The following is a 72,089-nucleotide window of genomic DNA, read 5'->3' on the forward strand; positions in this document are numbered from 1 at the left end:
CCATGAAATGCAGCTGACTTACTGGAGATTGTTTAAATGCTAACAATCATTAATGCCTGTTAAATAATAGGGCATACACGAATAATACACTTTTTTCTATACATGAAGACACTTGGGCTAATGTGTACTCTGAGGCTTTCATCACCCTAATTAATCTTCTCTTGATCCCTGTCCTTCTGCTTAAAACATCTCAGGCACATTCCACCTAAAGCTCTTCTAATAGAAAACATCACATTATGGTAATGAATGAAAGACAGTGCTTCATTGACCCTGGCAGAGTTATTTTACTTCCATTTACTTTCAACAAACACTTGATTTCCATATATATATTTTTTTGTATATATATCTTAGGCTCTGAGCTGTGCTGTTACCTCTTCATGAAACATTTTCAAAAGACTTTTGTTACCTTTGCATTATGGAAATAAACCACCCACAGAATTAACAGAGAATGTAATCCTGGCCACAGAAGCCTTTAGGAGGCTTCAAAAAACACAAGCAGGACCTCACAGTCTCCAGTGAATGCTTCAGTTTATATTTCATTTTCATGTAGCAGTGCATTGCTACTGTATTTACTACATTTTCCAAATGCTTTTTAAAACATTAGAGAGTCATCATTTTATAAGTAATTTAAATCTATTTCATGCACTCTTCTCACATTCAGAAACACAAGCTTCCTTGTTCAATTTTTGGTGAAGAATTATTTTGTCACAGTACAGTCCACCCAGAATAAAAGGTAATGGCTCACTCGGCTGTCCAGGAGCTGGGCAAACTTACACAGTTCAAATTCTTGTTTATCTTTGCCTTCCTTGGAGAATAAATCAGCATCCAGCTTTTTGGAGAGTGACTGGCAGTCCTCTCAGCCTTAGCCCTAGATGATGGACCTCCACTCTGTCCACGTCTGTGCTCACCTGCAGATTTCCACCCATCACTCTGCCTGGGAGCAGCAGGTTGGAAGCAGCTAATTTTACAGCCTCAGGTCCTTTCTGTCCTTTGTGCATGCCCAGGATGGCTTTTAAGCTGAGTTCTAAAAAGCCAAATTGCCAGCCTGTGGCCAGCCTGTCCTCTTGATAAGTAAAGGATCAGGGGTTCCATGGCACCTGCTGCCAAATGCAGCCTCTCTGCCACTGGGGCTTGTGACTGTGTTAAAGCACCATCAGACACAGCCAGCTCTGGGGCCACCAAGCAGCAGAGACTGGCCACTGGGGTCCTGGGACTTCTGGAGTCATCAGCACTTCTATCTCTGACTTCAACACTGTCAGGATTTCAACCACCAGTCAAATTAGACAAGGAATTTACTTGTCTGGAGTTTGTTTGAAAGCACCTCCTATACTTGTAACTTTTAATTTTACCATCATCTTCTGACATACACTGTCTTGATGTAGAGCAAAGCATTGCCCTGGCAGCCAGCTCTGGGGTGTGCTGGGATGCTCACCTGTGCTGCAGCCCAGCCCCACTTTGCTGCCTGGTACTTGCAGCAGGAGGTGATGGGTTGGCACTCTCATTCCAGCGCAGCATCCTCACATCAGCTTGCCCTGACTTTCAAAAAACTTTCTCACAGGGTTAATTTTTATTGGAGCGGGACTGAGAGAAAGGATGAGAAATTTATCTTTTTTTTGTTGATCTCCACCAAAATTAACGCTCCTATGCTTCACCCAGTCCTTCTTAGCAGCCAATTAATGCCTGAAATATGAAAGCTTGACTTCATGCCCTGCCTTAATCTCTCTGACTCACTCATCCCCAAACCAGCCCATGTACCTATGCTTTGAGCTTTTCTTTTTTAAGCTTCATTATGTAAAGTATCTTCTACAGAAAATTAAATGGTTCTGGGCAGAAAGTTAACTGCAGAGTACAGCTAAGATGTAGTTTATTAACAGCTTTCTATGTTTAATTCCACATTGCTATTCATCTCTCTTGTGTGCCTCACTGATAAAAACATTATCTTAATAGACATATGGTGGTAAAATGTGGATAAGGTATGATAAAAATATAAACATTAGAGGAAAAAGAAGTACAAGAAAATCAGGTACTGAGAATAGACACATATTCATGCCTTAGAAATGTAAGAAAACAAGATGAGAGGAACAGTTGTATTTAATGAGTTTATATATATATTGGTTATTAAAATTCTTACATGAAAATTTGACTAGGAAAACAATTAGAAATCACTGTAATAATGTATAAAATAGTGTTTTATTGTACCAGCAAAAGCTAGAAATGAAGAGTGAAGTATATCTAAACTGCTACCAATATATTATTAGTCTGCTTACAAATTTAACAATTTAATTGCACAGTCCTGTATCAGCTTGTCTCTTTTAAAAATAATGACTTTGAAGGTGAGAATGATACAAATAATCTCATGTTGCTAAATGACTCAACCATGGCAAAACTCTACGGTCTCCTGAATGCAACAGAAACACAGAGAAATTTCAGAAAGACTAACAAAGAAATCCATCTTCTTAACCATGTCACATTTCGTGGCCCTCCTGCGTGGGTACCAGTGTGTTAGGTAAATCCTTCAGGTCTTCTAGGCCAGAGGAGTTCTGCAATATTGATGTCTGGTGCTTACATCAGCTTTCTGTCCCTTCTCCTGTCAAATTCAGGATTCTATTAAGCAGTCAAATCTGCCACTCACTGAAGGCTTTCTTCTTGTGAGAAGAACCAGATCACAATTTTGTGATGTGGAAAGCAACTACCTTGTCTGGAAACATTGTCCTTTCCATGGAGAAAAACCCATCAAGCTCAGAAGGGCCAGCAGATGATACCCTTTATTTCCCTCTGCACCCAAGTGCTGCAAACACACGGCAACTGCCTCAGTGCACAGCTCAAAAATGCTTTACAGTCTGCAGTTGTGAGGGGAGGACTTTTTTCTTCCATGGTAAGTGATTGATCTCAGCATAATGTGATATTGCAGCATTCTTTATGCAATATGAGCTTTTCCTCCTTCTACTCCTTCAGCCAAATTCTTAGAAAGAGTCAGTGGAAGACACCTGCAGAAAATTAGACATCTTCTTCCCCCTACCCTTTCCCCAGTTTTAGAAGAAACATACAGCAGGGCTGGATGAAACTCAGCTTGTGTGGGTAGAGAGGGGTGAGATTTACAGCCACCTTCCTTCAACACATATCTGCCAGTAGCTGGGGCTACAGGAGTATTTTATCACCTGATGTTCACAACTGCCCTGGGTTCATTTTCAAGGTGAGTCAGGGGGAGAGAGCATCCAAGATCATCCAGCTGGAAATACAAACTGGAGTCATCACCAGCAGGATCTGGCTTCTGTATTTCATCCAAAACTGGACCAGGACTGTACTTCTATGTGCAGCATCACTGCCTGGCCCCCTTCTGCAGACCCAAGGGAAATTGTACCCCCTGTCCTGCTACCTTGGTCCTACCCTACACCCACATCCCTACCTTCTCCCTCCCAATGCCCTGAAGCTAATGCAGGGAGACTATCAACTCCATGCCCTGTTTTATCTGCTTAAAAACTTGTAATAGGTATGTAAACAAATTATTAATGTGGCCAGAATACATAGGAAAGACAAACTGACAAATTTGAAGCAAATGCAGAAGACTGTTTCCCAGCTCCTGGTTTCAAGGTGTTAAGATGAGCACCCAGGCTACTCCTCCACCAGAACTACCAGGAGTGAATCAAAACTCACCCCCTTCTCTCTCTCTCTTCCTCTTTTTACCTTGTCACATTCAAATTTCAGTCACAATCTGGATTTCTGGTTTTGACCTCTCTCATGGTAGCGAGATTTGAGAATTTTTTAGGAAATTTCTGCTGCATTTTGCATCAGTTAACCATCAAGGAGACAACCAGCTCTATGGTTAAGGCAGGGTAGCAGCAGTCTGGGGAGCTGGCAGGTCAGCAGGTCCCTGCCTTTGCCAAAGGAGGGCAATAAATACAGCTCATTACATCTGTTATCACACTGATTGCCTGAGATCTCCACAGCTTTCTTGCTACAGTGGATTATCTAAAAATTAACTTCATGCTGATCCACAGCACAGATATTTTTGAAAATTATCACTGAAAGGCATTGCAGGTAGTCACAGATCAACCCAGGGCTGCTGCCTAGAGGCACAGAAAAATACAGCAGGAGGGTCTCAAGGAGAGTCCCTGGTCCATGCCTCTGCTTGAAGTGGGATCATTTGTTTCTTGCTTAACATTTGTCCAGCCTGTTCTGAAGACTATCTCATGGTTTCCCAAGGTAATCTGTTTCAAGGCTTTATTAGCTTTAACACTGAAAAGCTGTTTCTAATATTTATTTTTATCTTTCCTGATAAAGTTTGAGCACAATGTTTCTTTTCTGAGCCTTCATGACCGCAGAGAAATAAAAATCCCTTCCTCTCTACAGTATTCTTCTAGAAATTAGAGGACTTTCACCATAAATTGACATGGTTTTTAGGCAGACAGTTCAACATTTACCATTTCTTTTAAGGATATATGTTTTTAGATAGCTAATAATTATTGCTCTCTTCTCAGTATCTTCCTGGAAGTGTGATGCCTAAAACTGAATATTATGTCCTTGCTGAGGCTGTACCAGTCCACTGTTGACTAGATCTGAGGGATGACTCAGCCTGTGGTACAAGCCATTTTCCCACTCATATATTCCAGGCTGACTATGTACTTTTTGTCTCTGATAAATCATTGTTCAGCAATAATTGAGACCCCTTTTTGAAAGGCTGTTACATAAGGCACCTTCAATCTATGACTGTGATAATTGGCAAGGTCTTGGTAGCAGGGGGGCACAGGGGTGGCTTCTGTGAGAAGCTGCCAGAAGCTTCCCTACATCCCACAGAACCAATGCCAGCTGGCTCCAAGAGGAACACACCACTGCCCAAGTCTGAGACCACCAGTGATAGTGGCAGATATCTGGGATAAGATATTTAAGAAGAGGAAAAACAATGGTGGAGAGAGGAGTGAGAATATGTGAGAGCAAGAGCTCTGCAGACACCAAGGTGAGTGCAGGAGGGGCAGGAGGTGATGCAGGAGCCAGTGGAGAGATTCCCCTGCCCTGTGGTGAGACCGTGGTGAGGCAGCCATGCCCTGCAGCCCCTGGAGGGCCACGGGGGAGCAGAGATCCCCCACAGCCTCTGGAGGACCCCACCCTGGAGCAGGTGGAGGCACCTGAAGAGGCTGTGACCCTGTGGAAAGCCAGTGGTGGCTCAGGCTCCTGCCAGAACCTGTTGACTTGTGGAGGGGAGCCCACAATGGAGCAGGTTTGCTGGCAGGATTTATGACTCACCCTGGAGCAGCCTGTTCCTGAAGGACTGTGCCCCATGGTAGGGACCCACACTGGAGCACCTCATGAGGAACTGGAGTGTGTGGGAAGGACTCAAATTGGAGAAAGTGATGGAGGACTGTGTCCTGTGGGTGCAAGCCCACAGTGGAGCAGGGGAAGAGTGTGAGGAATTCTCCCCTGAGGAGGAAGGAATGGCAGAAACAACATGATAAACTGGCCAAAGTTCCCCACCCACCTGTGCTGCTGTGGGGAGGAGGTAGAGCAAATCTGAAGTGAAGTTAAGCACAGGAAGAAGGGAGGGAGGAGGGAAAGGTGTTTAAGATTTAGTTTTTATTTTCTCATTATCTTATTCTGATTTGATTGGTAATAATTAAGGTAATTTTTCCAAGGTGTGTCTGTTTTGCTGGTGATGATAACAGGTGAGTGATCTCTCCCCATCCTTATCTCAACCCATAAACCTTTTGTTAAATTTTCTCTCCCTTGCCCAGCTGAGGAAGGGACTGCTAGAGTGGCTTTGGTGTCCAGTGTCCAGCTAGGGTCAACTCACCACAGTCCTGCTTGAAGTGACACCATTCACTTCCATTTACTGAAACTCAACCAATTTTTTCATCCTATTTATCCAGGCTGTCAAGGATGGCTTGAATTCAGCTGTTTCCTTTCCTCTGTTCTTCCCAGACTTCTGCCCCTCTTTGCACTACACCATCAAGTCACTTGACAGACAGTCTGTATTTCACAGTCTGAGTCATTAGTGAGGAGCTGGACAAAATCAGGTCTGGGACAGACTTATACAGAGCTGTTCTCTGTGTCACCTACAGAAAACTCTCTGGGTACATATATTAATCAGTTTTGTGCCAGCCCCACCACAGATTCACTCAGATTACATGTCCACTGAAGGGATTAAGAACATTTCATACCCCTATATGCAACCATGAGCACTTTATTGGAGTGCTGGTGTGGGTTCAGATCTCATTTGACAAAATTAGGTTTGGACCTGAGACCTCATATTTGAAAGTCCCAACCACCAAAACACTGAACGAGAGAGGAGACCTCTGTGAGCCTTTCTGGATCTTCAGACTATTTTTTCTGCTTCTCCTCTTCTAGTAGCAGTCCTTCATGAGCATCAACTTTAAGTTAGTTCATGTTCAGTGACTATGTAGTAATACAGCAGAGGATAATGGACATCCCAGTCCACTGTCTTGGGGTCATGATTTAATGGTGGACTTGGAAGTGTTGGGTTAATGGCTGGAATAAATGATCTTAGAAGTCTTTTCCAATCAAACTGATTCTATGAGTACCAAGAAGCCTGTTACAGCCTGCAGAATGACATCTTTGTGCATGACACCAGGGTATTTTTTGTGTACCTGAGAGAGAACAGGAGTATTTTTTTTAATTGCAACATCCTCTGTAATGCAGAAATCAAACTTGGTGCAGCATTGGAGCTGTCTGGTTGCATTAGACCCTGAGGTGACCTCTCCTGCCAAATGTGTCCAGTTTTCCATAGAAGTGGTTTAGTTGGCTCATTCTAAAAACAAGCCTGGGAGCAAGTGAGGCTGCCTACAATGTAAGCAAAGAGGAGGCTTTCTGTGCAGGAAATATGAAGGCTAGTGATCAATAGCTGCAATTTATTTAAGAGTTACTGCCATTAAATTGCTTTCAAGCACCGTAATACATCAGTAATTTCAGCTGTGTTACAACTGAGGCATCTATAATCAGCTCCAATCACTGGAAGGCTTTTTGAGTTTGATTATTTTTATCCATTCCTTCATAATGACTATAGCTAAACTAGCAGAAGAAAAGAAAGTGATTGCAAATTGTCATCTGTAGAAGACAAAGTCTGTCACAGTGGCAAAAAAAGGCAGGCTGTTTCAGAACCGATGGCAAAGTGGTGAAATGATCCGTGCATTCCTCTTGGGTGTCAGTGTCATGTCAACAATACATGATTTCCTTGTAGATTTTTCTGAGACACCAGCTCATAAAAACATGAAATAAGAGAAATGGCAAAGGCAGAAATGAACCAACACAAACTGAACCATGATACCCACAAACAAGGTCCTAAATGTGTGCCTGAACTGACGATTTTGACCACTACCAAAAATTGCATGTATTTTGTATATCACTTCAATATGATTACTTCTCTCAACTACTGACGTGTATGGAAATTTTAGCAAATGTGAGATGTAATCTTTTTGGTTAAGCAAGGGAAACGCTTCTGTAGTAGTCAGTATTGCAACTCAATTGTATTAAAGGTGAAAGGACAGAGTGAGATATAGGCACTTGCACTATAACATTGCCATTTGTCATTTGCTGTTGGATATGAACTCCTGAGGCAGCTTATTGGGTCTATACTCTTAAAAGAGGAAACAATTTTTTTTTTTTATCCAAAGTTATTACAGAAAGTAACACAATGATAAGCTTCTAGTCTAAAAGCTTCTAGTCTAAAAATTTATTTTAAGGCATCTATTCAGAGTTGCCATGAATCTCACTGAGTAGTAGGATCTTACTTACGGCACTCTGCATTTTATTAATTCCCTGCTCATTAGCATCACTATTAATACAGTTTAATTCTCAATCTCCCAAATTTAATATAGATAGACTTATCTGGAGTAGCAGCCCAAACTGTTGGTGCAAGAGCCAATAACCATAGGATAAAGGATGTGGATTGATAACTCATTTCTATGTGTTCTGGTCCCAGAAGGGACATAGGTGCTGGCTGCAGGAGGAAGGTGCACAGTCCTACCTGCCCCAGGAATCCTCTCTGCAGAGCTGTTGTCCTTCTGTCTCTGAGCTTTCTGCAGCCAGGAGGGTTTATCATGCTGGTGAAATATGCTGGTGGAAGTCATGCATCTGGGAACTGGTGAAAAGAAACTACTTCTCAAAGTCAACTTCATTGAAAGAGGAATCCAGACAGAGAATTGCCTAAAAGCTTCATAAAAGCTTCATGTTTTATTTCCAGCATCTCTCTTGGTCAGAAGAAGATACTGGTGAAAGAGAAAAAATCATCATATGAGACGAAGTCCTGAGAAAATTCTGTGCCCAAGTCATTTCCATGCTTCTATTTTCAGTGCAGTACAAACAGCAGTGGCTCATCTGAATGGGGAAATTAGCTGGAGCTGTTTGGCAGGGACTGCTGTGGAGTCACTTTCCATGGTGGGCATTGTCTCCCAGCAAAGGAGCACCTGGGGAGCTTTGCTGGGCAGTCCTGGTGTGTGCAGTCCCCAACCATCCCCCTTTACAGACTGCCTTTAAAGAGCTGTGGGCTGCAGCTAACTCTTTTAACACAAACCATTTCCTTTTGGCTTCTCAGAGCAACAAAAACATGTTTACATCAAATCCCGAACATCTCTTTTTCCAGGACCACTTTCATTACAGGCAGAGGAGGATGGGTAGGAAAATAGAAGTCCATCATGCAGGGAGTGTGTAAGTGGGAGAAAATGGAAATTTACCAATAAGGATTATATAAAATAACATTTTCCAGGGTAATGGGACAAATTAAGTACATCTACTCTTGTACTCCCTCACTTGTTAGCTTAAAGTTTGTACCTTTCTGTTGCTATATAATTAAAATCTGATGTGGTTTTAATGTCCAGTGTAGGTCAGGTGTCAGTAACACACTAGATCCTGTTACTTGTAATGCAGAATCTAGCGTTTCAGAAGCAATTCCTTTCTATGGAAGGTGTGGACTTCTTTAGAAATTCACATTCTGCAGAGCAGTGCATTGAACTTGCCCTTTCTGATCGTTGGTCACAGACCTATGGAAAATTATTCCCAGGGATTACAGGTCACAGGTTAAGAGTGAGTACTCTAGAGGACTGGGATTAAGCAATCTGGGTTAACATCATGGAAGTTAGATATTTGAATGCTTTTGGAATTCTCAGCATCAGGCATCAGCTGGAGTGAGAATGTGCACAGGAAGTGCTGTAGTAGAGTAGTGGGAGAATGGGAGGTTTCCATCTTTGCTTGACGTGTGACTTTTCTGGAGAAAACAGACTTTGTTCTCTTCATGAAATGGGAATTTATGGAACAGGATTTTATTCAACTTCATTTGCAATGCAAGAATTTCAGCAGCAAGGCTTTTATTCTATTACAAAAAGAGGTAGATATTCCTTTTCTTCTAATCAGAAACAATTTCTTGCTCCAAAGTACAGTGTAAAATTTATACCCCTGCATCCTACAGTGCAGTAATGAACAGTGCCATGACCTGTAGGAGCTCTGTCTTTTCACTGAAGAGCAAAATCAGGTCTGTAATTCCTCCAGCTGCAGCACTTGGCTTTCCCTTGATGGCTGAATTAGTCCCAGTAGTTAGGTTGGTCAAGTAGAAACATGATGGTTCAGTGTAGGACTCAGACATTAGCACATTACAGAGTTTTGTGGCTTTGTATGTGGGTTGCTCTCTATCTAGAATTTCTTCTTGGCAATTAGCTTGGCTAAGTCAGATAAAAGATACACATTTTCTTGAGCTCTGTCTTGCTTTGTTCATTCCTTAGCCATGCTGACACATTAAACCTGCCTTCCTTGGAGATGTAGGCTGTTGGGTAGGCGAGGGGTTCTCTCTGGGTCCTGCCTGGGGACCATTTGCAGAATGAGCAGCTTCCACAAAGAGCCAAAGTCATCAAGAGCTAATGACCGTATCAGGCACGTCCTTTGGTGTTCCACCTTGTGTTACCAGACTAAAAAATCAGCTGGGCTGACAACTTCTTCAGCCTCTCCTCTGCCCCTCAGCCACTGTCATATATACAGCACCTGAGCCAAGGATATGCAGAAGCTGCACAAGAGCCCACCTACACTGTTTATTTCTGCATTAATACCCTGGAAACCATTAACTACTGGGTACTGAGGCAAGTCAGTCACTTCTACAAGCCCAAGCTTCATCCACTCCTGTGAGGGGAGTGCTCAAAAAGGCTAAACCAGTGCTCCCCTTCCCAATGCCAAATAGAGAGCTTCATTGGGATAAGGACGGTAATTTATCCCCACAAGTTCTCCCTCTATCTCCTTAGAGATCTCCTAGCTGGGTTCTGTGCAGGTATTCAGCACAGGTGTTAATCTTAAATTCTGCTAGAGACTTAGAGAAATGATAGAAAAAAATCCTATTTCAGGCATGAACTCTCAGACTGCTGTGGCTATAATGGTGCTTTATTTCTCTGCTGGTATTGCACTGGGCAGCACTGCAGAGGGTGGAAGAGAAACAGAGCAGATTGGTGGCAGATTTTGAAGGGTGGTGGCCTTGGGCCAGGAGAGATGTAAAGATTAAAATTGTAAGTTTTTGTATTGGCTGTTTTGTCTTTTTCACTTCACAGCCATTTTAAATTGTTGCTGTTGTATAGTCTGTGCTGTCCTGGCAAGTGCCCTGACTGCTTTCACAGCTGTCCTAACACTGATTTGGATCTATGGTTAATTCGGGGATAAGTACATGTGAAATAAAAAGACAAAAGAGAGCATAAAAAAATTGAGGCTGTCTGAGGAGAAAAAACAACTAAATCTGACTTGTAAAGGTAGGGTACAGGAATACCAGATGGCAGATTTACCCTTGTATGCTGCATATTGCCTCCAAGAAAGGTCTGGGAGTACTGTTGCCAAAAAGGCTTGGTGGTGGAGTTGGTATTTTTATGATACAGTAGTGAATGGAAAGAATCTTGTAATGAAAAAATCCAGCAGGAGACATAAAATGTTCCAATTAAACATACTCTTTATTGGGGCCTTGCTCCAAAATGGCACAAGTGATAAACACTTAGAATGCTCATCAGTGCTGCTAATGAAAAGACCCAGAGTCACGTGTTACACTTTTATTTGGATTTAGATCAACACCACAGATAAGATACTTTGGTCAAACACAAGAACAGATTGCTATGCCGCTCCTTCCTGGCTGCAATAAGTACAGTAATGTTTAAAAAAAAAATGCTGGTTCTCCTGGAACACCAAATGTGAATCTTGGATTGGCACATACATCTAATAAATATGCTGTTTGCACTTAGCACTTTAAAACGTAATTGCACATGCAAGATGTAACCAGGCTACTGATCACCTTCATCATTGTCCCTGTCCTATTTTTGCTTTTTAAGTTCTTTGCTTGCCTTTTTCCCAGCAAGAAAAAAGAATACAATTTGCTGTTCTACTCAGTATTTCAGTGATTAATCTGCTGATTTTGACACGTTTAGCAGAGGTCACATTGAGACCTTCCTGATAGAACTGGTATCTCCTCTACAGCTTGGCTTGAAACACTAGCAGGTAGCAATGGAAATCCACTGAAGTGAGGTGTGGGGCGCGCCCAGAAGCTGACGAGGAGAGGTTAACACCAAGCAAAGATACAGTAGAGGGACAGGCGTGAATGCAGTTCTTACAATATCGAGTCAATACTACTACCACACAAATAATGACATCTCAATAATATATTGTACAAGCTTATACAGCAACACATGTTGATTTGCAACATTGTACAGTTTAAATCTAAAGTGCACAGCCTCAATCTGAGGTGACAAAACAGTACTATCAATATAATAAAGGCAACACAATTACAGACACTATTTATTTCCTTACTTCATGTCCTCGTATTACATTGAATCAATACTCCATTAATCTATTTTAGATGAAATTAAACCCACATTGCACTTCATTTTTTGTCTTCAAGTATTTTAGAGACAGCAAAACCATATTGCTTTACAAACACAAGTTGGCCATTTAGGCAAAGTTAAAACCAAAACTTTAGTAGGGTTATAAGTAGACAGGTCTAAGCTGCAGAACTCTTACCAACACTTCCAGATGTTGGGGGGAGAAAGGATAAATTTAAGTTTCCATGCCAGAGACACCTCTAAAGCTAAGGAATGATGCAGCAAATAATTTCTGCAAGAGCTGTGCCTATGGTTTCTAAAAAGGTTGTGAGGCTCTATAGGGGTTGTTCTTTGGCAGATGTAGCTATATCTTGACTTCACTGTAGACAAGGATGGAGTCCAGCACTGTGAAAATCCTTTTCAAAGAGTTTGTACTTCGACTCCATTCCTGTCACTTGGATTAGTAGTCACATTTAATTTAGGCCTTGTCTTGCAGACCTGTACATCTGTAAGAAGTCTTCACCTTCCTAATGGAGCTGTGAGGTTTTCAATGTAGTTTGTGACTGCTGAGAGCAGAAATAGTTAGAAGTAAGAAATTATTAATTGATATTACTCAGACATGACCTTTCCTTTTTTAAAATAGGCTTTTAAAACACAGAACACAGAAACCATCCAAACACAGCCTTATTTCAGTCTTGGTTAGCACTGTATATTGATTGTGCGTCTGCTCAGGCCACATGGGAAACATAATTAGGAAAAATAGCATCTTATTGTTGTACTGTAATTGATCTTATTAAGTGATTGTAAGAGCTGCAGTCCTCTTGAGGTCTTTCAGTAACCAAACATGGAGATGTACAATCCATATGACATAGAGAAAAAAATGTATTAAGTGGGCTTATCTTTTAAAATAATCAATAATAATTATTTGAGGCACCTCCATCAAAAGAAAAGGAATCCCAGTTGATTTTCAGCTTCTGTCCTTGCAGTTTTATAACCCATATAAAATAAAAATATATAGTTTACAAAATAGGATTTTTTATATATATATATATATATTTCCTTTTGTAAAACTATACTTATTTAAATACATTTGAAATGCTGCTATAGGTAAATTAGAAATTCTGTTCTAATACTACGAAAAAGGCAAAATCCTTTCACTTTTAAACATACAGCATGTATATTCTGCATCTCACCACCCCTTCCCACTTCCCCCAATCTGATTTTGTCCTAATTTTGGGCAACTTTGGCATCATTCAGTCTGATTGCTTTCAATTTAAAGTAATTACAGAGTTAAAATTTGGGGTAAAATTTTAAGTATCTTCTGGTCTTCCTTATTTGTTTTAATAAAGCTTTTTTGTGCAGCTAATTATTAAGGAGGCATTCTAAAACTCAGGAAAGGACTTTAAAGGAGCCATGTTTCTTGATTTTAAACTGTACTCTATTCCAACGCCACAATATAGAAATAGATTTACTTTGGAACAAACTACAAATACATTCGCACAGTTTGTGACAACTTAATTGTCTACTTAGAGGTCCAGGAACAGACTTTCACACCCAGTTATTATAAATCTTGTCCCAGGCGCTCTATTTCATCAATCAGGAAATCAATGTCTTGGTGAGTGGCTGCAGGGTTGGAGATGACCATCCGGAAGAAGTTCACTTTGTCTCCCAGGGGCTGATAGCTCACCATGGTTGTGCCATACTCCATCATCCTGGCTTTTATCACTGGTGCCACCTGCAGAGCAACAAAAAGTAGGGGATGCTGATAATGAATATTATTATTATTATTGTCATTATTATCATTATTTTCATTATTATCATCACCCTCATTATTATTAAAACAGAGTATACTTCCTTTTTTTGTAGTGGATGGAGAGCTACAAGCAGCTGAAATGAAATTACGTCCAATATTAGTAAAAACATTAACCTCCAGTAAGGAATAAATGTCACATTGAAAAGGCATTCAATTTATCCCCTTTCTCTGTCCTGCTCTTTAAATGACTGTGGAAATTTCCCTCTGCTAGTTCCTCAATATTGCTGACAGGGACACAGTAGCTGTGCTGTAGTCTTGTTGAGCTTTTGCTGCCGTTGCTGGGTTTAGTGACTGTGGTCCACAGTGGCTTCAGTACACAAACACAGAGCAAATACGTGCTCTGGAGATCAGGCAAAGCCAGGGAATACCACACCTGGCGACCAGAGCAAGGTGGTGCCAACACTGACCTGCAGTAAAATGACCATGGTCCTTTGCCAGAACCTCACCCTGCCCTGTGCCCTGGGAGATCATTCTGGGAATTGCCTTCCTGCAAAGGTTTCAGTGCTCACCTTCATCAGGCGGCTCGTTCTCTCTTCGCTGTCCTCCATTCCACGCAAGCTGGGAGGTATGTACCAGAAGCAGACATTTGTGTGCTGAGGCTAAGCACAGAATAATAATAGTTTATGTTGTAAGAAATGCTCATAATATCTCAATTGCAATTAAGTTCATGCCTTCCCTCCCTCTCATACATCATCTTGTGACAGCAGTCAATGGTTTTCATTATTGTGGTCCACTGAGAGTCATCATCATTATTAATGCAGAAAAGATAATTTTAAGCAATTTATTCCCAGGGTGTCAGATGCAGAAACACATCATCCAGCTGGGCAAATGTATTTATGCCTTTCTGAAAGGCATCTGGATTTTGCAGCTCCTGTCCCCTCCAGGGGCTTGAAGGGATCGTGTGGCTAAGGCAAGAGTCTATTACAGATAATTTAGAGGTAAGGACTGTGTCATTTACTTTTATTACATGACAGAATAATACAAAATCTGATTCTGTAAACAGGAGCCACAGGTGGTGCATAAGACAGTAAAAGATTTTCTTATATTTAATGAAATTTACTACTTCTCAGTTTGATTCTGCTAGCTGCTATATTAATATGCATGCACCACAGCATCTTAGCTCATTTAACATCTATGGGAGCACTAAGCAGAAAGGCATAAAGTAAGACCTAGTGGACACGTTTTGCATTTTTCCAATCTCCCAACAGCTGCCTGCCTTGCTGTGTTCTTTGCTGGATGCTAAATGTGAGTTACAGCAACTCCTCCTGCTGCCAGTTCCTTCACTCATCATCAGACCCAGTGGACCAAGTTCAGTGATGACGTGTGAGGTGGGGGAAATAAATTCCATAGTGGTATGTGGATATGAGCCTGTAATCTCTGAAGAAACATAGTGATGTTCATCCTTGTTCTCTTTTACAGACAGAACACCAGATAACTTTGTAACAGAGGTTTCTACCAGGCCTGTCCCCAGCCCTCACAGCTGGAGAGGCTGCCCACACAGCAATGGCCGAGCACAGCAGAGGTACAGCCACCCAACCCAGGCTGCACTGCCTTGCCCTGGGCACTGTGCTCCTGCCAAGCTCCTGGTATCCAGGAATCCCATCTCAGCTGGAGTCTCTCCACATAACCTGCCTGGCGATATCTGCATGCCAGGTGATATCTGGTGATACTGCACCCAAGCAACACCAGCCCCTGCCCTGCTGGCTGCACCCCATCACAGCAGGGACCTCAGTGTAGATGGTCCCTCCAGGTCACCCCAGCTCCCCTGTGACTGCCACCTAAGAATGCTGATAAAACAGCTCTGTACAACCGTCCTTTCAGTGTCTGGGGTACCGTACCCCCCCTCCTAACGGACCCTGCTATTTGGAAACTGCAACTTGTTTTTATAAATAAGAGCCTGGTTTTCATTGTGCCTCGGTGTGTTGTGTTAGGCTGAGATCCGGGTGTTTTGTTTCAGCAGGGTTAAACTGAGCAAACTGAACACTTATGCACAGCTGCCTCACCTCCATTGTTCCTGCATTCCATGAGGTAGAGAGGAACTGGCACAACAAGAGGTTTTGTTACAAGGGTCCCTGCTTTCTGTCTCATGCTGTTTGATTTGACCTGTTGGTAGCATCCCAATAGGTAATGAACCAGACAGTGTTGACCAACTGAGAAAAATATGTAGCACTACATACCTTTCCATCAAATACCATTTCATACCCTTCTCTGTTCTTTATTTTATTGTATAGGTATTCAGCAAGTTCCAAGCACTTATCAATTTGTGCTTCAAATCCTGTGGTTCCCTTTACAGAGAGATGAAGAAAAGCAGTTACGTAAATACCTGCTCTGTGAATTAAAAGGGAAAAAGGACCATGCAATACTTGCCAATACATTAGCACAAGTCACCTCTCAAAAGTCTCAGTGAGATCAGTTAAGGATCTGATTCTATGTGTTGAAGGGCACTTTGATAAGCAGAGCTCATTTGTCTCTAGCTCTTGCCACTGACATCCCTATAGCCAACTCTGCAAAATAAGCATCAGGTACTTGCTTGGTTCTCAGGAATATTTTGCTGAGAACATGAAAAGCATCTCAAAGGGTGCCTTTGGTAGATTTTGCAGAGAGGCTGAGGACGGTTTTGGATAGCTTGGACTGGCACAGTGTGGGGTCTTCAGGAGGTGTTGAGTTCCAGACATGGGGAGTCTCCCACTATTTTCAGGATAGGGGATTTTAATCTTCCAGGAATGATATACTGGGGAATTTCCAAGAATAATTTTTTCTTTTTTAGTTAAGCACAGAACGGGTAGACACACTTTTAGAGCCCAGTCTTATGCATGTGAAAATGCACACTTTGTTCAGATACTACCCTGCCTCTGTAGTATTCTCGTTTCTAACAGATACCATACAAACGCAGAAGTTGTGTTTTTAAGGGCTGCAGAAAAGCCCACTTTTTCATCTCTGGCAGAAGTCATAATCCTCTCTGTGACATCATAATTTTTTCTGCAATCACCAACTGTGATGCCTCAAACAAAGGATGCAGCTTCAAGAGGGAGAAAAGGGGATAAACAGCTGGAATAAAATCCTTAAGAAACACACATTCTATTTTGTAATGTTAATATTACAAGCAGAGTGTGAGAAGAGAAAAAGCAGTACAAGGCATATTGAAAAAATGGGCTTTAGCAGAAATGTCTCTGAGTAATGGATGCATGTCCCTGCTAAATCTGTTCTGGCAGTGCAGAACTGACTTAAAAGCCCATGTCATTATCCTTCTGTGTAGAGATTTCAAAACAGAGTAGAGGTAGCCCTGGGAGAAAGGCTTGGAGTAAAAGAGACATGTGGCTAAAATTGCCTGCTGCTCTGCAGACCCCAGTTAGCACAACAGCTATTGCATCCTCCTTTACAGACTCCCACACCTCCTCCGAGGCTTAATAAAGCACATAAGAATCTTTAAGGCTTTCTGGAAATGAAAACAGTGATGTCATCTCCTGTGAACCAACCTTAGGCAACCTGACATAATAGATTAAATAAATACATGCAAGAACTTATTTAGCAATATAGATAAAGTTATCATTAGAGCTGGTGTTTACAGATTTCCCAGTGAAGAGTTTTTGATGAGTTTTCCTCTACTCCTTCTAAAGATTACTTCATATCTACTGCATGCAATGAAACTAGGTATTCATCTTGATTTGCCACGTATAATTTCTGAATATAATTAAAACATCTGTTTATTTCCAGAAATCTTTGTAACAACATTCCTAGGTATATGATTTATGCTGTTAGACTCCTACAGTTACACAAGGCAAATGCTATGCAAAGCCATACAGTTCAAGTTTCAAAATCATGTGTGCTGCTTTGAAGCTCTGTCGTTAAAAGTATAAAACCCCCAGAAAATAATAATGTTCTTTCTTTCATGTTATATATATGAAATTCAGGTCAGGTATTTTCTAAAATTGTGATTACAGAAAAAAATCCAAACTCTCAAGTGTATCTGGTGTGCATTATTTTAATACAAACAAATGTGTAGCAGGCAGTCCTACCTTTGCCCTCCACATCAGCCATAGCTTGAAGACATCAACATGCCGTCCACACTGCAAAGCCTTGTCTCCCGTGTCGTAAGACAGGTCGTAGTGCTTGTCTTGTTGAAAGAGGTAGGAAGCATGCATTTGATTGCAACTCTGCATCAATCCCTTATGGACACAAAGACACAAGCACAGGGATGTTGGCACAGATTTGACTACTACTTTGAGGGTTGCTTTGGGTGAAAAATTCCAAACACCCAAAATCAGTCAAATATATGTCTAAGTGCAAAAGGAAGATCAAAAGCACAAAACTAGACTTATAAGGTTGCTCAATGGACTAATCCCTATCGGTGCCCAAGATGCCTCGGTACCTGATCCAGCAATGTATAATCCACTCCCACATCCAAATAATTTTTAAAAAAAGATGTGCATTGTGCTTCCTAGCATTCTTAAGCTTAATTTCATTTCTGGATCTTGCCTTTTATTTTTTGTTCTCGTTCCTTTTCCTCCTTTCCTCTGAAGGCTTCTTTTCTGAGTCACACCAAGACAACTAGTGACTAATCCAAAGAGTATCACAGCACTTTTCAATTGCTTTGGTCTCTAAAATTCTTATTTTTATTGTTTTCTTTCTTTGTAGGAACAGTTCTTTTCTTCAAAGCCCTCAGCCGTAGATTGGATGCTTAAGTTGTACAGAAAGCTTTGAACAGGCAGAAGAGCATATGGCCTTTAAAAACCCAGCTAGAGCTATTTCTGGGCTGCAACATACCATTCTAAGAGGTAACTTTGTGGGAGGAACAGAAGCCAACAAGGTGACGAAACCTGGCCTTGTGAAAGCATGAGGTTTCCTTTTTAGCTTTTTAAGTAAAATGCAGAGAGACACATTCTGGCTCTAGTTAAGATCTCAACCAAGTTTATGGTATACCTTAGGGCTGTTGCCTAAAATGGCAATTTCCAGTCCAAGAAGAATCATAACATGGCTGTTTATCATCAAATCTAATCTTCATGTGTAACTCAAAACTGAGATAGCAAAATGAAAGGGGGGAAAAAGAATTGACTTTCTCCTAATCTGAACCATCTGTTCTCCCTAGAAGTCAAGGATGGTACTGACTTCAGCCAGGCAGGCTTTGTCTTGGGGAACTGACCCAGAGGGCAAATAAAAGCCAGTTTCTCTCTTCCTAAATGCAATCACTCTGTATACAATCTGTTGTACAGCTGTTAGCAAAACAGCAACCAGCTTTTTGATAGCTGGTCTATTAAGTGGTGGCTGTACGGCAGCTGTCCCAGTAAGTGATGGTTATGTGAAAATTACAGGCTTGAAGGGTAATTCAAATTCTAGCACTAAATGAAATGTCTACTTTTTATTCCAAGAGCATTTACTGTTCCATTTTTACTTCCATGTGCCCCCAAGTGGATATATAGATCAAAGCTGGGTAGGAATATCATGAAAGTCTAGAAAATGTAATGATGCCTTGATTCTGGACCAAATGTTGTGTTGCATGTAAACCATGACTTTCACCCCAGGAGGACCAGAATTTGCCTGCAGTTACATCTTATGTTACACAGTTATGCAGCCACAACTTAACCACGGACACTTAGAATGGAAAGTCACAAAACTCTGTATAGGTATTGCCATTGATTGCCTCATTTTTGCTAGACATCTGCTTTAATTCCTTTTGCAGTCATGACTGAAGCACAAAAATAGAGGTCTTTTCTCAGTTCCTGTTATAATCCTCATCACCTTAGCAAGTATCACCTACAACACAGTTATGAATATCCAGGATTTTCAGAAGTGCCAGAAAGAAGCAGAGAAGCACGTATATTGTGTATATATTGACATACCTCTTCCCTTACTAGCAGGGCTGAACACTGCAGTGGGACGCCCATCATCTTGTGAGGGTTCCAGGTTACTGAGTTAGCTCTGGAACAGAAAACCACATGAAACTCAGACATTGTACTGTGTGATGAAACCCCAGAGGCATTTAGAAATTAGAATTATATTTAATATTAGAATAATATTAAACATGAAGCAATACTCACTTTTTTCTTCTTCTGAGCAAGCAAAGCTGAAAATTATCATGGCTGATATTAGGAAAGCAATGCCTTCACAGGGGACCTAATCTACTCCAGTTGGCTTTTGGATGACAATCCTGGCAATTTACCACAGGATAATTGCTCCATCCACTAAATTTAATCAGTATTAAACTTTCTGGGGAGTCATCTATACTTACATAGGGCAAACTTCCTAAAAGCACAAACTTGACTGATGAACTTTCTAAAACTGCACAGTCAATTAAAGATGCAGATAGGAAGCTGGCAACCTAGCAGATCTCCCTCCCTCTGATTCCAGTTTCAGCAAGATTTTAATAATTAGCTCACACAGGCATTTAAAATAGTTCCTTGAAATACTTCTGGGTATCACTAAGTCTCTGAGTAACCTGGAAAACATAGCCCAAACTAATGTTTCTTGTTGCTCTGATGATAGCAAATTTTCATAGCTCCCTAATTTTTGCTTGGTTACAGCAATTCACACAACTACAGTAATAAGAGTGGAAATGACCCATCTTGCCAGAAAAGAGTCTGATCATGCCTCCCTCCAGGACACATGTGCTGGAAAAATTGCTGTCAACCTAGGTTTTGGGAACAAACAGAGAGCTGACACAACAAGATCTAGAGAAGAGGCATTTGGGACTGCAGTAAGGGCTGAATGGAAGATTGTCCAGTTGTTTATTATTTTCATTTTGTGTTATATTTGACTGGCTATTTTATAATTACTATTGTTACATATGATGACTTAGCTATAAATGTATATATTTGCATCCTATCTGGCTAGCTGTCAAGGACACATCGTGCACATGATTTCATCTAGTGCAGTGATTTGTACTTTGATGGTATAGTCAGTCAGCTGAGGCATGTGAAAACTTAAAGGACCCAGGACACACTTGCAGGTAACACTAATATCATCAGAGGTGAGCATGTTAGAATCTAGCAGTATTTTCCTTTGTGGGACTTGGAGACAATGCTACAGGTTTATGCACCTACACCCAAATGGCTTCCACTCTTTCAAAGCAAGCAACTTAAAAATTCACATGGACATCAGGCAGTACTTCTGTGCTTTCTTCTTTGCTATTTAAATGGTACTGTGCAAGTGCCTGATGCAAAATCTGTAGGGAACAGGCAACATCTGGCCACTTGGCTTGGCTTTTTGAGTATCTGGCAGCTTTTAATCAGCTCAGTCAGTCATCTGATTACAACACCAAAGCTAATGGTTCTGAACATCCACTCAGGTCTATGAACTTCCCTTGATATGATACTTTTTAATTTTTTTTGTGCCTATGTAAAATTAGACAAAAATTCTTTAAGAGACCACTAAAAAACAATAGTAGTATGCATTTTCTCAAGCAAAAAGGTTACTTATTGATGTGAATTATCTGTCTGAAACATTTAATTTATCCTACGGTCACCTTTTTACCTAATTAGATACCAATTTCACACAGAAAAATAATGAATTATGTAAAATAAAAATCCATAATTTTTCAATTGTTATCAGTTATTTTGGGCTTCTGTCATTAGTATATGTTTGAAGAAATTGCTGACCAAGACAAACTGAGGTAAAAAAATCTGTAAGAATCCACAGATGTTTTCTAAAAGCATCTCATGTTTGCCCAAATAACTGAGCACCAAGGACCTATATGATTTTTTGGCTATGGGTCAAAGATAGAAAAAAAAGAAATGTTTTTCCTTTACAGATTTCAAATGGATGACAGGAAAGATTCATGAGTGGCAGAATTTGGTCCTAAGCCAGCATTAAATACAGACTCATGCAATCACTGACCAGCCACAGCCCCTGGAAGGATGCCCAGAGCCTCTAAGGAGCACTCACTCACTGCACACATGCTTTTCTCATGCAGCTGTCACTCCCTGCCTGAGCTCTGGACGGGGACACCAGGCTGGAACTCCTGATGTTGGCCAGACCTATCTGCTCCACACACTGGGGCTTGTGTTTCCTTCAGGGTGCCTTCCAGCACCTTGGAATCTGCCATGGGGATACTGGAGGGCATGGTAAGGACAGTCCTGCAACTCGTCCTCCTGTGACAGGAATATTTCTGCTGGACTGACTGTTACCAGAAGGATGTGAGTACTCAGAACACAGTGTGCTGCAGTAAACGTTCCCTCTCCTATCAAACATGAGTAACAGCTTCAGTTCGCTTCTACCCAGACCTGTGATGACTCCGTTATCTACCATGAAACAGAAAGGTCCATGAAAGGTCTGCTCTAAAAGTTCCAGCACTTGAGATCTGGACAAACTGAAACAAGCCACTGTGTCCAGAAAGCAGGAATAGCACTCAAAGTAACAGATTTCCTTAATTCACTTCCTAACATACTGAGATGGTGCTTATCATAACACTTAATAAAACCCAGTGGAGTTCTGGATCTAAAGCATGTTATGCAGAAAATGCTCCAAAGCAAATTTAACCTGAACTTCTCATTCCAGCACAATTTGGACAGTAATATGGGAGGCAAATCCTTTGTTTCACACTCTGCCCTCACAAGCAACAATGTACATTTTTACTTGGTGGATATTTGGATATATATCCTTTTAATGCATGATATGTAAGTCTGGAGTGCTGTAGGCAGTCTTAAATGAAATTCATAGAATCACTGGCTGCTTTCCAAATTTTGCATGAGAGATGTATGAGAAAAGAACTGAATCATCAAGGTATCCTCCTAATCTCCAGGATCAGGATGAGGAAGTTTGTAATTTTAATTGGCAAGAAACAGCAACTTGATTTAGTGATAAAGAAGGAGGAAGGGAGTAATGATTTACTCTCAAACATCATGAGCTTTAGTAAGTACAGAAATGCAAGTGACTCCATCTATCCCAGCATACTGCCTCTGGAAAGGGGACTAAATAGGTGACTGGGAAGAATACAAAATAGGGCAAGCACCCATGAACTTTACCTAAATACCCTCTAAGCTTCCACTCCTTTGTGGCTCACAGAAATCCTGAATGTTTTTTGTCTTCCCTTGAATGTAGTTAAACCTCAACATCCTATAGAAAGGATTTCCAGGGCTTAACTAAAACTTACTTTCTGAGTAAGCAGCTATTTTTAAGTTTAAGATCAGTCCTTCCAACCTGGACTAGCATCACTTATGTTCACCTCCATTATCTGCAAAGTTTATGAGCTCATGACTACAACTGTGTATATATCCAGGCACAGACTTACTGAAGACATCAATAACGCAGTCTGGAGAGGGTTAGTCTCTCCAGCAGAGACAGAGCAGGACATCTGTCCTAACTGCAGGTGCACCCATGTTTTATACTTAAAGTTTCATGCTTCAAGTGTACAAGACCTACAAGATTCACTTCCTAGAGAAATTAAATTGCTAATTCATGTTGGATGCTGAATTAGAGGATGCTGCAGAAACTGCTCTGGACCTGTATATGTAGGCAGTGAGAACAGAGAAACAAGCATGGAATATCTGCTGTTAGTACTTCAAAACAAATTGCCACACTACTGTAACACAAAGGGTTAGCAATGCTGCTTCAACCAGAAGGGCAGTTTATATGATTTCTCCCAGCTGTATCTCAGAGATAATATTGATCCTTAATTTTTAAGGCATTGCTGTAGTAATCACTCGTGTTAAAATGCATTTAATAAATGTCTTTTATTGATACTAATAAATCATACCTTTCGATGCCATTTAACTTCCATTTGTGTTTCCTCGACATCAGGAGCCCACCACCCCATGCTCCCTGGAAGGCAAGACACATTATCTTAATGAGAGCTCTGCTTTCCTCTGTGATGACATCTGTGCGTTCCCATCAGTTTGGGACACTTTTTATCCTGCTGATGTGACACATTCCAAAATGACCAGGCAGATGGGGCCTGAGGCATGAGCTGTGCTAACAATTTTCTTCCAGTAGTTTGGAAGCAGTGGTTAATAGCCCCTAATCCAGGCACTCACCCTTATTGTCTGCAAACCTTTCACTTGTCCCTCTGACACCGGCACAGCGAACATTGGGCTGCCCCCACCGCTGTAATTAACAACTTGCAGATCTGCTCCCGGGTCAGCTGCCTTTTCTCTTGGAGTCACTACCTTATAATAACAAACCAGACTGGGATCTCAGCTGCTTTGGGGGATTTCAATCATATTTTGGACCTACTACTGCTTGTCCTCTACTCATTTGCCTTCCTCTCAGAGATCTGGGACAAGCAGGCATTTCATGCAACTGAGAAGTATTTAAGGTAAATACAAATTCTTCCTTTGAATGGACTGATTTTGGCTGACACAGTAATACTAAATCAAGAATCCCAAACCTATGGGAAGTCAATTACCAAGCCTTTTTGGAGAAAGGATTTGCAAAAATGACACAGAAGATATTCTAGGGCTGAGAGATGATCCTTCAGAAAGATTTCTTGGCAAGAGCCTGGATAAAGCTAAGTAGCCAATCTGATAAATTTCCCTAGCACTTGCATTAACCTGATCAACAATTTGCAGTACTTTATTCCAGAAAATGTATCCTTTTCCTTATGTATTTATTTTGCAGCTGCTGCTGAAGCTGAGCCAGTGCTCAATACACTTCTTATGTGTTTCTTTATTAATGACATTTAAAGATAAAGCTGAAAGCCAAAAGCCCTCAAACTAGGTCATCTTAAGTGTCCCAGTTGCTACAAGTACAACTACAGTCACGGTTCCTAAAATATCACCCTGACCTGAGCCTCTCAGAGTGGGAAGTCAGTGCTTGGAAGCTAGACTTAATTACAGCAACTAAATACAATGGGTTTGTACAAGATGACACTTTCCAAAATGAATAAATTAATGTTAATACACCTTGTAATCCAGCCCTCCACGTATGATGTTACTTACATCCACATGCATCCAGATTTTGTACTTCTTGCAGATGTCTGCAATAGCTATGAGAGGATCAAACGCCCCATACACTGTTGTCCCAGCTGTGGCACTCACCAGAAAAGGAACAAATCCCTGCAAGAAAGCAGAGAGATGTTATGCATGCTCAGAGTGCTGCAGCCCCCTCATCCCACGGCAGCCCCAGCTCCCCTTGTGCTGCCCCCACAGTGACCCCACAAGTGTTTCCCAGAGGACATCCTTGCTATCTTACGCTGGTTTTCTCCACGTTTAGATGCCAGCGATATTATAGTTTCTACCTTAAGGTGGCAGCAAACTTCCAAACCAGTATCCTCCATTTATTAGGGTGCATGAGACAGGTAAGGGTTCAACAGAACAATTCTGCTTCACACCACCTGCCTGAAACAAAAACCGTCTGCACTGCAGGATGTCATATAAACAAACCTGAACCAGGCACCACGGTGAGACAAGCATTTCTGGTAGACTGTGCCCTGGGCTACATTGCAATTATCCCAGTGAGTGTCTGGTAACGTGGTGCCCCAGTTTTGTCAGTGGGAACATCGTGTCTGAGGGCGTCTCCTGGGGCAGTGTGGGGCTCACCACCAGCCCCATCCCTCACGCAGAGCAGGGAGACAGCCCTTCAAAGGTAGAAGCAGCAGCCTCCACAGAGCCTAGGGACTTTTTCTTGGATTCCCTCTGTTAAATGCCGTGCCTCACAACAGAGCACTCGGCAGCCATCACTTCTGCACTATGAGATCTGGGGTCTGCTAGAATTTATACCAGTATTTAATTTTAATTTCATTTTTATGAAATTTTTAAAATTAAATTACTCAATGTAATTTCAAATTACATTGAGTTCATAAGGAGTACTTAGAGGTCAAGTGTGGCTACTTTTTTTTTTTTTTTTTTCCAGAACTGGGGCTCAAACCATCAAGAAAGTCCAAACTTTCTTCTGCAAGAGTCAGTAGTTTTGTGTGGCACTCTACTGTCATTTTGCCTTATTTTTTATCTACTGTATTGCTTTTCTTGGAAAAAATATGCTTTCAATGAAGATTTGTGTTATTAATCAGGTTTTGTTGCAGTGTGTCTAGTAAACATAAATGCTGAAAGCACAGGGCTGTGCTCATTGCTTACTTTAATCTGATGTTTTAATTCTAGCATCTCTTAGTGAACAAATACAATAGCGTGTGCACTTTTAGAGATATGTGGATTTTAGTTTACCTTCCATTGATTTGGTGAGTCTATGAAAAGTATTTTCAATGCATTAGAATAAAACAAATTCTCCAAAATTATTACTCTGGTTTTGACAATATTTAGCTGAGAAGCTGCATCATACATAGCCTGATAATATAAAAGAGGATGTTATGCAAAACATCATATAAAAAGAAAGCCAAATAACTCATGGATTATAAAGTAGCTCTAAACGTATTTTTCTCAGCAATTCTTGCCTCATTAATTGGCAGGCTACATTTATAAGAAATAAATCAAAACTTAATGGGCAAGCCTGTGTTGTTTAACCAAGGAAAACAAACAACCGGCTTTACCATTCTTTGGGTTTCTGTCTTCTTTGGAAGCAAGAAAGCTGGTAAACTTACTTTCTGTTTGGCTTCAACAATTCTTCTTTCAAGGTCTGATGGGATCATTTTCCCTCTGGAGCAAGAGAGTTATATCAGTCATTTGATCTTGAAATTAACTTTTGCTGTTACTTCTTCACTTAATAGGATACCCAAAGAAGAAGCAAAATGACTTTTTTGCCCAAGAGTTATGCTGCACTGACGGGCATGGAAAGACTCTGTCCATTAGTCTGAGTTGTCAATATATTTGCATCAACATGGTGATGGTAACTGAAGAAGTATGTTGTGGTCACCCCATTAAAGACTGATGCTGCTCCTTGGAGCATCTTGGTCCTGTCTGAAGTTAGAGTCCTGGGAATAAGCTTCAGTCTCCCAGGGAGAGGCTCAGCCCAGCATCCCAAGAAATTCACTAGGTTCCAGATCCCATGGTTATCTCTCAGCAGGCACAGAAAATGTCAGCTGAGCTGCATGGCCTTGAGTGGTGCAACTCAGCTGTGCTGTCAGCAGCTGTCTCTGTGTGCCCTTCCCAGGGATGAACTCATTTCAGGGTGACTTTTCCACAGTTTAGCGAATTACACATTTGCATTTGCTGGAAGCAGGGTGTGAGAAGCTGCCTGTCTAAACTCACTAAATGCACTGTCAGGCTCTTTGCATTGACTGTACTTGCAACACCTCCACTATGAACCATCTACTTCAGGCTCAGATTCAGTTGTGTATGGCCTGAATGCTAATTTAGGAAATCCTATAAAGTAACTAGGTGCAAGATAAAACAGAGCTGATACTGAATATTAAGGCTATAGTTTTCTTTGCTTTAGATACCATCAAGTCTATAAAAGAAGAGGCAATATGAATACCAGCACTACAAACATGCTAGATTCCCATGTTACAGAAATAAAGTCTTCACTGGCTTTGAATATTGGACATTAACATTGATATAAATTTCTAAAGACTTTTTCAGATGTTTTTTCCACTAGGCCCTCATTTCCCACTGTTATAAAAAAAACAACTTTAATTAAAACTCAAAATGATGTTACATGGAAACTAATAAACCCACTAGTTTTAGTTTCATTTTGCATAAAAACACTTGAACTGTTTTCATGACATTTGGATGCATGTCCTTTTTAAAAATTATTAATTTATTGTAATAAGATGCTATTGGTTTTTTAAGTTTTCATCCTCACATAGCTTACAATAACACGGTATTTATTTTAGTAGAAACAGGTTTGTTTCTGAAACTGCTGAATTTTTTTGCAAAATCTCTCCTGCATATTCAAAGTACTAAAATAATGAAAGAAAAACTAAAAATAAAAAACTAAAAATGTAAAAATTAACCCTGATTTTTCTTGCAGAAGTACAAAAAAGATCTAGAGAGTATTCAGCTTCTTGTGAGCTCCTCAAAGAGACATGTACATGTTCAGAGAAAAGCAGTAGTAGTCTTATCCTCAAAAACTGTTCCTGGGATCATTAGAGGAATAAAGAAAATAAAACCATGTCAAAAGAGGGCAATGAGTACCTCCTCAAAACATAATTTAGATGCTGATTTTTAATAGTTTCTGATTTAGTGAGCTTGTGCATAGAAACATACACAGAGCTGGGCAGATGCTTTCACTGGCCAAATTGTTTTACCAAAGCAAGTGATTATCCAGCCCCAGTCACATCAAGTAGATGCAGGAATTCATGGCCAGGAGAGAGCAATACCCAAGCAATGTCAAGGTTTACCAGTTAAACAAGGCAAACTAGGCAGGTGTGGGTCAGAATGGGAAAGAGCCACCAGGAACTATGCTTGGTCATACTGAAAACTTCAAAAATATATCAATGTGCTCCTTCACCCTTCCACAGGCCCACATCTTCACAGAGGGTCTTCTCAACCACATCAGCCCACATCCTGAGCAAACAATCTGCTCTGTCCCTGCTCTGTCTGCTGTGTCCCCATGGGAGACACACAGGAATCCTGCTGTTTATTTCAGCGTGGGCAGGCCAACCATTGTGGTCTTCACAGAAAACCATCACGCTGAACTTGCACAAGAAGAAAAGGAAGACACGGCTTCATTGATCCACATCCATCTCTAGTGAATAGAAACAACTGGGGGATTTGTTTTGATATTTGTTGGTTGTTCTGACGTCATTAAATCCTCTTCAAAGTGTGTTCAGTCTTTTGTTAATAAAGAGATAATAGGTTCATAAGTCAATACACAGGCACTGTGATTAGCACTGTAAATTGCTTACTTGATGCTTGTTTTTTAATGTGGGAGCAGAGTATTTTGATAGCAGCAAAACCTTCCATTTCTGTTAGAGACATAATTAATTCAATACCTTGTAACAATGAGGGACTCAAATAGCATTTGCTATTGGAAAGACTCTCAATTGAAGCAATAAGAATTTTTGTAGTAATTTTTGTCCCACAAAAAGTGTTTTCCCTAAACCAGAAAATTTTTATCAGAACATGTTGATTTTGTTAATACACATTTTCCTCAAAATGAGTTTTCACAGAGAACTGCAGCCTTCTGGTTGGGTGAGTTAAACAAGAAGTTATCTACCACCCTTTTTCAAAGCCTGTGTGAGCTGCAGATTAGTTGCCTCCTGTGCTGTTGGTTTCCAGGGACCACCATCCTCCTTAGCTTGTGCTTCCCACAATGCTGCAAAGACCCTTCTCTTCACATCCTATCACAAACATGTCCCTATCAAGGGCACTGAGGGAAATGCAATCCAGATGAGAAAGATGGTGGAGGCATAAAGTAATAGAATTATATTAGCAAATGCTCCTAAATATTTTATTCCTATAAAAGGCCCACTTCAGCTCATTTTAATGGATCAAAATGTGAGAGTCTGATTTGATCAAAACAAGCTTCCTCCTGGTTTCTTAGCACAAAATGTAAAGAATGATATTTGCTTGATATCCTGTTTCACATCAGAATGAAAGAAAAAAAAAAATAAGAAACCTCTGAGAAAAAGAACTTCTAAGATTTTTTAGGAACTCCAAAAACAGACAGATAAAAAAGCTACTAACAGAGCCAGTTCCTCTAGTGGGATAAATTAGTGTACAGCTGCTGAAGATGACAGTGCTATGACAAATTATACCAACTGCTGACCACATCCTGCACATTCCCTCTGAGGTGAGCACCTGATGATCCTCTGTTATGCACCACAAAAAAAGCTGTATTTGATGTATTTACTTACCTTTCATCACATCTAATCAAAATCACACTATCTGTACCAATACCCAAAGCCGCAGCTCCTTTCTTCACAGAAAAGTGACTCTGAAAAAATACATTTATTATTATTTATTGGTTTTATTATTTATTATCTAATTTAATATAAAACACTACCCTCTTGAAAACCCTTCAGCAAGAAGTCCCAGGAGGCAGTACTTACATTCAGAGCCCTTCTGGAAACTAATCACTGTAATTTGAGGCTTCAAAGCAGGTCACTACCATCAACTAGAGAAACAGCAATCACTCTAATCTGGGTTTACTCCTGGAATATTGCATATACAACTGTGGTCAGTTCTGGACCTTGATGTATGTCTGCAGCTTCTATTGCTTGTACAGATTCAGCTATGAGTTTGCTTTACTAAAACAAAATAGTCTTCCCTAGAGAATTGATTTAGTTTGTGATGTTCAGAGTAATGTGCTACAATGTTTCTTCTGCCCAAATAATATACTGAGAGAAATGAAAATAGGAAGACTAATTGTGATCTCATGCCAGTGAAAGCCAGTAACAACTCCTACTAACAAAGCTACTAAAGTTTAAAATCAGAATAGGGCTATTATTATTATTATTATTATTGTAAGACTATTAGTTAATCTGTATGTATTCCAAAATAGAATATGGAAGTTACATACTGGAGTGCATGTCGGCCTATTTTTCTCTCACTCTTAGAACTTAACTCCCGAGCCAGTATTGGTGTATAATTCTAAATTAAATCCCAGTGATTATGATAATGCAACAGTTTTATATCAAATTATAGCCCAAATAATCTCATTTTGTATTAACTCAAACCCAGCTGTTAACAATATTGTCCAAAGTAATTTTAACTACAGATTATTAAACATTAAAAAAATGGAAATTCTTTAGATACTACACTACCATTAGCTTAGGATGTAACACTATAAAAGAGATACAGAAGATAAAAACCTAACAAGGATTTTTAGTGTCCAGAGTGTTAAGGAAGAAAGGAAGACCTAGTTTTCAGATCACAAAGTAAAGAAGTAATCACTACTGCTTTGTCAAGGGAGTATTTGTGAGCAGCAGAGAGCAGTAGGGAAAGAGACTGGCACAATGGTTACACAGGTGGACTTCACTTGAAGGCCACGAGAGCACAGACTGACTGCATACTGAAGGGCTATGTACATAATGAACACTTTGAAAGTTACAGTAGTTCTAAACCAACTTAATGAAAGAGGAAGAAGAGTAGAACTGCAACATGTACATCCAACCTCAAAACATCTGTGTTTTAAAAATTGCTCAGGGAGTAGTTTTCATTGAGTCTTGACTGCTATGGTTAAGATCGCTATGCTTAAGAGTTTCCAGTACAGATTCCTTTTTTTCATATGCCTGGATTCTCACCATTTTGGCTGAAATTCTTAACAGTTTCATGATGTCTGCTGGCTTTTTCAGTATCCAGAGATTTTGAAGAAGTTCAGATTGCTCTTAAGTCATGTTTCACTGATGATGTATGGACAACTTGAAAATACTTCCTCGGATAAATATTTTTAATACTACATTTAATTTTTAAATGCACTGGATTAGTACAGCTTTTCCCTGTGGTCTATGGCTGCAGTGTAGGAACAAGGTGTATTGAGCAGCCACTGAATATGTTGCCTAGATGTAAAATCAGTTTTTGAAGTCCTAGCACAGCAAACCACCCCAGTCCCTGAACTAAGCACCCTCTGAAGTGTAAACATACACACATTGGACTGACTCTTACATAAACTGACAATAAATGAAATGCATGCTCATCACTTAGATGAGCCACAGGGGATTTGTGCCTATGCTTAAGTCTTCTGCTATCCTTGGCTCAGTTCCTTGCAGGTAGCCTAACCAAGCTGACATCATCAAGTATGCTTCCTCTTCATTCTGGGGTAACAGGCATCTCCAGGCAAGATTCATCCAGCGTAAGGGTAGTTTGGAGTGAGTGCTGAATGACATCAGGTGAAGTTTCTTCTCTCTGAACCAAGTGCTGTGGTATCTGCTGTGAGAATGGGAAGTGTACAGCACCTGCAGCCACCAGCTCCAGATGTTTAACACCCAGACATCATCCAGCCCATTAAGGCCACTTCATCTTGAAGTTTGCTCTGTTGTTTTTTTTTATCTGGGAGTCACAAGGTGCTAGGAAGTGTTTTTACACTGAACATCACAGCTCAGCCATCACACTGACATTTTCCATGGCATGTTACTTCACAAAACTGAATTTTTGAACAAGTGCATTTCTATAAGTTTCACTAAATTCAATGGACTTTTCCCCAGCACAAATGCACTTTACATGAAGGCTTGGATTGTGACCAATCCACAAACCTCCAAACATCAAAGATACAAAAGTCTGTTCCCAACCCTGTGGGCCTCCCTCAGCCCCATGGGGCATCAGTGCAGCTTTGTGAGAGCAGAGAGAAGAGGCCGTGAAATGGCTATTGGCAGGAGGAGGCTTATAAAAAATTCCCAAGTTTAGGAAAGTATCTTGGAGCTTTGCAAAAATTGAAAACAGAGCAAAAATATTGCCAGCATAATGACAGTTCACTGATATGCTATAAGAAGACAGAATTGAATTTATATACTTTAGAAAATTTAATGGTTTTTACTCATGTATTACACAAACTGATGTGCAAATACTGGGTGGTGTAAATATATAAATTCAGGTAGAGATTTAGGAGCAAAGAGTCACAGATACATTTCACTGGGGTTTGAGTCCACGACATTACATTCATTAATTTTGCTCCTTACTCCATACTAGTTAAAAAAGATTTACTGTTGCAATTTGGTTTTCTACTAGAAAACAGAACTATTCAAAGCGCCTTAAAAAAAGAAAAGACATTTAAATGGTCTACTATGAGGAAGGAAATTCAGCCCATGTGCTCAAAGGCATCTACTGGAATATGGCCAAGCTCAGCTGCCTTTCTAAGTCTCATGGCACTGCTAAAAGAGCACTGGGGGAAAAAAAATGAATGTTGTGCTGATAGCTCAGTTGCCTGAAGGCTTTTTAAAGACTGAAGGGAATTCAGTGGTCAGGAACCAAAACTAGTTTACAGATAAATTGGGAAGAAATACAGAAGTCTGTGCACAGAAGGCCAAATGCAATTACAATTTCTAAACAAACTCTGAATATGAAATGGATCAATCTGTGTATACAGTCACAGATATATGACTGTTGTAATGTTGTAGGGCAACACCACTGGAATTACTCCAAGCGCTTGAGAGGCTCTGAAAGACCAAGGATGAAAGAAATATAGAAAAAATATAGTTGTAGGACCAAAGAAAACTTTCACAATGATATGTATTAAACTTTGGTTTGATATGCCTAAAATGGTGCCAAAAGTTTGGTTGCTTGTGTAATATGGTCAACACAGAGAGCTATAAAAGTCAAAGAGATGAAAAGGTTTGCAGAACTAAACCTGATCAGACAGAACTATTCACAGATGATTTAACTGGGCTAACAAGAAAGGACATTAAATGTGACCCCTTTGAAAATACCAGGGCTACAGACTTTTCAGACACACCAAAAAGGGAGCTGGAACACCATCTTTCACAAGTTACACAGATCTGAAGCCTTATAGTGGGAGAACCAGGGAACAAAGGGAGGATAGGCGCAGGCTTCCTGATGCCAGTCCTGAAGGAAAAGCCAGGCTTGGAGACACTGGAAGGTTCAGAGTTTCATCACTGTCCTGGGCTTGCAGACAGAGGAGGACACACAGGTGAGAAATGGGCTGCCACTTTGGCTTCCTGGCTTCCTCCTTCCCTCTCTTCATGCACTGCAAAGGGTGCATGGAAGACTGCAAATACATACCCAAAAGAGAAGAACCTAATTTCTGTATGGAAAGAAATATAATAAAATTCAGTGGTGAAGGAGAAGGTGTGGATATTAGTGACTAGGAGTGTATAGATGGTCAGAAAAAAACCTGGTGATTCTGAGTCAGGGGAATTTTCCCTTTATCTAAAATTTCAAATGCTGTTAGGTATAGGACTGTTCCCCAGGTAGCCATTTTTACATGGTTAGCTTTGTAAGGTAGAGACAGTGTAAATGTACTACATGTGCAATAATGAATAGGCCCTCTGAAAAATGGAAGAATTAGAATAATTAAAAATGCTATGATGCTGAAAAGTACAGCATTGTTATGCAAAGTGCTTCAATATACAGATGCTTCTATTTTGCTAAATTACTTGCTCATCATCTGGCATGGTTGAAGCTGTCACGAAGAACCATCCTAATGCCATGAGCCCCATAGGGCATGGCTGTTTTTTCAGATTGCTGTTTCTCCTTGCTTACATAAATCCAGAATGGCATGAGCTTTTTGTGGAGGTGGGGGCTTATCAGTAACCAGTTCCCAAATGCTGAGCAAGCTAAGACATCCTGCAGCTGAAACTCCCCCGAGGTCAGTCACTGGCAGCCTGGTGCCCAGGAGATCCAGACCCCTAGCCTCACCCCATCATCTATTCACCAGTAAAGAAGGTGGACACACTTTCTTCTTTACCTCTCCTGGGCTTTAAGCATTGTGCAATTCCTGGATGTGTAGGCTGGGCTATTTCTCTCTTAATAATCTAAAATTGAGTGGCTAGTCCAGGCTTCTTGTTTGGGCTCCCACAAAAGTGGTACCTTTTAGATACCTCCAGAAGGCATTGATCTTTAAGGCTTTGGCATCTGCCTTAGACTTGCCTTCTGCAGATCTTGATATTTTTTATTAGTCATAAAAAGTGTATAGACTAACTCAGATTAAATGTTTACACTTTAGGTGATTAACGTTAAGCAACATGAATCCTATCTTTATCATCTAATTTCAAGCTACAGCTTCTCCTTCAATTACCTACAAAAAGAGCATACTGTGTCCTATCCAAATTTTAAATACACTGTAATGAGAGATATAGTTGCTATGGTTTCATTTACCTATTGCTGTTCAGTTTTTAAAGTTAATTGTTAGTATCAGGAGAAAAATGAGGATATTAATGTTTCTGAACATTCTAGTATGTACGTCTTTGGCATTTTTGAAACACACTTCATGCTGCTTTTCTAATCAGAAAGCCTAATTTGTTTTTTTTTCTAGTGCAGATAGTTTTGCAGCATTGCATGTGATAGGAATGATGCACAAAGTTCAGGAGTATACTGTGGCAATGTAAAAGCCACAAGGTATTGACCAGATGAAGGATTAGACCCAAATGAGGATTTTCTCCTTTAGGATACATTGCACTAGAACACTACTTTTCTAGAAAATGCTTTGCTACTTGAATTAAGTTTTTCCTCGAATAAGACCAAATTTTCACTGTTTCCCCCTGGCTCCAAATACTATAAAATATAATTTTCTAGTTATTATGCAGAAAGTAATGCAAAGAAAAAATGTGATAACCTGTCAGTTTGATTTTGAGTTTCCTTAGGTGGAAACAAATCTAATTCCTACTTACTTTGTATGCCCAGAGTGTAATTTACAGCTTTGTAATCTATGCTACCAAATAGAGAATAGGACTTCCAGGCTCCTCAAATCCTTCTCTGGAAGCAGCACCTCACACAACACCCTTTGGACTGCCTCTGGCAGGCAGCAGTTCTGCAAAGTATCTCCTAAATTGCAGGGACTGAGGGCAACACTATGTATCATGGAAATGGTAGACTAAAGATCAGATTTTCATTCATTCTACACATAAACAGACCCAAAATTTTCCATAGCCTATGTGAAATTGTCTATCAAGCTACAGACAAGAAGTCACTTTTTAATTTCCTTCTGCATCAGCACCAAGAAGCTTCATAGTAGGCTTCTGAAACAGTTCAGATAAAAACTTCCCAAAGCCACTCTACTCCCACAGATACTGGAATCATTTGATTCCTGCAACTAATGGGGCTTATCCACAAAGGGAAAGCAGCATGCATAAAGCTGAAGAGGTGATTTATTTCTAACTGCCTCCTCTGATCTAGCTGCTGTGTGGATGCTGGATGCACTATTGCTCCCCTACCAGCCCAGACAACCCACCTCTCCCAGTGCTCACCCAGAGGATGAGGCTTCTCCAAGTGTGTCCAGCTCTCTACAATGCTGACACCTGAATAGACAAGAGTCCTCCCCTTCAGGCAGTACATGCCAGAGCTGCACTGGTAGTGAAATCTTCACCAGCAGCTATTTCAACACAAGAACAGTGCAGATGGAGAGATGCCAGAGGCAAGGAGAGCCTCTTCTGTGTCCTCTGTGGTCTCTAACTCAGTGAAAAGGTCCCTTATTGCCAGATCAGACTCAATCACTTGCCAGTTCTTAACTCTGCATTTTGTTTTCTAAACCTAAAACAAGGAATAGTGTTGATATTCCTTCACTAAGCACCTGACAAGATATTCCTTCTTAGGGGGCTTCTAGATGAGTGGGAAAGTAAGAAAGCTGCTGTGAACTACATGAGAACAGTCTTGCTGGGTTGGAGAACAGAGTCTAAGATGAAAAAAAATCTGTCTTTCCAATTATGACCAGCCTTTTTTTTCATTCTCTGAATTGTGGATTAAGCTCACACAGTCCCTAATTAATCAAGTCCACAGAAATCCTGCAATTTTAGCTCTTTAAGGTATTTTAAAGGTATTTAAGGCCAAAGGGTGTTTTGTGCCTTGAACCCACCTAGTTGTCTACAGCTAAACTTCCCATTTGCACACTTTTCCTCCTCAGGGCAGCATGACTCTGTCTTTTTGCCTGCTAGGTGTAATCCCTGTTCCATACCATTTCCAGCTACTATTGGATACTCTTTAAGACAGTGGTGGTCGGGCAGGTCAAAATCACAATAGGGAATGGGTTAAAATTTAACAGGTCTTTCCTTGTAGACAAATGGAACAACTAAAATATTCTAAGAAGGCAGAATATCCCTTTCATCAGCTTTCTCCATGCTGAAAAAGGGATGGACTCCTCTGAACAGTTACAGCAGCTTAAAGCTGATATGCTGGAACACAGGAGGAGGCCTTCACTTTATATTTTTCATTGTGTTTGAAATGATAGACTGAAATAGGTTTTTACAACTGGCATCCATCACTTTTTCCCCTCTGAGTCAAGGTCTCTTGCATCATGTGCAGTCCAGAACAACTGCCCTGAAGGACATCACTGCTCCTGCACCCGTGCAAATGAAAGAAGACTGATGATGTCCTGATGAATAGAGGACTGAATTAAATCCTGAGTGCAAGTGCATCTCAGTGAAATTAAACCTGAGGAAAACCCACCCAGGTAGTTGCAGGTATCTCACCACCACTGATGAAACAGAAACAAACAGAAGCAGAGTGTGCCAAGTTGTGGCTTGGGAAAGATTTGCTGTCTGGGAACGTGCACAGTTGGAATGATCACATAACCTATTTTAGGCACCAAAGGTAGATTGCCTATATGAGGAAGCTCTTTATGGTCAGTGCACAGAAGTAGGTGAAAACCTCCCAAAGGTGATTTAGAACATTTAAATTAAGGAATATTTAGGTTCATAATTTGGATGCTCTGAGTTTCTCTCCAGAGGTGCTTCTCTTCACTGGTTGTACAGAGTGAGGCTCCTAATTTTGGAACATGATGCACTCCTAAATTAGGGAGGTAATTACTTAAAAGCTGTGAATTACTCCTCCCTTCCCTTCTCCCCCACTGGCAGCTGAACCTATCATGGCATCAGACTGAGACAGATTCTGATTACAGTAGTAGTGGTGGCAACTGTGACACAACTTCATTCATTTATAGTACAGGAAGCTCTAGACTGGTAGTAATGAAAACACAGTCTTATCTGGGAGGCTGAAATTCTTTACTGAGAATTGCTGATATTGAAATCTTTGCATCTGACCAAAAATTTCAAAACCAAAATCTCTGAGTTTCTAAACACATACAGTTACTTTAAACTTTATTTATCCTCACACCATGCATGCAGATCATGGGGAAATGATACTATGGATCTGCTGCTCCAGCTAGATCCCTACAAATCTATTGGGCCTGAATTCTCAAAAAGCCAGCTGAAGTCATCACAAAGCCTCTATCACTGATTTTTGAGTGGTCTTGGGAATCTGGAGAGGGCTCAGCTGACTGGAAGCTGGGGAACGTCATCCCAATTTCCAAGAAGGGCAAGAAGGAGGACCCCAGAAACTACAGGCCTGTTAGTTTCACTTCAGTATTCACAGAAAAGATGATTCTGGAAAGTACTGAAACACACGACTTGGACAACAATGCAGTTATTGATCAGAGCCAGCAGGGCCTCATGAGGCAAAGTCCTGCTTGTCAAACCTGATTTCCTTCTACCACAGGGTAACCCACTGAGCTGATCTATGAAAGCCAGCAGATGTAACCATTTTGGACCTCAGCAAAGTTTTTGATACTGTCTCTCACAGTGTCCTGGAGAAAGCATCCAGCTCACAGCTGGATAACCATGGGTTACACCATGGGTGAGGAACTGGATCCAGGTTGGGCACAAAGGGTTACAGTGAATGGGGTGACATCGTGCTGGTGACCTGTCACAATCAGGGCTCCTACAGGACTCCATCCTCACCCCCGTGCTCTTTAACACCTTCATTAATGACATAGACACAGGACTGGATGGGATACTAAGGTAAAATACAAGGTAAGTTTTCTGATGATGCTAAACTGGGGAGAGCTATCAACTCCCTCAAGGGCAGAGAGGACCTGCAGAGAGACCTTGAAAAATTAAGAGGACTGGGCAATCACCAACCATATGAAGTTCTACAAGGGCAAGAACCAGATTCTGCACCTGGAGATGGAGCATGGTTGTATGTAGAGAATGGGAAATGAGAGGCTGGAGAGCAGTGCCATGTAAAGGGACCTGGGGGTCCTAGGGGGCATCAGGCACAGCATGGCCAGCTGGGCAAAGGAGGGGATTGTCCCACTCTGCTCTGAGCTGGGACAGCCTCACCCTGAGGCCTGTGTGCAGTTTTGGGAGCCACAATATAAAAAGACACTGAGCTGTCAGAGGGTGTCCAAGGAAAGCCCCAAGGATGGTGAAGGGTCTGGAGGGTAAACTGTATGAGGAGTCACTGAGGTCACTTGGTCTGTCCAGCCTGGATGAGACTGAGGGAGACCTTGCTGTGGTCTTCAACAGCTTCATCAGGGGAGGCAGAGGGGCAGGTACTGATTTCTTCACTCTTGTGATCAGTGACAGGCCACTAGAGAAGGCACAAAGCTGAATCAAGGGAGGCTCAAGTTTAATATCTGGAAAAGATCCTTCACGCAGAAAGTGGCTGAGCACTGTAACAGGCTTTCCAGTGAGGTGATCACCAGCACCAAGCCTGACAGTTCAAGAAGCTTTTGGACAATTCTCTTAGGCACATGGTGTGATTATTGATTGGGGTGTCCTGCACAGGGCCAGGAAATGGACTTGATCCTGATGGATCCCTACCAACTCAGGGTGTTCTATGATTCTACAGTCTGCTTGTTCCATGGCCATTGTCATTCAAGAGCATCCAACTTGACAGAGAGAAACCTCAGTCAGGGCAAGGGCTCTAAAAGTAGGTAGATCATCAGAATGATGTGATAAATGAGACAAAGGACATTTGCTTATCTTGAATCTGTTCAGGTCCTGCATGACACTTTATACCTTAAAGAAGATTGTATTTCTAGGCCTCTGTAACTTCTGTAAGAGTTTCTGCTATTTTGAGGGTTCAACCATGATCCCATATCCCTTGGGCAATTAAGGGTTAAAGGGTCCTGTCTTTACATGGTGAAGTTTTTTAACTTCTCTAGAAGATGAGAATATACTTTTTATAAAGCTTGATTGAGGAAGGGACAAAACTGCAATTTCAAGATATTTTTGAAATTTAATGGATTTCAGATGCTGTCCTATGAATTCTCTAGTATATTTGATTTTTGAGTGTTTAATTTGCTAAGGGAACTGCTTCTTCCCTGGCATGAAAACACAATTATTAAAGCTCATTTCATTATTTTGAGACTGATAGCACAATTTGGGTCATTGTTTAACACTCCATCGCTATGAAAACAATGAAATTCTCTAATGATTAATAGGATTTGTTACTTTAAATAATCATGCTGAACCTTATTTGCACGACTTAGGCTTGCTACTTCCATATGAATAATGTACATCTAGCTTTGAAAAGTTGTTACTCATCTGCAGACTGTCCTCTTTAACTGCTATGGGGACAATAATTCTGCAACGTGGAGCCCACAGCTGTGTACCACATCTCATCCCATCCTACTGCTATGAAAGGCATCCTCTGAGAGATTTCCTCCTGCACTTTTGTGATCAATTTTTAGGGTGTTTTGTTCTTCACACTTGCACAGAATGGACACAATTCTATGGTAAGTCAAAATAGGCACCAGGAGGACATTGTTACCTAACAGGGACAATATCCTGCTAAGCCTCACCCACAAATGAGTCCTTTCTGGCTGAGCCCACACAGCTGGAGAGAAATTTAGAAGTGGACAATGAAGCCTAAAAACAGCTCACAGCCCCTCCTGGGGATAACCATTCCTCTTTCCTTTCCTCCTGCACCCACATTCTCCACTCTAAGATGCAAGGAGTTTTAAATGGTAAAGCCAAAAACAACACCCCAACAGAGACTTCTGTATGGCTGTACAAAGAACAAAGAACTCCCTCACGAGGACAACTCCTGTTGCTCTTGTGGCCACCTCCCCTCATCCCCGGCACTGCCAGGTCTCAGCAGTGGCTGTGATGAACCCCCCTGTGCTGAAGCTTTTGCTCACAGGCAGAAACTCACAGCGAAGCCCACTTGCCCATCAAATACTGCAGATGCTCTGCCGTACACACACACACAGAGCATTGCCATATGACTGTCTTCATGTATGTTATCACCTTCTCATTAAATATCAGCAGGAGTGGTTTCAGATGGAAAGATTTTGACTCAAAAGGATTTTCTGTTGCCCCAGAATGACCCAAACAGATGACATTCCTGGCAGAAAGTGCTGAAGCCAAATGACGAGCTCTCCTCCTTTGATGTGGTCCTTACCACTCACATCAACATTTATATAGACACAAGTAAGAGCAAATAAATGGCAGTGGTTTGTAGAGACTGCTCTGCCTGGATTTCAGCCACAGAGAAGTGCAGAGATCATCCCTCTACAGATAAAAAAATCAAGCCTCTTCCCATGTTCTTATTCCCAGTGAAGGAGTAACAGAAATGAAGACAGTTGTCAACAAATTCCTGTTCAGCTATTTTCTTCATCATAAATTCACACAAGCAGATGTAACAGATAGGAAAAAAAACAGAAACACATACATGTTCTGATGTGAAGGCAACCAGTCTGGGAATAGCTGCCATTCCTTTTTCTTTAACTTCTGGGAACATCTTGAAACGTGCAATCAACATAGCATACATGTTAGATATGGCACCACCTGGAGTCCACAGTAATATACTGTTACTTTTTCTATTCATTGTAGTATCATTTCAGAACAAACAAATCTTGCTATAGTTTTTCTAACTGTAATGCTAATGCCTCTGCCTCATGGCAGGAACACAGATTCTTCTTCCTGGTGCTTCTCACAACTGGTCTGTGTAATAACAAGATCCACTACACACAAATAACAGTTTATGCAAAAAGTACCACTGCAAAAAATGACTGGTGCTTCCTTTCACCCTCATTCTCATTACCATATCTCCTTCAGTCCCTGGTCTTAGCTTTCCATGTGTCATCAACACATAATCCCCAAACGATTCCATCTCCTAAGCAGATGCCCCTACAAGGAAACTTCCCAAGGGATTTCCAAGTGCCACATAATTTGTGCTCTCCCTTCCTAAATCAGGGTGGTGTTTCATGCCCCAGCTTTCAGCAAACCCACCCACTGAGACCCAAAAGCCATTATCTTCTGCATAACTGGGGTGGAAGGAAGGAAGGAAGAGAAAGGAAAAAAGGGTCAATCTAACAAATATTTTTCATTTTAACCGTCCTCTGATGAGAGCAAGGGGAGAAGGTTAAGTGTCCCTAACACCTGCCTTACAATCACTGGCAAACATTCACCTAAAATAGCCATTTCAAGATGGGTATTTAACCCACTTCAAGATGGGTATCAGATCTACAGCTCTGCAGTGGTCTGTTTTTCCTTTTTGAGATCTTTTACAAACTGAGTCTCTTTGTCTACAGTGGAGCAATGTTTGGCTTTATATTAATGTTGCATGAGCACTATGGGAATATAATGCAGTACCTGAGGTAAAAGCTGAGAACTTTTACATTTGTATGTACACAAACACACACACAGACAGACATGAAATCTATCAGGTTTATCCTGTATATATATATATATAATATATATATATAATATATATATATATCCACAGAGATTGATTATATATCCATGTTTATGCACATATATTTATGTAAACAAAGGTTTCAAATGAACAGCTTGAAATGCTGGTGAGGTAGAGTTCAACTACTACAACATTCATCCATCTAAAAACAGAGTGAAGAGCTCAAGATGTGCACAAGACGTGCACCTCCAGAGGATGGTTCAGCTCATCCTACGGCAGCTGTCTGTGGCAGGAGGAACTTGCCCTGCAGACACATCCCCCACTCTCTCTCAAATACACAGAAGCTGCTGTAACTAGCCCATGGTAGACACCCAATGCTTGGCCAGCCAAAGTGAGATAAGATAAAATCCCCCCTTTGAACAGATGAAGGAAGCACTGTTGGATATCTCTGCTGGAAAATTTAACACTGTTTTGACTTTTGTAAGATTTGTTTTAATCTCACTGGAGATGTATACTGTTCCACAGCCCACACAAGCTGTGCCCTTCATTTCTAATCAGTATCCTAGCTCTGTTCTTGCAGTGAGGTTGCCCTACTGTGGGCTTTCCCTGACCTCACTGGCCCTCCTGTGAATCCAACGGAAAATGCCACAGGAAAACGGCATTGCTGGCACATGGGTCAGTACAGATTGGGGTTTTTCTTCCCCTTTCAACTATCTTTCTACACCTCTCTTCAGAAATGACAAAACAAGAAATGGAGAGATTAAGAGGAAATGCTCAGGTATCTGTCCCTAAAAAATGTAGATGCCATGCAAGAACTACTATTGATGATATAGGTGACTGATCTATGTTGAAGTAATTTGGCCTATCTTGTCCAAAGTAATTGGCTCAGTGTCAAAAGAATAGACTGAAATGTTAAGTTTCTTCAATACCAGGGTTTCCTATTAGTATTTACTACTCAGTCATTTAACCTTATTAATAAGCCTGCATTTTGCTTTTAATTTCGTAATTGCATTCACATCCACAGTTAATTTCAGCTAAAAAAACACACCTACAGAATTTGGAGAAAATAATCAGACTTTTATGCTTCACATGTATTGATATTTGTTGCATATTTAATTGCAGAGAATGCAGAGAGAAAGAACCTTTTCTTTGCAGCAGTAAGGTCTTCAGCTAAAGCCATGAAGTGAGAAGACAGCACAGAAATTATTTTGATTATTGCCTAAAAAGCAGAACCTGCACACTGAATATTGCTGCCTTAAGAGAGAAAATTACAATTATTCACTTTGCACAGACCAGAAATTGCAGAGAAAGAAAGAATGAGAGGGGGCAGCCCTACAAATGCCAGCGCAGGTAGATGCCTGCCAGAGACCCTGTCCCACACAGGTTTCAGCTCGATGAAGTGAGCTCTGACACACCAGCAACCCTGGCCCCATGCCAAGCAGCCCTTCTGCAGCCCCGGCAGGGCCAGCTGAGACACACACCTTTCCTGACTCACACTGTCTCTACCTAGGTTTGCCAGACTCGGGCAGATCTGGCCCATGCACTTGAGCCTTTCACCCAGCCTGGTGCCACGCCCAGCCCTGCCCTCCGGAGCTGGCTGGACAGCACTGCTGCTGCTCTTCTCTCACCCTGCAGGTCCCTGACTAGCCCAGGGGGAAGGTGAGGAACTAAGAGCAGCTGTACCCAGTCAGGTCAGGGTTGGTAACCAACCACTGGTCAGCTGGTCCTGGGCTCACGATACACTCTTAGATGCCCGGTGTGATGGAGGCCAAGGTACTCAGGGGAACCTCTAAGCACCACAATAAAAGCTGTCAGAGCTTTTGCTCTCAGTGCTTTTTGAGTAAGAACTCATGAAAAAGCAATTTCAATTCTTCTCATCTATTTTTCTAAATCTGTGGAAAGAGCCAGAAAAAAACTCCCACACCACTTCCACCATGTACATTCAGATGTGAGAGGCTGAAGATGAGCCTTACCTGACCTTCATGGACTCAGAGAGCTGAATGTCCTAGGCTATTATCAGTGAGGCCTTTCCTCTACTCAAGAGTGCACCCTTTCTCTCTCCATTAGGTCAACCAGCTTCCCCTCCATGAAGGCTCCTTCTGCAATAGCTAACAGTCTGTTCTCTTTTGACAAGCCAAGATATACCCAATTCTTTCAGTATTTCTCAATTTTGTAAGATAGGCCAAAATTTTTCAGCAATGAAATTACAGAGTCAGAGAAGAGGTGACGAAGAGTATAAATCAAAAGACTAAGTGGAATGATTAAAAAAAAATAAAAAAAGTCTTAATGTTTGTCAATGATTTCCCTACACTAACTTTTTTGCCTTACTGACTTGCCCTGAAGGAACCAGGTTTCTAAGCCTTTAAGCACTCAGATTAACTAGCCCCGCAAGTGCCCCACTGAGAAAAACAGGTCAGCTTCACATGGAAAGCTAACAGCATACTCTAATGCTGGCAGGGTCTTACTGACTCTACTAAAATTGCTGGAAGGGATGCTATGTCTTTCCCTGTTTCCTCCTATTTCCCCTGTGGTGATGGAGAGCTTTGTTGCGTTTCTTCCCTCCGTTATTAACACAACAGTCTTTCTATTTCATGGAATCCATAAGAAGTGGGGGCAAAGCAAAACTGCAAGGCAAATGTCTCTTCTCATTATGCTTCCATGTGCCATTACAGCTGCTAATCATGCAGTGCAATTTGCTCAAACAGACCCTCATAATCACATCCCTGAAATTCATAAACATGCAATACTTTATCTCAAAGAGGCCACTGGTGTTTACTAGCAAGTGTCCTCTCTAACATGCATATTTAATTATATTTACTCTTCAGCTACAGGGGATGTCATATACCACAGTCTGAAAAATAGAGAAAGCTTGAAATGTCATGTACCAGGTGAAAATATCCCATCGCCACAGCCCCCTGGCCAGCCAACCATCTCTCTCATTTTCCTTAGTGTGACATATTCCAAAAGTACAAACACTGGAGCAATTTCATAGGTGAACCTGAAATGTAGTAATGTCCATATTTAATGCTTTCATCTACAACACTAACACATCTTTTTCCAATATTACATTACATTATAGCCACAATATACTGTATGTTATACTAGGTAGAGTTCTGTTTCACAATACTTTTCACAGTCTTCCTTCTGATTTGACATCAAATGTCTAGAAGGAGAAATGCAGGGAGTGCTTGAGAATCCATTTCCACCCACTTCAGTGAATATAATCTTGTCCACCTCTTCCAGGTTCAAGGCTTTGCCCTTTATCCAAGAGCTGCTGGGCACAGCCCCTTTGCCTTGCACAAACCCGTGTACATGTCTAGAGGCACATGTCAGCAGTCCTATTCATAATGGCCAGACAGTGCGTGAAGCTAAGCAAGCACACAGAAATGCTTCCTGATCCCAAAGTGAAAAAAAACCCCACACTTCAAATTCTGTATTTCTTTCTTAAAGAAAGCAATGGCTTTGCCTACTCTGGGTATGGATTGTACATAACCCCTCTACATGAATGCAACTGCTCATTCAGCACCCCTTGCATTCTATGTATTTATGCAGGCAAAATGCTAATCTGTATATATTTTTTGTATGCTTTTGGGAGGTAGCACAACCAACACCATATCACAATGATGAAATTTTATAAATAACAGCCTACAAGACGACGTTGAAAGTGTTTCTATAAATAACTGTTGTAACCATTTAAAAAGCAGGTAATTTTTTGCCTAGCAATTTTAACATAGGATTATTCTTTCACTCAGATACAGCAACCAGTATTTTAGAGAATAACTGTGAAATTATATTAAATATCTATATATTAAATAAAAAATCTTCTACTTACATATTAGTATTTGCTGCTGATGTTAGCCAGTCTGCCGCCAATCCAACCATGTCCAATCCAGTTGAAAGTTGATTAAAATATCTAGGGTGCCCTGCATAAGATGGAAAATGTTATCAAAAGGCTGATGACTCTGAATGAAACTATTCAGTGCTGAACAGTGTATTTACCTCCATATTTCTATAGAGAAGGAAGCTCTTTCAAGGTATGAAACAAAGCAAACGGCAGTAAACACATTTCTTGAAAAAGGCAGGATAATTTCTCTTCTTTCTCATTCCAAAGTCAGTAAAATCAGAGTAATTATACTCAAGGCAGAATAATGAATTCCAACATTCCCTATTATCCTTTCAATATGCCTTGAAAATTAGCACATTGCTGCCTCACAAAAATAGCTGTTTGCTCCCGTTAGTGTGTCACATGTTGTCACTGGATATGGTTTTGCCTGACTAGGTTTGAAAGGCACACATGAGACACCATCTGAAAAGCTTGCCAGGACATATAACATCAGTGATGAATGGCTAATGATTGTAATAGACAGGGCGAAATGAGAAAATGGAGTATTTTGGTGACTGCTTTGCACATGACTCAATAGATGATGATTGTACGAAGATGGCAGGGAAGGTGGTGGTCCTTGTAATTTCTTCACTGTCAGAGTGCAATTACAAATAGCCTGGCTACTTGCAATTGTGATTTTAATCAAACGCCACAAAAACCAGCACTGCTGCCCCAGCAAAATGATGCACAGGACTACATTCAGTGAACTGTAAGTCTCTTTACTTGGTTAATCTAATTGACTGCTGTTTTTTTTTTTCTAAAATCCTCCTAGAGATTTTCCTTAAAAACGTGCCTAGAGCCATTAAACACAGGAAGCATTAAATTCCATTTTTTCTAGTTACTTCCCACAAACCCCTGATAAGTGGCATAATTACTGGTACAAATTATGGATGGTTCACAATTACTTAAATGCCATCCAACTCAAAGGAAGGCAGCCTGTGCTTGGAAAACACCTGTCCTGACCCTTAGACGATGTACTGTTATTGCCATCAGAGAAAACAAAAGATAGAGCAAGATGATTGAGGAAATGCAAACCCAGCACTGAGAGAAAACTTATCTTCGGTCTCCTGTGGCCTCTTATCAGGCATGGACACATGGCTGGCAGAGCAGCATGGGGAATTGCTCCCCAGCTCCCACCCTGCAGCACACAAAGGCAGAGTAATCAAGCTGAGCAGGCAGACCAGAGCTGAGGATATGGGGCAGGGGAAAAACATGCAAATTCCACTTGCCTGTGCCCTTAACCTGAGACCAGCTCTGTGCAATTGCCATCCAGCCTGATAGCATTTTGCATGGCGCTTCCCCCTCTCACTGACAGGAATTGCCACCCTTCCCTGGTCTGCGCTGCCAAAGACAGACAGCCAAAGCCCCTGAGCACTGAGGAACGATGCTCAGACCCAGCAGAATGAACTGGATTTTTCTCCCTGCTCTTCACACTCTTGGAGTGGGACTGGTGGACCTAAGACACATGCACCCCATCACCACCACCACAGCCTCAGCCATCCTGCTCCAGGGCCATTGCCTGCAGAACACTGCACCTCCCCTGACAGAGGGATTTTGAAGGAGATTTCCATATTTATAGCTTAGGTTCTACATCACAGCTGGATGACAAACTTCACCTGAAAGCAACAGAAAATTAAAGCTAAAAGCTTTCAGTGAATCACGTCTACAGAAGACTCAAAGAAGGTTACAAAAATTCCTGTTTTGGAAATCCACACTGCAAAGCTGGGGAATACCAGAATTTGTCTCTGCAGCTGCAGTGTCTCAGCGGTTCTCTGTCAGCCCCGCACTCAACCCCAGGCGACAGCCCTGTTGTCACTGCTTGTTTCTTCTAGCAAACCTCCCAGCACACCACCTGCTTTGGGAGCCGCCGTAGGAACAGGCCTGGGTGCAAGCGGGGGTCGGGAAGCTGTACCCTGGAGCAAGCGAGGTGGAGGGAGCAGCGCTGCAGTGAGAGATGTCAGGACAGAGAGGGCAGCAGCTGCTGCTGTTGGGAGAGCCCCCAGCACCCACACCTGTGACACAGCCCCCTCCACTCCGGGCCCTTCCTTTCTGCAGTGCAGCCGTAACACAGAGGGGTAGGGAATGTACTGCCCCAACCTGACCCCTGCCCCAGCTGCAGGGGTTTGTCTGTCCATGTGACACCTCAATACTTGAGCAAGCTCTCTTCCCTTGGCTAGATAGCCGTGGAAAACTGAGGCTTTGCTCAGAATACAGGCTCCACTGGACAGGTAAGGAGAGTTTGTGAGAGGTGCTCAAAAATCTCTACACTGGTTGCCTCCACCTGCAATACACATCCTTTGTTGAAGCTGATCCTGAACAAAGAGGTACTGGAGAAGAGACTGTGACAGGATGAAGAGGTGGTTGAGAGGTGAAAATAGGAGATTATGTTTGTTTAGCAACACACAGTGTATTCACAGATATCCCAGAGTAAATCAGGACATGACAGCCAAGATCCAGGGCCAAGGCACAGGGACACCCGAGGCCTGGCTTTCCCTGCTGAGGGCGTGCCTCTGCCCCACACACCCTCCCAAACACACTCCCACCTGCACGCTTTGAGGCACGGGCATGCCCAGCCTCAACACCCGGCCTGCACAGCCCCCGCAGGGAAGGGACAAGAAGGCTGGGCTCGGCCAGGCAGCACGGATAGAGGCACGGCTGGCAGCACCGAGGCTGGCCCTGCTCGCAGCCTCCCTGCCTGCACGGCCGGCTCCAGGGCCTGCCAGCGAGCAAGGCTGGGCCACAACCGGCTCCTCGCACCCTTCCTGGAGTTTCCAGGCCGTTTTTAAACGCTCGTATTTCAATTCCCCTCTCCATTTTCAATTGTACACAGCACACAGTAACTGAGTTTCAGACCCATCTTTCCCTGCATTCGCAGTCACTGCCTTTTACATCCTCTCAGCAAGAATTCCCTCTCTGCTGGTAAGGGGGCAGGAAGCGCGGCTTCCCCGGGCGCTCCAGCGATCCGTGGCATGCAGGCAACACCTGGGAGCAACCCACACCTGCCCCTCGGCCGGAAAATCAGCCATCTGCCTCCTCGAATCCCTGGACCTGGCTATCCAGCTGTGAGGCTAATCTATGCAATACAATTTATTTTTCAATCAGCCTCCCGGGCCCCTGCAGCCAAACGCCGCGCAGGAGGGGCCGTGTCGGAGAGGCTTCTGCGGCAGGAGCGGAGGCAGACGCTGCCGCCAGAAACCTCACCATACTGTCCTTCCTCGGAGGCAATTCCGGTGTTTGACTCCGAAGCACAAGCCGACGGGCTCCAGGTGTAAACCCAATGCATTTCGTGAAGCCCGTCCCAGGGCGCTGAGGAACAGCAGCAGCCAAGCGGCTCTGCTCCCCCTGGGCTGAACCCCACCATGCCACCACATTTCACAACCCCCCCCCCCCAGCACCCGTTTTCACACTTCAAAAACATTATTTTCATTAAAACAAACTATAAATTGCCAAGACGTGAAAGCCTCTGATATTTATAGAGAGGAAGAGAAACGGTAACCGTGTTTTAAAGGGTCTTTTTTGGATGCAAAAAATTAAATAGGTCTGCTTTATGAAAATAAGCTATAACAAAAAAAACCCATTAATGAAAATCACCTAAGAAACCCTCTTTTTTGATTTCCCAGAATCACAGATCCTGCATTCTACATCATTCTGTGCAAACGCATTTCCTATGCCCTATCCAGACACATCACGACTGATCGACTTTGTTCGTCTGGATATCATCTACCTAACTATTTAATCCAGTATTTTACAAACATCTTGACACCACCCGACCCATGCGTCAAAACATGCGGATGGTCATTTCCACTGCTAAACTAGTAAGATGCCTCACAATCTTTACTGGGATCGGTCTGTTCTGTTCTCTTCTCAAAGCCTGAGATTTTTTTGATTTCCACTCAACCTCTAGTCACAAAGAGCCTTTTGTCTCTTTCAATAATTGCTTCACAATTATTTTTAAGCAATTTCTCAGTAATTCAAATTCCCACTAAGAGCTCCCCGGACTCCCCATTATTTTCCAATGACAGCCATAATTGCGGCTCCGCTTTCTGCCCGCTCCGCCGCAGTTTATTTCAGGCGGTCCCGGTGCAGAGCCGGGCTCTTCCCCAGCCTGGGAGAGCCCCATGCTGCCTTCCCCTCCACGAAGCCCACAGGGAGGCAGGAGTCAACCCATCCCTGCTTTTCCCAGTGAAAAACAACAAATGGCTGTTAAAACAAATCGGACTTTAGTTTTATTGCTTCCCCCTAAATTTGAAACAAAATCCTCGATATTTCTGTGTAAGGTCCTGCTAAATTCTGTTTACGTTTTAGTCCTGCAGGCGAAGTGACAGACACGGCAAATGGCCGCTCACAGCTGGAATTTACAGGCCGTTTACTGCGATTTCGGCTGCTAAATGGGCTGGTCCCTGCTGCCCCCATGCAGAGACTCCCCTCTGCTCCGCTCCCACCGCACCCCGCTCTGCAGGGAGCAAGAGGCCATCGCCGGGGCATCACACGTGAAATGGATGAAAAGGAAGGGCAGAAAGTGGTGAAGGCGGTGCGAAGTCTGCTCAGTGGCACACTCGGCAACTCCGATGCACAGACGCATTAATTTTAAATAGGAAAGGGTGTGCGAGGCTGCACTGACAACTACAGAGAAGGAGCTGCTGGAATGTTTTATAATTTTGGGAAACGATTTCTGTTTCTGCTAGAAATTGCTTGGAGCTGACAAAATACAGTTGCTGCTTCAACCTTTAACGTTTCAAGCTAAATTGAAATGACACCTTTAATCAATGGATGAGACCATACAAGGTAGAAAATGAGCATTGCTATTACCTGTTTTAATTGCATACTTCAGAGTTGTTCTGCAGTTCAATAAAATTTCTTCCAAGGTCTGTGGCTGGTCTGCCAGCTCCCAGTTATATTCCTGGAGCAGCTCATTTGGGTAATGGAAATCAATAACTTTTGTTGATCTATCAAAACTTTTCACCACATACTGAAGTAAAATGTCCACAACGTCTTGTAAGAAAGACATAGTAGTTATTTCTCCATTGCATGTCGGCAGAAGATCTGGGAATGGAGAAATTTAAAAGTTAACTTCGTTTTGTGACCACATGCATAGATTTTGAACAAAGCCTTCTCCCCTTTATGTTTACAAAATCTTTACACCATAGCCAATAAAAATAGGTTTTGTTTTCATTTAATAAGCAAATTGGCAAGGCTCTATTTCAAGGAATGTTCTGAGAGATAACAAGATTTAATATCCCATCTAAATTGGCCAATTCTGTCCACAGTATGTTTCAGACCAATTTTTAGGACAGTGAGAGCAGGGAAACATGAAAAAAGGAAAAACGAATCTCGTAGGAAATAAAGATTGAGCAACAAATGCTACGAGCAGCACCCTAAAAGCCGACACAACACCCGAAAACTGTCGTTTGCCTTGCAATAAAATACCTTCGTGGTGACTCTCTTATGCAAGCGACTTGTTGATAATTTAATGTCTTTTTCTGAGGCAATGCTGCACGGGCTCTCGGTGTACACAAAGCTTTTCTTTAAGAGCGATGGCTCAGTCAAAGCCAGACTGTAGTGGAAGCCCCTAATTTTGGATCCCGGGCTGCCGAGCAAACGGGAGAGCTCCTGGCTAGTGCATGTCGGCGGGGAGCTGGGATATACTCACTGTAGGAGACGGTACCTCCAAGGTCAGAAAAGATGAAGTGGAAAAATATCTCGAATTAAAGAAAATGAGTAGGAGAGCATTCTATCTCCCTCCTTCCCTCCAACCTTAATTACATCGCAGATCTTCAATGAGAAGGTCGGTGCTGTCAGTGCTCCTTAGAAAGAAAATGCTGCGGGCTCCTGTACGCGGGATTTTTTGTTGTTTGAGTGATTTTTCGGAGATTTGAGAAATGCCCGACGGGGGCCAGGACTGAGGGCGCAGAGCTCCGCTGCGCACCGCCAGGCACCGCCGGACCCCCCACGCCTCCGCGCAATGCGGGCGGAGGCAATTTCCCGACCGAACCGCTGCTTTTTTCTTGTTAGTTTTAGAGAAGCAGCGTGCCCCGGGTGCGCCGTTACCTGTTGAGTGCAGAAAGGCGTAATTCACGTCCGCTTTTTGGCAACCACAGGGTTTTTTGTCGCAGGTGCAGGTCGGCCTTGGCTCCGCTACCCCCGGGGCTGCTGCCCTGGCGCCGGTTTCCACGGGCTTCTCGGCATCGCCGTAGAGCAGGGCTTGACAGCGACACGAACACACGGCCTCATTACCGGGGCATCGACCCTCGTCTCCCTCCCTCCCGGCCCGGGGCAGGTCCCGCGGCGCTCCGCGGGCGCGCAGCCGCGCCCCCGCCGCGGGCTACCGGGGTCTCCCTGCCCTTACCGCAGAGTTTGTTTCCGATCCCTCCCGTGAACTTCTGCGCAACCTGACACCAAGCTCTGGCTGTAAGAGAAAAATCGAGCGGAGGGTCCGTGGGGACGGCCGTGGGCTGGGAGCGCCTCGCCCGACCCCCGGCCCCGCTCCCCAGGAACCCCCTGCCCCTCAGAGGCCCCCGGCGCTGGTCCGGGCTCGCCGTCGGTCCCCGCCGCCCGCACCGCTTCGTCCCGCCGGTCGAGCTGTCACAAAGGGGGCTCCGGCGACCGGGCAGCTCTTTCACGGCGGCTCCGTCGGGCCGGTCCCGCTCGGCCGCTCGGCTTCCCCCTACCTGTGCCGGGAGCCTCGGCGGCTGCGGAGCCCTCCTCGGCTCCGAAGGGCCAGAAGCCGGAGCCGGGGCTTGCCATGGCGGAGGCGAACCGGCGGGGCGGGCGAGGAGCGGCGATCTGCAGCCCAGGCGGCCTGAGCGAGTGTGCGTGAGTGTGAGTGTGCGGTGTGTAAGTGCGCGCGGCTGCGCCAGGCGGCGGCAGGCGAAGGGGCGGGAGCGCCCCGGGCACGCGTGGGTGGGAGCGTCTCGGGTGGGAGCGTTTCCCGTGGGCGCCCCCGGGGCGCGCTCCGCCGAGCTCCGCCGAGCTGCCTCGGCCGCGCCCCGCAGGCGCTGCTGCCCGGGACGGGGCGGGCGGGCGGCTCCGCGGGAAGAGGTGCCCGCTGAGGAGGCCGGCGGCGACGGCGTCCGCTATTCTGAGGGGTGTCCGCACCCTGCAGCGCAGGAGCGAGGGGTAGCGGTGGGAGGGCGATAGCGCTCGGGGCAGACCCGAGCTATAGGCGCTGCTTGAGCTGGGGCTGCAGCTGCCTTGGGGGAGGGTGAAGACGAGCGACGGTGCCTGTGCTGTCTTCACCCTACCGACGGTCCATTCGGCCGGAGAACGCTGAGCGGAGTGGAATGGTAGTTTTCCAAGTCTTGGCGCGGGCGGCCGCGGTGGTCCAGCCTGGTATCTCGAGGGGAAGGTTGGCACTACGGGGAAGCGTCCTTAGTCCTTTTAAAATACGAAGGGAAATCCCCCCACCACACCTCCCAGTTTTGCACCGTGGCATCTCCGCACGTGCTAGCAGGGCACTCCTGGGCGGCGGCGCCGAGGCCGGGACAGCCCGTGCCGCCGGCGGTCCCGCGGTGGGGAAGAGGCAGCCCCCAGCCCCCGCGTCCCCTCGGCCCGGCCCACAGCCACCGGCGGGCGCGCCGTCGCGCCGGGCCGCCGCGGGGAAGGCACTGGTGGAGGGGCCCGAACGGGGCTGGGCTCCCGCTGTCCCTCATGCTCCCGGGCGGCCAGGGGCGTCCCGGCTCGTACGGACGAGCGGGAGGAGCCTTGCGCGACGCCGGGGCTGTCCCCGCGCGTCCCTGGAGCCCCGGGGCGCTCCCGAGGACCTCCCGCAACATTCCGAGTTGGGGACCCTGGTGGAACCGGCATCCTCACTCCAGCCCGGCGGCCAGACGGGAAGAGCACGAGAACAACTGTCCCCATTTTCTTCACGACGTCTCTGAAAGCTCCCTTTCCCACCCAGCCGGAACTCCGCGGGACCCTTTCCCTGCCGCGGTTGCCTCTCCTCTGGCACAGGAGGGATTTCAAGCCCTGGCCTTGGAGGAAGGCAGGCGGGATCACATCATGTCAGGACGTGGCTCTGTCGAGAGCGCTGGTCACGCAGGGCCCCACGCTGCTCGCAGCCAGGCCCTGTGCTCAGCTCGGGGCATCTCTCTGCTTTCTGCAGGCTCCCACATGGTTATGAGGAGTGTCCCGCCATGAGACCTCACAGAAATGCTTGAGAACACTGCTGTGGTGGGAAAGCAGAAGAAAACCACTCCAGGCTCCCTTCGTGTGAAATTGCAGTCTGTTCCAGTTGCCGCATCACACTGGCTTGCACGTAGACAATAACTCCAGCTTTCCACGGCCAGAGGCTGCTGTGAGCCCTTCCCTGGCTTGCTCACTCATTCCCCAGCCCAGTGTTTTGTCGGTGCTGCGTGTAATTCAGACACAACCAACCGTATTACTGTTTTGTACGTTTTTATTTACTTTACCATTTTAATTAATACATAACAAAGCAACTTTACAACATTTCAAAATTTCGACAATTTATAGCAAATTTTACATTGCAGTGCAATTTAATCGGGTGCACAGCCTTGTACCTAGTTACAGATCAGGAAGCGGTGGTTATCTGTCTCTGGGGAAAAGGCCGAATGTGCGCGGTGAACGGACAAAACCCAGCCCCTGTGGCTGACTGCTGCCGCCAATTGTCACATTTAGGAGAGCTGAGGAACGGAGTAGGATCAGGCCTTTATGCTGGCATCATGAAATTTGCCTTCTCTTGCTTTGCAGCTGGGAACATGCAATTATGAATCCTGAAAAAAAGCGCTGCAATTATCTGTGTGATTTCTGTGAAATAAGGTCTTCTGAATAAGGAATTGGGGAAATTTGACCACTGCGGCTATTGCTTTTATTTTCATTTAATTTCTAGTGGAACTGATTAAGAATGATCACTACATTTCAGCAGCAATCAACCAGAGAGTGTATTTATATTCCTTTCTTGGTATCTCAGAGATTAAAATTCGTAAAAATCTAATGCAAATGAGAACAAAGCAAACGTGATTTAAAAGTTCATCACATAGTCACAAAGCTCAGAGGCAGAGAAGAGGGCTGCATATACTTCCAATAAATGGACATCTCCAACATAAAGAATATATACACAATATTGACCTTTAAAACTGGCTACTACCGTTACAGTAAAGTCAATAATGAAATAAACTGCCATAGTATGCTATCCAGTTAATTGTATACATTAATTTTCGTTAGAGGGACACTTGCTACAAAGAAGGTCATCCCAAAATTTAGGCAATGTAAACTAAAATAAGCAGAAATTCCCCCATGATGCTCTTGCAATTTTTTTCCTGTAAAACAATTCATTAGAAACAATAACTAAGGTTTTCTGAAGGTGCAGATGGAAATTTGAAAGCTTAATTAGGGAACTATAAAGTAAACTTATTTTGATTGGATGAGACTGATGGAAAAAAAAATACGCACTGAGGAAGTTAAACTAAATTTAATAATTTTAGAATGTAGCAATGGTTTTTATATTAGAGAAGAATACTATATGTGACTGACAGTGTCCCTTTGCAATGGTGTTGGGCTGTAAACCACAGTAATCCATATTCACATGAAAACACACATAAAACATTGAAGATTTAAAAAAAAAAGAAAAAAGGAAACACATGGTATAAAATGATAAAAAAAATTATGCTAATAAAAGCCAAATGGCAGCAGGAACAGCAGCAGCAGCTAGAACTGCTGGATAAGGCGCCGGCGCTGTGAGGTCTTCCGCAGCAGTCGTCTGTAGTCATAGGGATTATCTTCGGCTTTGCTCTCTTCCAGGGGTCTTTCTGCAACCCTCGACCTAGGGATTATGCACAGAAGTGTTTCAGAAATTAAAGTAAAAACATTTACCTTGGCAAACACTTCTAATCGACTGCTTAACCTCCACCCTTGTGGGGGAAAACAAAAGGAGAAAGAAAAAAAATCAGCTGACTTTGCTAGGCCTCTTCCTGTGCTGCACAAAACAGGCACCTCGGAACAAACACATTATATGCTAGAAGCAGATCAACACAGAAGAACAACATGTTCTTCTATGAAGGGGACATAACGAAAGGACATAAAAACATTGAGAGCATGAGGATGTGTTGCAGTAGCATTTGCCTGATAGTTACTGCATCAGATTTTCAGCTGGCATAAATTTGTTTGCTTTCTATTTAACCTGCCAGTGGTCTTCACTGTAAGCATCCATCTCATTTTATTTTCAGATGGCAAGATGCATTTGGATGCCACCTCTGACAGGCTGGAATTGTGACCTGGCATCAGCTGTTACTATGGAGCAAGATTAAACACAAAAGACAGTTAGTTAAAAAGTAAATTAGTCTGAAATAATTACAAAAATTTCTAATGTTCTACACTTAAAGTGCTCCCACCACTTGTCCTATACCAATGTCAAAGGTAAACCGCTAAACAAAAAGTGCTTGAGTGCTTCACTTCTGTAGATTGAAATGGTTGTGCAATCTTTATATCCTGGTGACCCTATTCAAGAGATACTGAAGTGCAGGAATACTTATTAATTGCATTCATCTCCCCTCTAAGGTAACTGCAAACTTAGACATACTTTGTTTCACTATGGCTACTTAGGCTGCAATCAGAACAGCAAACTGTAAAGGGTAAGAAATTCCTTTTAGTAAGCTCAGTAGCAAACTTTTGACTCACCTAAACCAGACCTCAGGGTGACAGATTTGGTGAAATTAGTCACCTTAGAACTACAACATTTTCTAATGGTTGCAAACTAAATGGTGACTCCCTCATATTATTACTTTTAATTATACATCTTCAGTTTCCTGAAACTAATTTAGATCCTGCATGAAAAAAAGGCCAGACATGAAATAGGTAAGGTGCACAAAACATTCTACATTGTAAATGTTCTACAAACATCTCCTCTGTTACTACAGATACACTTTCAAATTCAACACTCCTCCCAGGCTTACAGTTTCCCTTAAGACTTTGACCTAGACAATATTCCAAGCTTTTCTTACATTTAGGAACATGCAAGAAGATACAATTATATTAAGATATATAGATGCGTGTTTGCATGTTTGGTGTGTTGAGTGCATTGGCAAGAGTGAGAATATCAATTTCCTTATCCTGGCAGTGATCACCCTTTATAAAGCCTATGTGGGAAGAGAGGAGGTCAAGCGAACCCTCCCTTTGGGGTTTTTCTCCTGGCTGTCCACCTTGGTGAGGTGCTTGCAGGCTACAGACACCTGTGCTGCCACAGGTCAGCAGGAGAAGGAGGCAGTCAAGCTGGAGTTTTACCTGCAGAAAGTCTAGTGCATGTCCGCCTCATTTAAAACCTAACTAATCAGAAATACAGTTTATAGGTTCTGCTTCAGTTTAATTTTATTTTAGATCAGAGATGCAGAATGTCTGTCCATCTGGCCCTTGGGAAACCAAAAACTGGCAGGTCGCTGAACACCAGTCACACTGGCATTTGTCCCTCTTGCATGGGGATTAGCTCAGATATTCCCATTTTGAGATGGGAAATTTTAGCTATATGTTTTGCAGGATAATTTTGCAAAATTTTATGTCTAAAATAGTAGATTTATGTGCAATTTGAAAGTGCATTTCTTTACATTTTATTAATATTTTGAATGTATCAATGAGGATAATATTTATTTTCTCCTATTACTATTTTGTATGAATTACCGCTCAGTAGCTCGTAAAATGGAAGTCCTGCGCTCAATTGGGTATCTCTTCCTTCTTGTGGTAGTACTGCTGTCCTTGGAGGTGGAGTCAGTAGATGAAATTTCTTGGTAGTAGATATCTAAATCTAGCACTTTGCTCAGACTGTAAATAAATAAGAGCACTAAGTTAACAGTAGAACTTTTCAATATTTTTTTCGACATGCAAACCCAAGGCAGGCAAATACCATTATTAGTTCTGTTTATGTGCTGAAGATCTAAGCAAAAAATATATAGGCACAAAAAAATCAGTCTCTGAAGTATGACTGCTGTACGGTGTAGATACTGAGAATTTTGAAATGCTAAATACTTTTATATATTCATAAAGGAGACACAGATTACTGAAATTGTTTGGGCTTGCCATTAGACTCAGTGGAGAGGCATTTTTATGGTATAATTAATCTGGTCTATTTCAGATATCTCTTTGAGCAAGAGATGAATCATTTTCCTAAAGATGACTATTTTTTTTCCTCAAAATAAGAGAGTCTAAAGCAACTAGTTCAGATATAGGTGTCAATAATGCAGTTATCTCTTATTTTGTTACGTGAATGCTATCCAAGGTATTATACATACAGAAAAAAATCAATCCCAACATCCATTTTACTATGGCAAAGGAAAGAAATAATATCCTGAAAAAGAAACTGAATAGACAAGTTCAGAATTCAATCATTGTTAGAAACCAGAATTAATTGATTTCACTTGCTATATTCCACTAATACAGAGTCAGCACATGAAAGAAGATGCAGTCAGGGAACAGGTTAACTAAATTTACGATGAGTGAAACCTAACTGAGGCCAATGAGAAAAAAAACACTAGATTTTGCTGTTAACACTAGATTTTGGTGTTTTAGTTATTTTTTTCCTCCTAGACTGGACTCATTAGGTGTGAATATTTTTTAGGATCCAAATAACACGAGAAAAAAAGCTGAAAGAGACCAAACATGGGGGACATGGATATAAGGTCCTCTAAGCTGCGGTATAATCAAGTGCAATTTAAATTGCGGTTGAATGAAGCTCAATGCTGTGAGCACATTTTATACAGATGTGATGTCATGCAACATCCTCTAAGATACATATTTTAACCATGGAGTTTGTATTCTGCAACTTCAGCCAAGGATAGTGCAGAGAGCCCATTCATCTGGCAGCTATGAGCAGGCTGCCACCGCACACATGGTGCCACAGCAGTGCACTGAGGGGGCAGCAGAAAAGCCTCAGTATAGAAACACAAATAAAATAAAGCTATGATGTATGTCAGGAACTGTGAACCAGGTCTGCAGCACACATAAGGATACAGAAGGACAGAATATACCTATTGCTTCCTTCTTTTCTGCAGAGATCCATCAAAATAGGTTAGTTACATTGGGAAGAAAACGCATCTGGTTCAAATTTCAAGGGCTGCTCTTCTTTAGCTGTTATTCATAGTTATTGTTTTAATTTTTTATTGTCTATTTCCAGACACTCATATATTTTGAGGAGAAAATTTTGACAGTCTTTGTATTTTTGCTGACAAAAAAGAACTGGTTGCCCATTTGCTTTGACTAGAATTTTAAGCACCTTCAATTATTTTCTGTGTCAGAACTATCTTTGATGTGAACCTTATCTTATTATAATGCCTGTGTTACCATGGTAAAGGACCATGTTTTAGGAAAACTGAATGGCTGAATTCTGTAATGGATTTTAGTCAATGAAAATTGCATTTTAACTTTGTATATATGTCCCCCTGTGAACCACCAAATTACCATTCTTTCTTCAATGCTTTATTCTCCTGGTTGAAGCACAGCTAAAAAGTATTCTAGAATACTGGAGTGACAATAGTGAGATAATGAAAAAATTACCTTTCTTTTCTTGGTTTCCGTTTTTCATCTTGTATTGATTTCTAAGAAAATAAAAAGTAATTAAAAATACTAAAAGGAAAGCTTATGCAAACACAATTCATCAGTGTTAGATAGGAGAGTGTTGTATATTTTTCAGTAAAAAAATTATAGCAAATAAGCAAATGTCCTAGAAAAATGTCTTTTAAGAGCCTTTGAAACTGAGAATGAGATTAGCATTTTTGCTCCCAAATTTATTGCCATACTGTTAAAAAAGCCAAAGTAATGATGATCAGAACAGAAAAAGGAGATCTAAAACTTCCAAATAGCTATGGCTGTTTTAATAAAGTTGACAACACTATCTCACTGAGGCAAATTTACTGTGATGCCATGAGAATTTCCATGAATAGAAGCAATGCAGTGGGAAGAGGCATAATCCTATTCTCATTAATGCCAATGTAGTCTACACACAGGTTTAATAGAATAAAATGGACAAAGGCCTCAGTTAAAAACAGTATAACAGGTGACAAAAGAACCTTTAGGATACAAGATTTCTAAAAATGCAGAGGAGAGGAGATTCATAGGGAATGTGAATAATTTCTTATCTCTAATGGAATTCTATCCCTACAGCCAAAACAATGCTATGTTGCAACACCCAATGCATCATACTTTAATGGCAGTGTTTTTTAGTGCAGATTGTGGTCTTAATTGTGTTTCTTGCAAATGTGTGAAAATGTATTAGAACTAGGGACTGTAAAGTCCCTGAGAATCAGAAATCCTGGTGGACTTCAGTATGCAGGTAAATGGACATGACTTACAATTCCAAAATGATAGGCTGATTTAAAGAAATATACCCCAAAATAAAATTCTTGTACCTTATATGAACAATGGGCTATTGTCAGGCTTCATTTATACCTGTACACCCCTTCAGGTCATCTGATATGCAAGGAGATAAGTGAGAATGTAAAGTGTCTAATTAATGTCTGTAGCATGATGTGAGAGAAATATCTGATTTTGCAAAAGATAGAGAATTATTTATTTTTTTTTTTAAATGCACTCATATTCTGTTTCTTCACTTTCATCTGATCTGGGCTTGATAATAATCTGTGAATGCCTGAAGGTCACAGATTTCTAATAAGGTAGAAAATCCGTAATAGCTGGGAAAGCCGACTGCCCTCTAAAGCTAACCTAAAGTTAAAGCTTAATGACTTACCCAGGGTCTAAGAATTTAACAGCTAGTAGGTCTCCTTTCTAAGCTTTGGTGGATAGATATTTACATTGAACCTTTCCCTGACCAGTGAACTTCAAGACAGGTTTCTGTTTTTCACAACTTCTTGCAAATACAATTAATTAAAAGTAATATTGATTAATACCTTGAAAAGCTGCTGCTAAAAAATTGATTAAATATCTCCTGGCACCACTGCAGTTTTTGTCTGCACTGATGCCATGGCTGTTTTCTGGTATGGAGCTGGCCATGTAAAAAAATTAGCTCTCAGAAAACACTGTTTTCATGACCCTATAGTCTTAGTTTCCTAGATAGGCATTTACTTCAGAACCGCCCTTCTCAGAAATTTCTGAATATAGATTCTGTGTCATGCCTTTCATTTCAGTCCTTTATCTCACCAAGCTTGCTTTCACAAAACAAATTTTATTTGTACATGCAAATTTATTTTTAAGAGTGTAATTTCTTTTCAGAATATCACCATTCCAAAGCTGTGTTATTTCAAAGCCCCAGAATAAAACATGGCTGTATTTTTTTTGTTGTTTTTTTTTTTTGGTATGCCAGACACAACCATCCCTACAGGCCCTGGTGACACCTTCTGTTGAAAGGAGAAGCAATTGCTACGGTTAGTTTATTAGCTGGGTTCTCACCGGCTGTTAAAATAGGTCACTAAGATACAGGCACCTCGAGCAAATCAGTTTAATTGCTTTTTTTGTTGGAAGTGCTTTCTGAGCTGCTTTTACATTTTCACTCTTTCTGCTTACTTTCTTGCCTTTTTTCCTATATTTAAGGGCACTGAAGTCAAGAGGGGAAAGCAGCACTCTGTATCTGAACTTGGACCAAAGGCTATATATAGAGACACTCAAATCCATTAGTCTCCTGAGCTGTTGGTATTTGCCAATGCCTTCATAATCACAATCTGACACATTTATAAAGGAAGTTACAGTGTGCATACTAATACAACTTATTTTAGTATTTGCTCTCTCTGCAAGATCAAGCACTAATTTAGATGCTCAAAATAGCTCCCAACAAACCTGTGCCTCTCCTGGTTCTCTCCTGTGACTTACAAAGAAACTATGGAGACAGGGCACTTGATTTGGGTATTGAAAGTGAAAATGCTATTTATGCACATAATGAAAGCATGTATGTTTAGGTAAAAAAAGTAAATACTGGTCTGACATAGTTCCCCAGTCTGGGTAACACTGTACTTCTGTTTCAAGTCTCTCGTTTGAAATGTGAAGTTTGTGGCCTGTCTGCTTTCAGCAGGACAAAGGTTTTATGCTGCATTAGAATATAATAATGGGAACTGGGTGATTAGAAAGATAGTTTAGGTGTGAATTATCTGACAGTTTTAGCCCAGAAAAGCTTCTTAAACTCACATGTATTAGAGTGTAGTAGGTGGAGTCTTCTGGATTATTTAATGTCTTGGGCTTCCGTGGCCTTCTGGGGGGTCTCTGCATTGGGCGAGGGTCTTCTACTTTGGCCACAACTGTAAAAAAGCAGAAGATAGCAATGCTTATTTCTTCACAGAGCTGGAGGCTTTTGGAAAAAAAAAAGGAGAGAATTTTACCAAAGAGAGAAAAAAATCCACATAGTCACTTTTACTGCTTGCAGTAATTCAAGTAAGCAACTGGTTTGGACATTTACTTCAGAAAAGAATAGGTTTATCCACTTGAGTCCTGACTGCCCACAGGGACAAATCCCACATAATGAATGCCAGGCTGGAACAGCCTGGAGGTCTCCCTGGCACAGGTCTCGCCTTCTAAAAAGGGCTGATGCTCCACATTCAGAAAAGGGCTCTGAAGGGTAATGGCTACTGTGAGGCCACTGCCTTGTAATGGGGACCTGTGTGGCAGGCGTGATGCTCTTTTCAGACTCAAGTCTATCTTTAAGGTGCTGAATGAGGGAACTAGCATTATGCCTCTGTTTCAGAGGTTGTCCTCTACATTATCACAGTGAAAATTTTCCCCCAGGTGTCCTGCTGAGGCTTTTCATTTCAAGCCAGATTATGTGCCACTGGGCAACACAGCATAAACACAGCATGGGTGTCCACCACATCCAATGTAGTATGTATTAGTGTACTCAAATTCTGGTCTCTAGTTCTACAAAAACTTTCTGCAAATATGTGAAAAATGCCTTCACTCTAATAGAAATGAAATCAAGATTTTAACACAAAATGGAACTACTGTCCCCTGGCAGTGTCCCAGTTCAGAGTTAGATACTGACTTGCAGATTACATTGGCTGGCACATAAAGAACTAGAAAATATTTTGGGTATTTGCTTGTTGAAAATCTATATGCCATTCTCACAGTGCTATGATACAGGGCTGCTTGGGTTCATAGGTTGTTTGGCACAGAGACAACACAGAGTGCAGGGTTCCTAAAGACCACAGAACTGGCCCTGGAGGTAAAAGAGACCACAAATGTACAGCCTGATGAGCCTGGTCTCCTTCCCTTCAGCTTCAGCTCTAGGAAAAGTTAACGGTGACAGCAATTCCTTCATGATGAAGGAGAAGGGAGTTGCACAGCAGCAGAACATGAGTGGCAGAGGTGGGTCACAGAGACACATATGGGGTGGTGAATGAAGGCATAGCACAGTGAACTGAGTGTTTAAGGTATCTTGCATTATCCAGTGAGGTTTGATATTGCCCCGTCCCACCACAGATAATATACTAAGGACAGTGCATGAGAAAAAACATCTCCTTATTCATAAATGAATATAGTGTGAGGTTGGAATGGGGATCTAGATCCCAGTGAATTTATAAAGTGTGTTTTGCTGATATAATCCACTTCCACATGAAGTGACTTTAACACCATTTTGCTCCCCTATGACCAGAAGAAACCCTTCTACATGATAAAAATAAAAACTTTCCCATGTACAGCAGACATCTTTTTAATTAAGCAGGTATCACAATAATTTAAAATGAGAAATGATCAGTAATACATCAGTGTTGACTCCTGCAAAATTGGCTGTTTAAGTTTTTTGTTATGCGTGATAAATAAAGGCTTGTAAAGGTCATGGGTATACAGAGGAGCCAGAACGAATAATGTTAATTTAAATTGTAGTTGGATAATGATTACATTTACTGTTTTAGTTTCTTATCTGAAATGCAGACTGCTGCTTCTTCTGTAATGAATGAACAAGTATCTTTTTAACATTTTGCACCTAAGAGAACAATGGTATTTTTCTAAGTGAGGTTACAGATAATTCATGTAAACAATGAATTTTAGATGCAATAAATTCATTTCAGTAACCTGTGTTAAATATAAGTGACATTACTTGATTTCAATAGGTACAGCAGGCTTGACTTGGCTCTTAATGTGGGTTGTTGCTACCTTGCTGCATTTCAAATGGGCCACCTGGAGTTATCTGACTTTCCATTTGTTTGAGAGAGAGGCATATCTTCCCTATTCTATTTTTAAACACAACAGGAGTCCAAAGTGGAAACACTACCTTAAAAAAAACCCCTTAAAATTCAGTGCTGTTGAATAGAAACACCTAATGCCCTGTCTGTAGGACATTTTCAAAAATTTCATCTGAGATCCTGACTTCACAAAAATCTGAAGAAAGAAATGAAGCCAGTTTGGGGGGGCTCTAGGAAAATCCCAATGAAAAGGCTCTCATTATGCCTGAAGATTTTTTATTGTCCCCTAAGAATTCATCAATGCATAAGCTGTTACATTATTTAATTCATCAATGTCAAACAGATAAAGCATTATTGTGCTCCAGATTACAATTATTCCAACTGGAATTACTTGTATACTTCTTGTGTGTGTGTTCAGCAAAGAAGACTGCTTCATACATTCAAAAAATACCAATTTGACAATGATAAAGGTTTCAGTAAAAAAATTGCTTTTCATCTCAGCTCTTGTGTTGTACATATGTATAAGCTGTGCAAAAGAATTGAGGGGAAACAAATACCATGTTGGGGCAGCCAGCCTTATAAGCTTGGACCTCCATCATTCTTTTTTAAAACTGAATATAGGGCTGAAAATGCATTTCTGAGTTCTGCCTCCAAATTACACAGTAAGGTTTTGTTTTCCTTGTCTCATGAGAAAGTGAAGCTTTGATTTCCTTTTGCACTTAGATTTGCATGTTCACCTCTACCAAAATTCAGCAAATGAGGTAGTTACTTGTATTGGATAATACAAAGTAAAATTTGCTTTTTTATTAGTTTCTGATAAATACAAAAATAACTTAGTAAAATTGAAGGTTGGAGGTGCAAATTAAATACACAAATCTGATAAATGGTGAGTTTGATGTGTTTGTTTTCCAGATGGCCTATACCTTTCTGCAGCAGGCAAGGAAGCAGAAAGGAGGAGTGCAATAATTCACTTACTAACAGGGCAATTTTGTTGCTTCTGTTTTCCATTATAAAGAAAAGGTTTTTATTGAAGACCAGTCTCTCCATAGTAAAGTCTCTTCTAGCTTATTTTTCCTTAAGACTTCAAGTGTCTGTAGCAAGATCTGTCCATGTGCTTTCTATGTGCAAGGAAAACTGATGTTTCTCCTCTAATAGTCATTGACATTTTACAACACTGGTACAAAAACCATTCACACAGCAGCTGTTGAGCACTTTGGAAGTGCCAGGTTGGCACCACCACCCCTGTCCTACTAAAAGGGTAAATAAGATGCACAAAGACACATGGAGACTTGCTTCAGGTAACATCCTAGTTAGTCATTAGCAGTCCTAAGGACTGTGCTGAGATTCCCATCTCTGCTGCCAGCCCACACCTTGCTGTATCCACCTGAAGAGGTGCTGTCAGTGCTGGGACACATGCCTTAGGAGCAATGTGTAGGAGAAACTGGAAACTTTGATGCAACACAGACATTCCCTAAAGGGTTTACCAGGAGGAAGACACATTAAATAACAGGTTGAAATGGGAGGATTTTCCTCCTCAGATTTCCAAGTGTATCTAAGTTAGTACTTGGTTAGTAAAGGAAAGAAAAAAAAAAAAAAAAAAAAAAAGAGGTTAAACCAGTGATGATAGTAAAAGTTCTTGTCCATAGAATAAATGAAATACAAAGTTAAGGGCCAGGAAACGCATGTAAACGCTGTGGCTGCCAGATAACATTCAAGAAGGTTTATTGAATCTAAGAAAAATTTTTTATTCATATCAGTATCTCAGCTAGCTCGTTTAGCACTACCAGAAAGGTTCCTACCTAAGTTGCAGACACACTCAATTCTACAACAAATTAATACTTTCATACTCGGCCCTCACTGACATTCCAAATAGGCTGAAATGTGTATTCAATATGTATGTGTATCCTGAACACCACCACAAACTACAGGAACTGAGGAGAGCTGCATGTGCTTGAAACGTTCAAGGATGAGCAAGAACTGTTTGAATAAAGATGAGTCAGTATCAACAGCCCTTTAGGTTGAACTGTCTGTACATTCTGACACACAATGATAAGCTTGGAAGACAGCAATCTCGAGGAATCAACATCCGTGGAGGCTAATGTAAATTAACTATGACTTACAACAGATTTTATACTGAAGACTGGAGAAATAGTGTGGTTACAACTGTGATAAATATCTAAAGAACCAAAGGTCTCTATTTATTAAGCCACCTGGAGAAACAGACAAAGCCATCTTCAGGTCACTTAAGTGAAACGTTACATGCTTGATTTAGAGGTGTTACACATCTTATGGAGACAGAAGTATAAAGCCAGGCTCAGAATTAAGCAGGAAGAAAAACAAGATGAAAATAAGTAATTTTATAGGTTTTTTAGAGGGAGCTGAAAGTAATCAGTAAAAATGGAAATACAACAACTGGAATTCCAGGACTTGATAATGAGAAGCTAACAGGTATTACTGCTTACAACATTTATGTGCATACCTTTTTACTGTTCTAATTGTACACAGCATGAGGATGTAACTAAGTTTGGAATTTGCACTGCTTTCTACATTCTGATTAATAACTTTTAGGTATTTTTAATTCATTGGATGCTTAACATAGCCAGATTTGGAAATTATGGCTGATAGCTGCAAATTCTTAGCAATCTGGAAAAAACCCAGAGGGATTACTCTGGCACACATGTAGAAGTAAAAACTGCAAGAGACTGAGAACTTTCAGACTGTGTACAGCAGAGGCTAACAGTGTTTGATCTCTCAACACCTAAGTCCCACATCCCCATTGAGGGAAGAAGTTTCAGTCTCTGGCTGACACTAATTCAGAATCACAGAATAATAAACATTGGAGAAGACCTCTAAGATCAAGTCCAGACTGGACCATCTTTCCAGATGGACCATGGCATGATGTGCCCAGTCCAGCTGTTTCTTAAACACCTCCATGGATGGTGACTCCACCTCTTCCTTGAGAAACCCATTCCAATGCTTAACTGATGTTCAGCCTGAACCTCCCCTGGAACAGCTTGAGGCCATGTCCTCTCATCCTGTCGCTGGTTCCTGGGAGAAGAGGCCAACCCCCAGCTGGCTGCACCCTCCTGTCAGGCAGTTGTAGAGAGTGATAATGTCACCCCTGAGCCTCCTTTTCTCCAGACTGAACACCCCCAGCTCCCTCAGCTGCTCCTCACTGGACTTTTGCTCCAAACCCTTCACCAGCTTTGTTGCCCTTTTCTGGACTTGCTCCAGCGCCTCTCACCTTCTCTGAATCTGGTGACCTGGGATTACTGCTTCTTAAGAGGATATTTAAGGAAAATGGTGTATTCGCGACCTCCCAGATCTTATGCTCTGTCATGGATCTGAGCAACTCCCAACACACACCTTCTACATCCTGGCAGTGTGGTGCCCAAAGGACCACTCCTGTAGCCAAGAACCACCAGCCAGCAGTACTTGCCTACGTTGTTTTTTCTCCAGTCCCATGCCTCAGTGCTCCCTGGCTGACTACTCACTTGCAAAGACGAAACTCTGGCTGGTGAATGCTGCTCTGCTCACCCAGGGCTACACAAGCTCCCTTCCCCTTGCAAAGCCTGCCCATTAAATTCCCGTAAATAGTGCCTTGACAGCAGGAGGAATCCTGGATGAAAACCCTGCTTGTCTTATTGCCTTGTTTAGTTGAAAATGTCCTCAGCTGCATCAGGGTTCCTCTGACCAAGTAAATTTCATTCTAAATATAGAAAATTCTCTTCCTGAGATTTTGTACTTGAACTGTCATTTAATAAGTAGAGGGATGAGCACTATGATTCATCTGGGAAAAAAAGAAAAAAAGTCCTCCCATAATGATCAAATTCCCCTCACTTCAGGCTTTGATCTCAAAAAACCTGACAGCAGTCATTTGTGCATCTGTTCTGACACCACAGCAACCCAAGGCTCACCAGCACTCCAAGGGTGCAGCTCTGGGGTACAGCTATTACATTTGGCTGAAAGCATGTAAGAAACAAATATAACCTACTCAGACATTCCAGCCACAGAGAATTTTGTTTAATCCAGGAACCTCGCAAAGCTTGCTTTATGCATTTTATAAATACAAAGAAATTAATTTAAGAACAACTTACTTAACCTTGTGGATTTAAGATTAAATTAACCTTTTGCTCAGATGTTCTTTGAACTGCAAGCTTTGAATTTTTATTGAAGCCAAACAAACAAGCAAACCATTTTAAAAATGTGAGCATTTGTCACAGTATGCCATCAGCTGTTCCTCAGTTTTCCCCTTCTGTGAGTAGCAAATGTAATAAAATATTTTATCAGAGGATGTGGTAAGTTGTGTTATTGTATAATGGCCACCTACCCACAGAAAAAGGCAGCCAAGCTCTCTTATCTAGTTATAAAATACAATTCATGTGCTATATGTTGTAAAACAACATATAAAACTAGTGAAGCTGATGAAAAAGTGTAAATAAATGTAAATGACTGACATAATTACAAATAGGTAAATACCACATGATTTGAAGAACACCTAAAGCTCAACAATCCCTGCCTTCAAAAGAATAGGACAGGAAAAGCAGCCACAGAGGGAAAGCTGCAGTAAAAGCACATCTTCTGTAAATGAGTGTTTATAAATCCTACTGTAACACATAATGTAGGCAGGTAGACAGGAAGGTTCCTCCCTGCTAATAAGGCAGTGGATCACCTCATCTACTTGCTTCACTTTAGCATGACCATCTGCAGGACCTTACCTCAAATCTTTTGGGGGTTATAGATATTTTGCTATATTGCAAAGAGAAAGAAAATATGATACCCAGAGTGTTGGTAACTCCTGTGTTTTAGACAGTACAGCTTAAGTGAACAGAACACAGGCATATTGTTACTTAAATATTCTCTACATCTAGTTAGATCATGTTTGCTATAATAAACATCTACTTAAGACAATGAAGCTTTGTGATAAAGCCAGTTTCCAAATTTCTTAAAGGCAAACTGGAATTACTGCAGTATACTGTCTTCACTATCTTGTGCATTGGTCATAGCTGGAAGAGAAACAGTTTTCCTGTCATGTGAATTATGTTAAAGTGTAGAAAAAGAATGTTCACATTCCACACCAAGAAAGGTTTTTCAATGGACAGGTCAGCACATTTTACCACTGCAAAACTTCTGCACTGTGACACCACAGGGTTTTACAGCAGCATGACATTTTCAGAGATAAAGGGAAGTGAAGTGGCTGACTGGTCATCCCTTTAGGCAGGGTTGGATGCACAGGTGAAAAACCCCGGCAAGCTTTTGTCTCCTGTAAAGCTACTTAAATTAATAGTAGTGTGAAGGGTAGACTTCACTGCATTTTGCACATGGCAGGAACACACTGGTACATTTTCCCTTGGTTCACTCGTGCAAGTGATGAGACCTTTAACTAATAAAACAGGGATTTGTATATTCTCTTTTCCCCTTTATCTACCTCTTTTCTCTAGCTTCTGTTGAAAAATGTGTTAGAACCAAGAGGTATTTTCCAAAGCATTTATTTTTAATTGCTCAGGTTTACCTTGTCAAAAAATCAGCAGTATTTAGTGGAGAGCTCAACACAAGGCCATTAATGACAATCACAAACCTCTCTCTGTCTTTAATGAAAGGTCATGGCACTTAGTTTTCCATTTCCCATTTCTTTTCTCTTGCAGACTTTGGTCTTACAAACAGTCAGAACTACACAGATTACCTACCAGCAGCCAGTTTACACTTAGAGGTGTAAACACCAAGTCCTCATTTAAGCAGCTTGCCCATTTGAGAGGACTCCAAGGCAGGATTGAAGTACTTTTAAGATCTTCTCAATGTAGTCATGGGAACAGACAGAAATTTCATCACACATGACAACTGAATCCACAATGTTATAATGAAAATAGCACAACTAGCTCTGGGCAGTGAGAGACAGTCCTAGATGTTTTCCCAGCTCTTCCCCAGAGGCAGTGCAGTGAGCTCACACAAGCCCTGCCACACAAATGGAGACACAGCCAGTTATCTGCCACATCTGCCCTCATCTTCCTCCACATCTGCAGCCCAGGACATGAGCTGAGAAAATTCCTTGTTATGTCTATTCCAACAGAAGGGGTCTGAGCAGCCCAGTCAGTTCTTCGGGGTCCTTTTGGTGTAGCACAGGTCTTAATGATCTGCATGCTCAGAATCCCATGTCCTCTTTATTCTCCCAGTACTCTTCCCCACTGCCACCCAAGCTGCTCCAAGCATATTTGCATTTTGGCAGCCTTCACTGCCCATGTTAACTGGAATATAAATATCTCTGGAGTGTATTTCTAGAGATCATGCCCTTTTAAGTATGTGAGTTAAATGGATGCTGAGTATTAATAAAACTTTACATGAAATCTTAAGGACATATCCACCAACATGGGTAGGAATTACAGGTTTTTAATAACCTCAGCTGAATCTGTGGATAACTAAAAATTCACTCAGTGTATATGTCATAAACTTTAGTAAATTGTTTGACATATTACTTAAAAAACTGTTTTGTTTTGAAAGCATAGTCCCATATCCTACCAATAGCACACACAGTTGAGTGACACCCGAGTTAACAAGAGCCAATATTGAATTTTTACCAAATAAAAGTATTACTAGAGATTGTGTGTCTAGGTCTCACAAAGGTTCATTCAGCAGTCTAAGCAGCAGTGAAACAAAATACCAAGAAAAATGGTAAATACATAAATCCCAACCAGATTTGGGTATTTCTCTGGAAACTGCATTCCAGACATATACTGATATGGAGCTTAGTACAAAAATATACAGCCAGAGTAATATGAGCAGCTGGAATTATCTCATCTACTCGTTCCCTGACCTGACCAGGAGTAGTTTCTTGTCAGTCCTGTTTACAAATGAAAATTCTGCCAACAGTAAGGTTAAACATTACCTGACTGACAAACATGAGAAGAAAGCCGGCCATTAGCTTGCTTATCTTTGGACATCATCACAGGTCTCAGCTGATGGGACAATATCATTTCATTCAGTTTTTGCTGCAATGCTAAGTAATCTTCAGATAATTTTGATATCTGAAAAATATATTTTTACATTATTATAGAAATAAGTATACACATTCCAAGGTAATGAAAGGTAAAATAGAAGACTAGAGAATTAATTTAAAAGGTATTGCTCCAATGACTGCAGTGCACACCTCTACCACATTTACTTCCTCATCTCTTGAAAAAAATGAAGATGGGAAAAGGAAGACACATAGGAAACTCAGCACTGCAGTCCAGTCCTACAGCTACTTCTTATTCACGTGGGCACATGGTGCCTTGCGGATGCAAGATTGCTTCTACAGCTGTAGGCATACTTCTCTGCACATGTGCAAGTCTCTGACATTGGCACAGCAACTTTAGCTTCATTTAAAGCTGACATTTCACAAGAGTACTGAATTAGGGACCTTGATGGGTAAACAACATTTGAAAGGCAAAGCTTCTGCATTTAACTTAAATCAGATTAACATTATTTTTGCTGGTATTCTTTGATTTCTCCTCCTTACAGAAAAGGCTATTTTCTCTTGCAAACTAAAATATGCATTTTTATAGAATACACATTACAAAATCTCTGTCTCAGTTTCGAGAGCAAAACCTTGGTGCCACAGAAGTCAGTAAAAGAAGTTTGCCATTCTGCCATTGCTCAGAGTATTATACTCCACATACATTGCTTACAAGCTTCTTACCTGTCGTGAAAAGGCTGCCAAATCACAGGCCTCTTTCTCTGAATCTCCCTTCAGTGTATTAGAGTCTTCAGCCTCTGTGCTGGTGCTTTCCCTACCTTTTGTTGTTTGGGGATTGTTATTTTGAATGTGTACTGTTTCTGTTAGCTCCTTTGCTGTTTTCTCTTGACTTTTGCAAGGTAGTTTCCCTTCTTTTCTGAGCTGTCCCCTCCTTCTGTAACCTCGGTAATTGCTCTGAATTACCACAGCTGCCTTCTCTTTGTCTTCTGAACCTTGTTTTTCTGCCTCAGCTTGCTTCCATGAGCCTCTTCTTAGTGACTCTTTTCTTGTGATTCCTTTACCTCCTGTAGGCATTGCTGCTTCACGCTTTAGGTGATTTCTTTCCACATCCCTGTCAGTCCTGGGCTGGACCACAGCAGATTCTTGATTTTGCCAGTCTGCACCAAGTGTGTCTTGATTATCTTGCTCTTGCTGAAGTGTAGGTTCAGCTGAAGTTTTGACAAAAGATTTGCTGGGTAACTCTTCTAGAGAGTCCTGTTCTTCACCTTCACTAACCTCTTCTGCCAGGTTCTGCTTCACAGAAGCTGCCTCTCCTTCAGTAGATGTTTGCTGTTGCTCCTCTACATTCCCCACGTCACTGCACCTACAGCACTTGGTGTCATGTTCATCTTGAGTCTCCTCGCTTGCCACTTCTTCCAGTGTATCATTTTGAGCTGGCTGCAGTTGTGCTTCAAGGAATTCCACAGCAGATAATTCGTCCTCTGCTATGGCAGCTGCTTCTTCTTCTGTTCTAGGGAGGACACTCCCCACTTCACTTGGACTTTCCTCAGGATCTTGAAGTTCTTCATCATTTTCCTTCTTGCTAATGGATGCTGCATTTTCAATTTCTTGCTTTCTAAGTGATTCCCTGAATGGAACAGAGTTTTGGGCAAAAAATACAGCTGAAGGAGATGAAGAATAGAGACAACTTTACAACTACTTTTGGCAGTCTTTGTGTACTGACTGGAAATTTGATACATTGCAACATGGGAAAGATTTAGTGCATATAGCTGAAATTGAAGATAGCTATTATTATTATTATTATTATTATTATTATT

The 72,089-nt window shown here is 41.8% G+C and overlaps 2 protein-coding genes across 6 annotated transcripts in view; both read right to left on the reverse strand.

Moving 5' to 3' along the window:
• Nucleotides 1-10,903: 10,903 nt before the first annotated feature.
• On the reverse strand, nucleotides 10,904-52,166 carry GAD2 (glutamate decarboxylase 2). Of its 3 annotated transcripts, XM_015619500.3 has the most exons (16): nucleotides 51,936-52,166; nucleotides 51,614-51,673; nucleotides 51,316-51,468; nucleotides 50,077-50,310; nucleotides 45,217-45,307; nucleotides 44,270-44,382; nucleotides 40,419-40,534; nucleotides 29,213-29,292; nucleotides 26,057-26,111; nucleotides 24,462-24,578; nucleotides 23,282-23,346; nucleotides 19,431-19,509; nucleotides 17,610-17,759; nucleotides 15,771-15,878; nucleotides 14,103-14,192; nucleotides 10,904-13,515 (listed from the first exon to the last, which is right to left on the reverse strand). In XM_015619500.3, the coding sequence occupies exons 1-16, from the start codon at nucleotides 52,009-52,011 to the stop codon at nucleotides 13,342-13,344; spliced, it is 1,761 nt and encodes a 586-aa protein (XP_015474986.1). In that variant the 5' UTR covers nucleotides 52,012-52,166; the 3' UTR covers nucleotides 10,904-13,341. The 3 variants fall into 3 exon arrangements, with proteins under 3 accessions (XP_015474986.1, XP_015474988.1, XP_015474987.1); XM_015619502.3 differs by lacking the exons at nucleotides 51,316-51,468; nucleotides 51,614-51,673; nucleotides 51,936-52,166 and adding an exon at nucleotides 50,918-51,235; XM_015619501.3 differs by lacking the exons at nucleotides 51,316-51,468; nucleotides 51,614-51,673; nucleotides 51,936-52,166 and adding an exon at nucleotides 50,695-50,879.
• A 1,494-nt stretch (nucleotides 52,167-53,660) lies between these two features.
• MYO3A (myosin IIIA) overlaps nucleotides 53,661-72,089 on the reverse strand; it is a 112,185-nt gene continuing 93,756 nt past the window's right edge. For 2 of the 3 annotated variants that reach the window (XM_033511442.1, XM_033511451.1), the window contains 6 exons: nucleotides 70,996-71,899; nucleotides 70,204-70,342; nucleotides 61,339-61,448; nucleotides 58,762-58,802; nucleotides 56,893-57,033; nucleotides 53,661-55,045 (listed from right to left, as the gene is read on the reverse strand). In XM_033511442.1, coding sequence (XP_033367333.1) covers nucleotides 54,931-55,045; nucleotides 56,893-57,033; nucleotides 58,762-58,802; nucleotides 61,339-61,448; nucleotides 70,204-70,342; nucleotides 70,996-71,899 — 1,450 coding nt within the window. In that variant the 3' untranslated portion in view covers nucleotides 53,661-54,930. Of the gene's footprint in view, nucleotides 55,046-55,899; nucleotides 56,046-56,892; nucleotides 57,034-58,761; nucleotides 58,803-61,338; nucleotides 61,449-70,203; nucleotides 70,343-70,995; nucleotides 71,900-72,089 lie in introns of all 3 variants that reach the window. The other variant, XR_002001455.2, reaches the window with a different exon arrangement.

Source organism: Parus major, chromosome 2 (assembly GCF_001522545.3).
Source record: "Parus major isolate Abel chromosome 2, Parus_major1.1, whole genome shotgun sequence".
Lineage (NCBI taxonomy): Eukaryota > Metazoa > Chordata > Aves > Passeriformes > Paridae > Parus > Parus major.

Coding starts and splice junctions, on each gene's coding strand:
- GAD2 (XM_015619500.3), bottom strand. CDS start 52,011: ATGGCAAGCCCCGGCTCCGGCTTCTGGCCCTTCGGAGCCGAGGAGGGC. Junction 19,510..23,281: donor AAGTTAAATGGCATCGAAAG/GTATGATTTATT, acceptor TTTCTGTTCCAG/AGCTAACTCAGTAACCTGGA. Junction 14,193..15,770: donor AAATGGTATTTGATGGAAAG/GTATGTAGTGCT, acceptor TTCTGTGCTTAG/CCTCAGCACACAAATGTCTG.